At 32.1% G+C, this 72,089-nt stretch overlaps 4 protein-coding genes and 1 pseudogene across 4 annotated transcripts; 4 read left to right on the top strand and 1 right to left on the bottom strand.

Moving 5' to 3' along the window:
• The window catches only part of LOC131637984 (ankyrin repeat-containing protein BDA1-like), a 5,483-nt pseudogene extending 2,950 nt beyond the window's left edge, over positions 1-2,533 (top strand).
• Positions 2,534-3,131: 598 nt separating this feature from the next.
• On the bottom strand, positions 3,132-4,902 carry LOC131637990 (amino acid transporter AVT3B-like). Its single transcript, XM_058908549.1, has one exon. The coding sequence runs from the start codon at positions 4,801-4,803 to the stop codon at positions 3,565-3,567; it is 1,239 nt and encodes a 412-aa protein (XP_058764532.1). The 5' UTR covers positions 4,804-4,902; the 3' UTR covers positions 3,132-3,564.
• Positions 4,903-14,070: 9,168 nt separating this feature from the next.
• LOC131637989 (alpha-L-arabinofuranosidase 1-like) lies at positions 14,071-24,112 on the top strand. The gene is made up of 16 exons (XM_058908548.1): positions 14,071-14,082; positions 20,653-20,688; positions 20,790-20,844; positions 21,020-21,228; positions 21,318-21,439; positions 21,555-21,708; positions 21,818-21,887; positions 22,023-22,168; positions 22,248-22,346; positions 22,453-22,716; positions 22,838-22,909; positions 23,041-23,144; positions 23,241-23,297; positions 23,394-23,589; positions 23,681-23,824; positions 24,017-24,112. Exons 1-16 carry the CDS (start codon positions 14,071-14,073, stop codon positions 24,110-24,112), a joined length of 1,836 nt encoding a protein of 611 aa, XP_058764531.1.
• A 12,082-nt stretch (positions 24,113-36,194) lies between these two features.
• Positions 36,195-39,787, top strand: LOC131637983 (alpha-L-arabinofuranosidase 1-like). The gene is made up of 15 exons (XM_058908546.1): positions 36,195-36,362; positions 36,464-36,518; positions 36,694-36,902; positions 36,992-37,113; positions 37,229-37,382; positions 37,492-37,561; positions 37,699-37,844; positions 37,924-38,022; positions 38,128-38,391; positions 38,531-38,584; positions 38,716-38,819; positions 38,916-38,972; positions 39,069-39,264; positions 39,356-39,499; positions 39,692-39,787. Exons 1-15 carry the CDS (start codon positions 36,195-36,197, stop codon positions 39,785-39,787), a joined length of 1,938 nt encoding a protein of 645 aa, XP_058764529.1.
• A 14,515-nt stretch (positions 39,788-54,302) lies between these two features.
• LOC131637982 (alpha-L-arabinofuranosidase 1-like) lies at positions 54,303-57,909 on the top strand. The gene is made up of 15 exons (XM_058908545.1): positions 54,303-54,470; positions 54,572-54,626; positions 54,802-55,010; positions 55,099-55,220; positions 55,336-55,489; positions 55,599-55,668; positions 55,805-55,950; positions 56,030-56,128; positions 56,235-56,498; positions 56,620-56,691; positions 56,839-56,942; positions 57,039-57,095; positions 57,192-57,387; positions 57,479-57,622; positions 57,814-57,909. The coding sequence occupies exons 1-15, from the start codon at positions 54,303-54,305 to the stop codon at positions 57,907-57,909; spliced, it is 1,956 nt and encodes a 651-aa protein (XP_058764528.1).
• Positions 57,910-72,089: the final 14,180 nt, after the last annotated feature.

Genomic DNA, 72,089 nt, shown 5'->3' with positions numbered 1-72,089 from the left:
CATCGACTACGCTCAGATTGTCCCCTTTGACGGCATTGCACTTTATTCTGGCTGGTTGGCTTGCGGGACCGGCATCATGGTTCGATATCTCCCTGAGCGGTGCATGCGTCAGTTCGGATTCGTGCAGCGGATACCCAGGTCACCCTTTGAGGCTGCTCCCGACACTGTGATCCGAGTGCAGCTCACTGCCATATGGGAGCATTGGGAGGATCATGTGGTACCACTGGAGTACCGTCTCACTCGGGTCACCCAGGACTGGCACAGTGAGGAGGGATACGTCACATGGTTCTACCGGGTGTCACATCCTCTTCTGAGACCCGACATTCCCGGCGCTCCTAGGCCAGCACACGAGGAGATCCTGGAGAACCAGCAGGCCGAGGATGATCACGCCATTGATCTCATGCCGATCTGCCAGCGGATATCGATGATTGGGCAGGACGCGTTGGATCGAGGTATCGTGGAGCGGGACGGTCCAGAGGCAGTCGCCGTGATGGAGATGATCGTCACTGATGCGGGCCGTGCGGCGACATACACGCGGCAGAGGAGGTCTCAGGGCGAGAGGTTTAGGCACACCCAGTAGTGGTCGGGTTTATATATTTTTTGTTATCGGATTGTATCTTTAGCACACTATTTTTATTTTTTTCGGTTTGTATATATTATTTTCATCGGATTAGTATTTTTTTTTGTTTATTTATCATATTAGTATTTTCAGTTTATCTATTGCTTATTTTATTTGGCGTTTACATTTAATTAAAATGCGAGACTGTTTTAGATAAAACAAAAAAAAAAACACAGTTTCTGCATAATTCGGAAATGAACTTCCGAAACCCCCAAAATCTGAACAAAGGTGTTTTCGGAAGTTCATCTCCGCAGACACCCCCCATGAGGTGTTTTCGGAAATGAACTTCCGAAACCCCCCAAAATCTGAACAAAGGTGTTTTCGGAAGTTCATCTCCGCAGACACCCCCCATGAGGTGTTTTCGGAGATGCACTTCCGAATTAAGGAAATTTTTTTAAAAAAAAAGCGCTTCGAAAGTTCATTTTCGAAGCAGGGGTATTTTGGGATTTTCGCTGAGGGTGACCCCATAGGGAGGTGGCCAAAGAAATTTTCATTTCTTAAACTCTTTTGTGTATTGGTCATTTTTTATTGTGTACAAGATATCTATAATATAAGAAAATTAATGGTTGTGGAAAAGTCTAAAATACCCTTATTTGATTTTTTGCCACCACATTAAAATTGTGTTTTTTTGGTCTTTGTACCATAAAGTTCTTAATTTTATTATTAAAATAATACAACTCTTATATTTTATCAAACTTATCAAATCTCTCTCTATTCTCTATTTTTTTCTCTTTCATCAATTTCTCACTTCTTTCTTCCAAAAAAAAAAAACTATCAATCTCTAATCTATAATATAAGAAAATTAATGGTTGTGGAAAAGTCTAAAATACCCTTATTTAATTTTTTGCCACCACATTAAAATTGTGGTTTTTTGGTCTTTGTACCATAAGGTTCTTAATTTTATTATTAAAATAATACAACTCTTATATTTTATCAAACTTATTAAATCTTTCTCTATTCTCTATTTTTTTCTCTTTCATCACTTTCTCACTTCTTTCTTCCAAAAAAAAAAACTGTCAATCTCTAATCTATAATATAAGAAAATTAATGGTTGTGGAAAAGTCTAAAATACCCTTATTTGATTTATTGCCACCACATTAAAATTGTGGTTTTTTGGTCTTTGTACCATAAAGTTCTTAATTTTATTATTAAAATAATACAACTCTTATATTTTATCAAACTTATCAAATCTCTCTCTATTCTCTATTTTTTTTCTCTTTCATCACTTTCTCACTTCTTTCTTCCAAAAAAAATTTACAATCTATAATATAAAAATGTTCATGGTTGTGGAAAAGTCTAAAATGCCCTTATTTGATTTTTTGCCACCACATTAAAATTGTGGTTTTTTGGTCTTTGTACCATAAAGTTCTTAAATATTATAATATACGAAAAATATATTATTGATCTAAATATTTTTTTTTTTAAAATGGTATACGGGAAAAAATTTATTATTGATCTAAATAGTCTTATATACGAAATTTACTATTGATCCAAATATTTTTGTGAATGATACCTAAACAAAAATGAAATCTGTACGGGAAAAAAAATCTATTATTGATTTAAATATTTTTATATACGAGAAATGGTATTTATGATTAAATATTTTTAATCCATAAATGGTATACGGGAAAAAATATATTATTGATCTAAATATTTTTATATATGAAATAATCAATTATTAATCTAATTTTTTTTAACATTTTTTTTTTTAAAATCAATGATGTATCCAAATTCGCGTAACCGAACAGAACCCGTGCGTATGCACGGGTTTGTTACTAGTTTAAGCTTAAGGGAGAAAATAGGGAAATCAAAATGGTGAATAGAATAAGAGGAAATAACATTGCTTCAACATGTTTTTATGTTATTCCAACTATCTCACATTTGCTTCATTATCTCATCAGAACTATCTCCTAAAAGTACTCTAGCTCTTAATTATTTTCCACCTATTCTTTTATATTCATAAAAGTGACTCTTACAATTGCTTTTCATCTATATAATTTTACACGCCGAATAATAATGCCATACAAAATAATATTATACAGAAAAATGAAATTATTGATTTAAATATGTAGTTAGTTAGTAAAATTTTAATATAATTTATTTTTCATATCGTAAAAATTATATGAAACAGGATAAATGAAACTACTATCAAAATATATAGTGAGTCAATAAAATTTTAATAAATTTAATTATCTAATATCGCAGAAAAAGTTTTTCTTATGTGGGGAGATTTAGCATTACTCTGAGTTAAGAGAGTAAATCAAAGATAATTTTATGTGTAATCTCTACTACCTTATCTTATTATCTTTTATTTTTGTGATTGTCTTGAATTTCATTTGAAAAACTACAAGCATTTAAATGTATTAAAGTTATTCATGTATGAAAGAATTACTTTGCTTTATGTATTCAATTTTTTTTCATACTAATTATATGTGAACATTCAACTTAATTAAGATTTATTCATTTCTATTAGCACACATTGATTCATTATAGACAAGTTTATTAACATACATTGATACATTAATTCATTATGTCATATATATCATTGTTGTTTCTTGTGTCTGATCTTCATAGATAATAAACACTACAATATAGAATCTAATTCATATAACCCAAGCAACAAATTCTTCTCAACTAGAGCTTAGGCAAGATCTCCCTCAAAAGATTACCAAGTTATTATGGTAACAGAAAAATTAACCCAAATAAAGAGCTCCATTGCTAAAATCTCAACTTTATATATCAAGAGCATGGTTTTAAAATGCTTTTGCGGTTGCGGTCGCAGCTACGCGAAGGACCTATATTTTTGTGACAAAATCCATGTGGTAAAAATTGTTATTGTGATGCCGTTGCAAAGGTGTAAAATCATGTATATTGCGGTTATATTGCACATGTAATTGCGGTTGCGAACGGAATTTAACACCATGATAAGAGATTTTATTGTTTAATCAAGCCTTAGGGTAAAAAATATCCATTAAGCAAGACCATGTTCCTGACACTGCAATAACAATCCCAAACACCACAATTGCACCATCCAAAACCAAACATCTCCAACCCAATTCATCTTTAAAAACCAAAAAATGAAACAAGGCAGGAAACACAAAGCTAAGAAAAACACAAAAGCTACTCCCAACAAGTGACAAAAAATCAGCAAAATTAGGCACCAAAAGTGCCACCAAACTCACCATCAAAACCAACAACCACCTAAGCCACAAACAATACTTAGAATCACACAACCTTCTCTCCACAACTTCATAAACCGGATTCATCATCATTGGAAAAGTAAAAAACAGATTAACACAAAGTCCCAATTGCACCAAAGCACTTATCATTCCTTGCCCTAGATTTGTAGTAATAATCCCTTGAGTTTCTTCACCAAAAGCAATGTAACCTAAAACAGCAAAAGCTCCATACAACAAAGAAATTATTATCATTCCCAAACCCAAAACACCACCAAATTTATCTTTTTCTTTAGCTTCTGATTCCAAAGGTAAAACCATTCCTATTCCTTCAAAAGCATAAACAGCCACACCTAAACCATATAAAAAAACAGATAAACCACCAAATGTCTTCAAAGGTGGTCTATTTTCCAAGAAGATAAAAACATCCTTAATCATCACAACTCCCATAGCTCCAATATCAACCACATCAGCAAATATACTCAAAGGAGCCAAATGAGTCAAACTTGGAATTGCATTCAAACCAAGTTGAAAAGGAAAACAAACCCAAATAAACAAAACATTTGGTGTGAAACCTAATGAAGATGATAACATTGTTGAACTTGTGTTGTTATTAGAAAGATGAACCAAAGTGGTTGAAATGAAAATGAGGTAGCTAACACAAAAACCGGCTTGCGTAAGAACAATCATGATATCAACGCAAATTCTTCCAAATGGGCCACTTGTTGCATAACCTAAATCACCAAAAGAATTGATTTTCGTGAACCCCGTGGTTGATTCGAGCCTACGACGAGTTTGGACAAGGAGCATCATGCAGTAGAAAGTTAGAAAAGCGACAGAGAAAAGCATAAGCAAACCCATGATCCATCCGGTTTTTTTGAAACTATAAGGGAGACCAAGAACACCAGCACCTACAATTGAAATGAAGATGTTTGCAAAGGTTTTGAATTTGGATGAGAGAGGGGGTGCATTTGAAAGAAGAGGGGTGTATTCTTCTTTCAACCCCATTTTTGTGTGCTTCTTCTGCAAATAGAAATGTTGATGATGGTTGATTGCAGAAGAAGCAACAACAAAAATGGAGAAATGCAAAAATGAGAAAAATGTTTTGTTTTGAGGGAATTAGAAAAGAGGATGTGGTGTCACCTTAAGTTAAGGTTTGGAAAATACTAATATAGAAAGTAAAATAATAAAGGGTTATAAGGAACAACATTAATCATTGGCTTAAAATTAGAGATACATAGCGATTCATGTATCTTCAATGAAAAAATAAATTATTTGAAGTCAATAAATAGTTGAACTTTTAGTTTCTGATACACTAACTAGCAGATATCTCTTTAAACAATATTTATTGTTTTAAAAATAATAGCTAATTTCATTTTCAACTCATTTTCACATTATTATTTTAAAGGGAAATGCTAACTAGTGTCTTTAGGTACTCTTTAAATGATTAAAGTGGTAAAAAATTTTAAAAATGTGTGTATTCAATGCATTAAAAATGCATTGGAAATTGAAATATTAACTTTTATAAAAAATATTTGATTTATTTAGTATACTTAAAGAGTGCCCTGAAGGCACTAGTTAGCAAGACGCTATTTTCTTTTGTAAGAATTAAGATTTCACTAGTGAAGTTATGACAAGCTCGTAAGGAATGGAGTTCTCTTCATCATCAAAAAGCTTGTCCAACAAAATAAATTGAAACACAGCGGACACGAATACGACACACTATTTCAAACAACATACAAATCAACCTCTCAAATTCTCAAAATTAAAAATAAAAGTTTTACCTTTCATATTCCACTTACCCATTATAAAGACAACTTGTATTCCTTGTTTTTCATCATCTCTGTTTGTTTTTATCTTCTTTATTTATTTTCATCCTCACCGCACACCTCTTTGTCACACGCCGATATTTTACCGCCGCCTCCGCCAGTATTCCATTTTTTCTCATCTGATACCCATTCATTTTCTTTCTTTATTATTTGTTTCTGTTTCTCTCTTTATTATTTTATGTTCGACGTTTGTTTCCTTTTGCTTCCATGTGTGCGTGGGTGCGTGCGTGGGTGCGTGTGTGCGTGCATGTGTGCACATAGGAACAAGATGAAGATGGAAGAAGAGAGAAAATTGTAACTAACTTCATTCAATTGAAAAAACGGTTACAAGAATGATTATACATTGTTCTGAATTACAAAGCAAAACTGCTATATATACTAAACTCATATTGGGTCAAACTAATTAAAGCCCAACATAAGGTCCAAAACAAACTAATAGCAAACACTCTGAATATGAAATTATACTTCAAAAATATCCCTTAATTCACATTTAGAGCTAAAATCAAAACCACCAATTACATCCCTCAAATTGATGTAGTGTTCAGTCTTGACAGCTTTCGTCAGAACATCCGCAAGTTGCTTCTGGGTGCTACAGTGCACAACTTCTAGTACTCCATTCTAAACTTGATTCCTTAGAAAATGGAACTTTGTGTAAATGTGTTTTCTTCTCCCATGCAACATTGGGTTATTAGCAAGGCTTATGACATATTTGTTGTCAACCATTAACTTCATAGGCTTTTTCACCTTGATCTTCAGATCCTACAACAAATTCAGCAGCCAAACAGCTTGACACGCAAACAAAGCACCTGCAATATATTCAACCTCACAAGTTGACAACGCAACCACTGGTTGCTTCTTGGAGCACCAAGAAATGACACTTCCCAGATATTTGAAAAAATATCCAGAAGTACTTCTTTTGTCAACTCTATCACCACACCGGTAAGAGTTTGAGTAGCACACCAGTTCTAACTCACTTTCAGCTCCAGAAGGGAACAAAACTTCAAACTTCAGAGTCCCCTTAATATACCTAAAAATCCTAACAACAACTTGGTAATGTGATCATTTTGGTTTGTTCATAAATCTACTCACCATTCCAACTACATGACAGATGTCAGGTTTGGTTTTACAGAGATATCTCAGCAAGTCAACTAATTGTTTAAAAGTTGTAGCATATGCATCATGACCCTCAGTATCAGAATCCAGCTTGTAATTCATCTCAGCAGGTGTGATTGTAAACTTGCAATTTGTCAGCTCGAATCTCTTCAGAAGCTCAAGTTCATATTTCAGCTGATCCAGAATGATACCCTTCTCATAGAACAAAATCTCCATCCCTAGAAAATTAATCATATTTCCCAGATCAGTGATCTTAAATTCATTCATTAGCATCTTCTTGAACTTATCTATCACATCAGAACATCTCCCTGTAAGCAGTATGTCATCAACATAAAGACACACTAGCATCAAATTTCCTCCAGAAGTATAATGAACAAAAACACCATATTCCATCTCACATTTCTGAAATCCCTGCTTCTTGAAAAATGAACCAATCTTCAAGTTCGAAGCTCTAGGAGCTTGCTTCAATCCATACAAGGCTTTATGCAACTTGTACACCATCCATTCCCAATTTTTTTCCACAAATCCAGGAGGTTGTGACACATAAACTTCTTCTTGTAAAGGACCATTCAAAAATGCAGATTTAACATCCAGATGTATCATAGACCAATTCCCATTAGCAACTATAGCAATCACCAACCTGATTGTTTCATGTTTAGCTACAGGTATAAACACCTCAAAGTAATTCAACCTAGGTTTCTAAAGAAAACCTCTAGCTACTAACCTCGCTTTGTGTTTCTCAATCGATCCATCTGGCATCAACTTTACCTTAAAAACCCATATGACACTGATGACTTTCTTCTCCTTTGGAAGCTCAGTCAACTCTCAAGTCTTGTTTCTTTCTATAACATAAAGCTCTTCTTTCATGGCCTTCAACCATACTTTCTTCTTAAGAGCTTCTTTTATGCATACTAGTTCAAAGTATACTAACATGGCACACTGAATGACTTTGCCTTCAGAGTCTATTTCAGTATCGCGTAACATGTCGAACTCTGCAAACCTTCTGGATAGTGAACTCATTATTTGTGGCCTTTGAACTTATTCTGAATCTTGTACAGAACTTAGAACAATGCCAACTTTTGGACCTCCTCCAAAAACACTTTCTTTATAATTTCCACCTTCAGAAGAATGACTACTTCCAGAAGCATGATTACTCCCAGAAGCGTGACCCATATAGTCTTAAACACCAGATTTTGGACCCCCTTAGAGTATGGATCACTTTCAGAGTCTAGATCACTTCCAGAATCTCTGTTAGAGTTACCTTCAGAATCTCTTTCAAACTTTGATTCGCCTTTAGAATTAGAATCAAATTCACCTTCAAAATCATACTCATCTTTTGATTCTGACTCATCTTTAGAAACAACTTCCAAACTTCCTTCAGAAGTACCTCTAACACTAGAGGCGGGATTAGACGTGTTCCAACCCCAAGTTTCTGACTCTTTTACTATGGCATCTCTTCAAAATTCCACCTTCTTAGATATTAGACAATAAAGCTTATAAGCACTTTTACTGTGGTATCCCACCACTAACATTACTTTATTTCTATCACCTAACTTCTTTCTATTAGCATCTGGAACATGTTTATAACATACAAAACCAAATATCCTAATATGACTCACACTTTTTATCTCAAGTTCACTTGTCAAAAGGAACAACTTCCTTTAGCTTCTTTGTTGGACACCTGCTGAGCACATATTTTGCAGTGGCAATAGTTTCTCCCCACATTGCGTGAGGTAACTTCTTCTCCTTCAATATGCTTTTCGTCATATCAAGAAAATTACGATTTGTTCTTTCGGTAAGACCATTGTGTTGTAGAGTATACATAGCAGACACTTCATGATCAACTCTATTTTCTTCACAAATATGTTTGAACTCTGAAGAGTTATACTCACCTCCACCATCAGTTCTGTGAATATTTAGCTTCTGACCACTCTGTCTTTCTGCCTTCACCTTGAACTTCTAAAACTCAGTAAAAACCTCATGTTTGAAATTGATGAGTGTTACCTATGTCATTCTTGTGAACTCATCCACAAATTACATAAAATACTTGTTTCCTCTAAATGAAGGTTCTGGGAATGACTCACACACATCAGAATGCAGAACACCCAAAACATTCTTTGCTCTTGGAACCACTTCTGGTGCAAATGGAAATCTAGGTTGCTTACCTTTCATGCATACCTCATATAACTTCTTAGGCTTCACAATCTTGGGAATTCCATGTACCAGATTCTTAGAACTCAGATGCCTCGTGCTTCTGAAGTTCAGATGCCCCAATATCTTATACCATAACTCATTATCACCTTCAACGCTTTCTGCACTAAGGCTTTTAGTTTCAGCTGTCTCGACATTCACCTTGAATGTTATGTTGCTTCCCTGCTCGAATTGCATAGTTATCTTCTGACTGGAATCATATAAATTCAAGAGATTGTCCTTCATAGTAACTGAGAAACCTTTCTTAATTAGCTGGTCCACACTCATTAGATTTCTCTTCATTCCAGGAATATACCAAACATCTTTAATCAGAACAGTTTTACCATTCTTCACCTTGATTCTGGCATTTCCCATTCCTTTATCATTAAGGAACTTATCATCAGCACATCTAATCTTTGTCCTCTTTCTGGAGTCAACATTTATTGGCTATTGAGCAGTCAGTATCCATATACCATCATTATGTAAATTCATTATTATTAGAGTCAGAAGCCATCAATATTAGAGGTTAATCATCAGACCCTCAAGCTATATTTGATTCTTCTGATTTTTTCCCTTTATTTGACCAACACTCAAAGGCATAATGGCCAAAATTCTTACATGGGTACCATTGAATTTTCTTCTTGCCAGGCTTGTCCCTTCCCTTTTGATGTCTCTTCTCATCAGAGTTTGATGCTTCTGACTTCTAAGAACCACCATGTCTCTTCTTGGCTTATAACCAAGAAGGCTTCTGAATCTTCCTACTAGAAGATGCCTTCAAAGCCTGCTCTACCTCTCTCACAAAGGTTCTTTCAGTTAGACGCAACTCTTGTGCTTCTAGACTGCTTTGCAGCTCTTCAATTCTCATGGTGCTCAAATTCTTAAAATGTTCAATAGCTACAACACTATAATCAAACTGAGGAGTAAGTGATCTCAGTACCTTCTCAATAATCACTTATTTTGAGAGTGTTTCTCCACAAGCTTTCATCTCATTAGTGATCAGAATCACTCTGGAGATGTACTTAGGCACATTCTCATTATTTTTCATGTTGAGATTCTCACACTGCTTACGTAGAGACTGAAGCTTCACCTTTTTCCTAGATGAGTCACCGCCATAGCACCTTACCAGTGTGTCCCAAATGGGCTTCGTCATCATCGAATTAGAGATCTTATCAAACACACTCGCATCCACGCACTGATGGATGTAGAACGCTTTCTGATCCTTCTTCGTTTCTCGTAGCGTGTTTCTTTGCGCTTCCGTTGCATCTGCATCAATCGCTGTGTAACCTTCGTTGACTTGATCAAGCACATCTTGAGCGTCAAACAACACATGCATCTGAATCATCCACCGATTCAATTCTTTCCATCAAACACTAGAAGTTTCGTATTCAAACCACCATTTCCACTATTCATCTTCAAAATTGTGCAAGAAATCACTCAAATCTCACTAAACACTTGTGTTTCTTGATCCCTCAAAATCAAGAAATGTGATTCCGATAAGATTCTGATCTTCAATTCACTGTGAATTGAATGAATCTGAAATCAAAATAATCACACACCTCACGACACTCGTGTTTCCCTTCCTGTGAATTTGATCTGGAGCTCTTGATACTAATTATTGGTGCACAGTAGAACAAGATGAATAAAGATGAACAAGATGAATATGAAAGAAGAGAGAGAGAAATTGTAACTAGCTTTACTCAATTAAAAAAACGGTTACAAGAATGATTCTACATTGTTCTGAATTACAAAGCAAAACTGCTATATATACTAAACTCATATTGAGCCAAACTAATTAAAAGTACAACACAAGGCTCCAAACAAATTAATAGCAAACACTCTAGATGTGCAATTACACTTCAACAGTGTCCTCGTGTCTGTGTCTGAGTCTGTTCTTCATAGGTTGAGATTGATATGAACTAGCCATGGGTAGAAAAGGTTCGGCTTAATCGGTGATGGTATAATTTGGCTTATGAGGATTTACACATCATCTATTTTAGGTGTGGAAGGTATGGACACCAAACTAGAAATTGTAAGGAGATTAAGGATATGGTTGCTCTAAAGATACAATGAGGATAAACTTCGGGTGCAATTAATGTAGTTTGCTAGTAAAAATTGCAGTTTCGATACCACCATTAATTCCATTTCCAAAAAGGAATGATTAGATTGACCAAGATTAATGAGCTTAAACAAAGACTAACAATTTTCTAAAAAAATTCGTATAGTTAGTGATGATTATGAAAGTTCCCCTCAAATTTCGATAAAGAAAAAGAAGAGAAATCATGACATGCTCTTAATTAGCTCAAAGGAAGATGACGAGTTTCCACAAAAGAATACTTGTTTGTAAGATATACCATATTATCATTATGCATAATCTTGTAAGGAAGCTTGTTGGGAGTAGAGATACCTCGGATAACCTAAAACATCATACAAGCCCGAAACAACCTAATGCTGGGGTGGCTATGTGATTGAGCGGGTGTCTGATCATACTGACTTGCTTCAATTAATGGAGATTGGGAAAAACCTTCCTATGGAGGAAACTATTGATGTGGTACCTGAGTTTTAGATGGATCATGATGAGTGTTTAAGAAGCTAGATCTTTTGGAGCATGAGGATGCTAGTTGCTTGTTCTTTATTTTGAGTTAAAAGTTAATATCTATTTTCCACATGTCATAGGGGCGAATTTCAAAAATCCTACAAAATTTTGGTCTAGCCCACTGGTAAGGTGCCTAACCATTATACGATTATACGAATAGGTTTGAAAGAGTTATTAGAGGTGTTATGTTATTAAGTTTGTTATCTTAGTATCATTTGATCATAATACTTCTCTAAAATAATGATTTTTAGTAATAGATGATTTTTAGTTATTTGGTATTAATCATTTCACATTATCATGTCGACATTTGACACATTTTAAACATATCACGTTATTATTTTAAAGTTTAAAAATATATGAAGGATGATTAAAATAAAAAGATCAATTTCGTACGTTAGGAAAATTGTTTATTAGTCTTATAGGCTATGCTTGTTTTTAACATGGGAAAAAACTTTTCAGTAGAATGTTCTCTATCAACTGATATCTCAACTACCATTATTATTATATGAGTACTTGATATTCGGAAGGTGCAAAACAAGAAATAGACTTTAGCTAAAAAGATTTTGGGACTATTAGCAATTTTATTGGTGGCTGGAATTAATTCTTTTTGTTATTTTGTTTGTTTGTATGGTTAGTTTTATTCAACAAGTTGAGCCATAAACATGAATGTCATTTTCAGAGTAAAATAATATTAATTTAGATATGTTATATTTATTTATTTATTTTTTCTCTATATTTTAAATTTTAATTCTTAGATTCAGAAAGTCATAAATTTTAAATCTTAACTAGCAAGACACCCGTGCGTTCGCACGGGCCACGCAAATGTGATTATAAATAATAAATAAATATAATATAATGGTTAATAAAAATTACAAAAGATATATAAATTAAGTAGTATCGTTAAGTCGAAAATGAATGTTTTAGTAAAAAGAATAAATGAAATAATTAATTAGTCATCTAGCTATGCATTTACACGGATCGCGCAATGTCGTTATAAATAATAAATAAATATAGTATAGTGATGGTTAAGAAACTTATATAAAAGATATATAAATTAAGTAATATCGACCTATCGGAAATGTATAGTTTAGTAGAAAAGTTAATAAAATAATTAAGTAGTGATCTATGCGTGTATTCGTACGGGTCGCATAATGTCGTCAGAAATATTAAATAAATATAGTACTTTGATGGTTAAAAAAATTTAATGTCTTTGCTGGGGCTACGCAATATTATTATAGATAGTACATAAATATAGTATAGTGATAGCTAAAAGTGTATAAAAGATATACAAATCAATTAATATCGGCACATTAAAAATGTATATTTTAATAGAAAAAGTAAATGAAATAATTAAGTTGTCCTCCACCCGTGCGTTCGCAGGTGTTGCACAATATCGTTATAAATACTAAATAAATATAGTATAGTGAGGGTTAAGAAATGTATATAAAAAATATACAAATTAAATAATCCCGGCCTGTTGAAAATGTATATTTTAGTAAAAAAATAAATGAAATAATTAAGTTGTCATCTACTCGCGTGTTTGCACGGTTCGCACATTGTCGTTATAAATAATAAATAAATATATTATAGAGATGAAATAAATAAGATGAAATAAATTGAATCAAAACAATGACAACTTTGCATATGTATATAATTGTGTGTAATTCCGATTTACAATCAATCATAACCTCATAGTAAAAAAGACAACATTGATTAGTAATTTTCCCTAATAAACTGGTATAGGCACAAAAGCCATAAAGTGATTAGATTTTGCACAACAAAAAAACATAAGGTGTAGAATTTAATTTAGAGTATAATTAAGAAACATAAAATGATTTAACTTCCAATTAAATATTAATAATTAAATGTCATGAAGTGTGATTTGTGTTATAACAATCACTAGCGTTTCGATTTTCCAAACTAAATAGTAGTTAATATTTTTTAATAGTAATTTATTAGATAAGTGTGATTTGTCTATTTAAATTTGGAACTTAAAGTTGGTTTCAAAATATCAAAATATTGAGAAATAGTCATTTAAAAAAAACGTAAAAATGATGTATCAAACTCTTGGAATGCAAAGATTTTGTTTTTGGAAACGGGGGATGGTTGGTAAATAAAAGGTAGTGTAATGATTATAAAATTTCATAGCTTTAATGACATAAATAGAAGTGCATTTTATAAGTTTTGATATTGACAGAAAATAAAAAAAATGTAATATCACTATCGTGTAGAATTCAAAGAATCTTGTGAATACTAATTAGGATTGGAAAAAAAATTAAATGTGTGAATTTACTTGGCAGTAAAAAACTTTTGGAGGTAGTATTATTATTGTATAATTATTTGAAAAAAATTAAATGAATGTTATTGTTGAACCCGAAAATGGCCTTGGAATTGGTTTTCTGCACATGAAACGTTATGCAGAGCTGCCAAATTGCATTGGAATTCCATTCATTGTAATATATCAAGAAAAATAAAATAATTAAAACATAACTTAAATAACACAAAAACCAAGATGATGAAGTTCATGGGAAAGTTCTAGATCTGGTTCAGATGTTAGTTCAGGTTCAGGTTCAATGGATTGTTCTTGTTGTTGGTTGGGGAATTGCTCTTGTTTTGGTTGTTCCGTTTCTGGTTCAGCAGACAGTTCAGTTTGAGGTTCAGTGATTTCGGTTGACTGAGATTCTGGAGTTGAAACTTCTGAGATTATTTGGGGTGAGTTTGCTGTGTGAACTGGTGAATTTTGTGGTGAAGGTGAGGCTAAGATGATTTGAACTTCGGGTGAGAATGAGCTGACAAAATCTTTTAGGAAAGAATAAGGTGAAACGATGTTAGTTAAGTGTGGTGGTGTTTGTATGATTGATTCAACAAGGGTGTTGTATGTCAGAACATTGGGTAATATTGTTGCTAAAGGGCTGGTAATCCCAGGAATGTTCCATGTTCCTTTATACCATTCATAAGGTTTAGCAATTTGGCTTATAGATTGAGGTCTGATTTTAGATGATTCTGAACAGACATTTTCAACACAGAATGGTGGATCATTTCCTGAAAGTGGTGAAGCTTCTGGTTCAGAAAAGACTGTAGATACAATTTCTTTTGGTGGTGGATTTTCTTTCTCTTTTGGAGGAGAAATTTCAGGTGGGTTTATATATGTTGGTGAGGGAGTAATGACATGATTTTCTTGCTGGATTTCTGGTGAAGTGATTTTTGTTTGGGTTTCAACAGATGGAATGGGTGAGAATTCTTTTTGGTTGAAAGTTTGAATGTCTGTTTCTTTTGGGTTTTATGAAGTACTAGAACTGACTAGAGGAGCAGGGGTCTGAGTCTCTTGTTGCTGAGTGACAACAATGGTTTCTGTTGGTTTGGATGATTCAGTTGATTTTGAGACAAAATTGTCAATGTCTGACAGCAGCTGTTCTATGTTTTGATTTTCTGGAGGACTTGTGGGATTGGTTTCTAACGATGGGATAACAGGAGATTTGGAGGATTGGTGGACAGGGGATTCAATGGTTTGAGGCTCAGGTAGGACAGATGTTTCAAAATTATCAGAATTAAAAGTAGAGATGGAAGTAGAAGGATTACCTGAGTACTTTTTCTTCTTTCTCTTCTGATCTTTGGTAGAGGTTTCTTCTTTTGCCACCTTTCTTTTCTTGGATTTCTTCTTTTTCTTCTGAACTTCTGGAATAGGATCATTTCTGCCCTGAAGCCAGGCTGGATCAATTGGTATTCCTGCCTGCTTATTTAGTTCGATGAAATTAAGAATGATGTCTAGAGTATCTCCAGCATTGAACAGAGGGAAATCATTGATCTGGACTCTCCTTTGATTAATGAAGTTTTCTATATAGGAAGTGGGTGGACAGACAATCTCATTGATGATCTTCATTTTCTTAAGGTTCTTTCCACTTAGAGTTCTTCCACATATTGGTTCTAATTCTTCCATCAGGTTTGCTTCTGCTAAGTGAGCAACTAGGCCATTTTCAGTCAGAATGTCTGAAATCAATCTTGAAAGAGGAATCCAGTTTCTTTGAACCTTAACCTTCCGATTTTCTCTGGACTCATTAACATGAGCCCATAAATGTTTGAAGAGAATATACGGCAGATCAATCTTGATGTCTTTTCCTAGACAGTAGAGTAGAAATTGTTGATCAGTATTGACATAATTTGAAGAGCTTGTTGCTTTTCGATGGAAGATACAACCCAGAAAGATTTTTGCCCAAACTTGGTAATATTCCTTCAACTTTTTGAATTTTGGGGAAGGTTTTCAATTCTTAAATATTTCAGTATGAACTTCTTCCATATCTGGTCCCCCGTCAGCAACTCCAACTACTCCTTCTCCTTTAAGACCGAGTAATTTTCCAATTAGGTTTTCTGTAATAACAATTTGCTTGCCCATAACCATTGATAGAATTTCCTTGGGTGTTGCAACTGCATGAATCCAAAATTCTTTGACAATAAGAGGGAAGACTGGTCTGATTAATCTGTCAAAGAAACTTTCCCAACCTTGAAACTTAACTGCGGGTAGCAAATCAATCCCGTTTTCTTTGATGTTAGACATGTCCACCATGTACTCGCAGATAACTTCTATTTTATTTACAGGAAGTAGCATTGTCCTTTGTGGTTCAACATAACCTTTAGGTAGAGGGTTGTTTTGATGGGATGAAGACGCGGACGCCATTGATGAGCGATTACGAAAGTTGAGAGAGACAAGAAGCGTATAGGGTTTTGAAAAGATGAGGAAGGGAAAGAAAGGATGGACGGTTTTACAGACTATTTATAGAAAACATCCAAACAGTTAAACAAAAGAATAGTAATAAAAAATAATCATGGTAAACATTTAATGGATTTGACAAACATGAGAAGTGACGAGACTGTTGAATTGATTGGAACAGTTCCCTATAGTTTCATCATCGTACCTTGCACGTGCGATGTTTCATGGACTTACCCACGTGTTAAGCATCTTGGAGATAGTGTGACACCACACTAAAATGGATCTTCTGACCTATGATCTTCTGAATCCAGAGTTCAAATGTATTTCTGAGCAAGTATTTGTTTTCTTATAAAACTTCATAAGTTTATTGTTTTTCCTTTCAGAGTTCAAAAATTTCTAACAATAGATAGTTTACTTTCTTTTCTTTTATCTGGCTTGACCTAAAGATTAATTCAGAGATATAGAGAATAAGACAACCAGTAAAGTAAATGACAGGTAATACTGCGCATGCAAGAAGGGTTTACATGCATTTTTATTTCTAGGTCAGCAGAATTATAAAAGAGAGAGTTTTAGAAAGATCTGATCGTATTGAAGATAACCTTTCTTCCTATCTTTCATGAGGGAGAGTATCTTCTTAATCAGAAGTTCTGCCTTTCCTTCAGAGTCTTAGCTCTAAAATCTTGTCCTACCTTGTCTTTTTCCTCTGGTTTTTGCTGATGAGTTTAAGATGATCACTTGTTTATCTTTGATTTTAAATGTCTTCATTAAGCACCTTTCCTTCTTTCTGATGTCTTGAGCCTCTTCAAGATTTGATGATGATCTACAAAACTCCTTTGGATATGTAGATACAGTTCTCAAAGTATTGAGACCTTTGCCTTGACATCTTCTAATTATACTGAGTGTTGGATTATGAAGATGATTTTCTACTCAGTGTGGTTTTTCTCCTTCTGGATCTCTCTACATGGTTAAGTGTTTGATCTTGAGATCAATAACAGAGCCATGCTCTGATACCAATTGATGGTGGAGAAAAACACAAGAAAGGGGGGATTGAATTGTGTTCTTTATCAATTAAAATTCCCTTTCTTTAACCCTGCACAAGCTAACTGCCCGTGACTAACTGCAATGGACTTTTCAGTGATCTGATCCACAGATATAACATCCATTGACTCCTGGACTTCTGGCCTTCACTTGGTCTCCAAGATAATTTCCATAATGACCAACATCATTGTCTTCTCAAGCTTCTGACCTTTTCTTGGTCGCTCAAGGCATCATCGCCAAATTAAATTAGTTTCAATACAGTGCTTCTTAATAAGCAAATATTCTAGTTACAAACTACATGACAAGTAATCACTTTTAAGTGAATAATCGTTGGAGTCTTCTTGTCTGCATCTTCTGTTGAGATCCATTGCTTGGTATGAGTAGGCAGAGTAAGAACGTTAGCTTCAGTTGTTGAGAGCTTCTTCAAGTTGATCTTCATCTTTAATTCTTCTTTAAAGGCAGATTGTAAACATAGTATCTATTCAAAGTTGACTTTTTTTTTGATTTACTATTCTTCTCTTCAAGCAGATTAAGAACAACAGTTCTTATTCAAGGTTGCTTCTTGTTTTCATCTTCTATTTTTCTCTTCAAGCAGATTAAGAACAACAGTTCTTATTCAAGGTTGCTTCTTGTTTTGATTTTCTATTCTTCTCTTCAAGCATATTAATAACAGCAGTTCTTATTCAAGGTTGCTTCAAGTTTTGATCTTCTATTCTTCTCTTCGAGCAGATTAAGAACAACAACTCTTATTCAAGGTTGCTTCTTGTTTTGATCTTCTATTCTTCTCTTTAAGCAGATTAAGAACAACAGTTCTCATTCAAGGTTGCTTCTTATTTTGATCTTCTATTCTTCTCTTCAAGCAGATTAAGACAGCTGTTTTGTAGTTTCTGCAAAGATATTGTTTCAGATAGCTTGTGGTTAAGCTTTTAATCACTTTTCAAATTTGAGCACTACATCTTCTTGAACCCACATATTCCATGATGAATCTTTATTCTATTTGTACCCTTTTAGATTGTATCTGTTATCTTGATCTTTGGATAGCACATTAAATGCTTGCGTGTTGCTTTCTTACTTTTGTTTTCTCCAACGAGCTGCATGTGGGTTGCTTTCTTCAATCAACCTCGGGAGTTGTTCCATTGAAGTGTTGTAGTTTTTTGGTTAATGATTATATTTTTAACGGCTTTTTCCCTTGATTCTGAATGTTGTTGTCTTTTATTCGTTTTGTAGACTGAAGTTGTATCTTCTTTCAAGATTCTCATGTGACTTTGTTGTTTGTTGCTTTTATCTGTCTTCTGCGTGCACCTTTAGAACTTTTGATGATCTTCTGCCAAACACTCATGTATTATTTTCTGATGCTGTTATTGTGAATGTTGTATACGACTTTCAACATAATATCTGCACACTTCAATGAAGTCATTATTAATAAAAAATTTACTCACAAAATATATGCTTGTTATCATCAAAACCAGATTCTGAACATAGATTCTCAATCTTGTTCTAACAATCTCCCCCTTTTGATGATGACAAAAACCATGTATTTTGATGGAAAAATTTTATGAGGTGATAATAATTAAGCAAGTATATTTCATCCCCTTTTATATGTTCAATCAAGCAGCTTATTTTTCAACATCTTATTCATCAAAATCTATTATTCTTTCTCCCTATTTTTGTCATAATCAAAAAACTTTTAAGAGGGTTGGATGAGATTAATTAGACTTAGGAATAATTTTCTCCCCCTGAGATGTATAGTCTCCCCTTGAATTAGATAACCCTATGAATTACTTTCTAATTTATGGCTCCCCATGAAAAAGTACTTAAGTTTGTTCCTTCAGAAGATTGATAGATGTAGCTGTGCATGTACTCTTCTTCTATAAGTTCTGAAGATTTAGATTTTCCTACACACTTTCAAAGCAGATACTACTTCTCTAGGAATATCCTGTCATTTTTCAAGTTTCTCCTCCTTTTTGAAGTATAACTAACTTCACACTTTCTGATATTTCACCTTTATGGTTACTTATAAGATTTTTAAATGTTGTAATCGATTGCAAACAATAATCAAGAAGCATAAAATGAAACACACACAGATGTCCATAAAACAATTATCAAGACAATCCACACAATAAGCAAAGTTTTAAATAACACAAAACTAGGACTATATCATAAATTCAAATAGAAATAGAATCTAAATAACACAATAACTCCCTCTTTTTAATTACCCATTTATAACCATTTTTCTAACAAAACCCCCTCTTTTTAATTACCTAATTTCGCACATAATTTTCTTATTAAATTACAATCCTCGTGGAGTCGATATTTTTAGTATTACTTGGACATTATCGGTACACCCCCTCTTAGGTTGCACTATGTAGTTACAGATGGTTATATTTCCTAGGCTCCTGTCTATCTCTTCTAGTGATCCTCATAGTTCTCAGAGTGTTAGTTTTTATATCTCTCCCTGATTATGTATTTAACTTTTGCTTTGGTTTGTTTGTCTTGGACTTTTTGTATACTACTTGTGCTATCTTTTAGCTTGATTTATAGCTTTGAACCTGTTGAACCCTTTATAGATATTTGCACTTGTAGAGTTGCATTTTCAACAACAAAAATCTCGTGGCAATAATTCACAGAATTATGTAAGAATGGTTGTTGCATGAAAACAGTGAAATGTTCTTGAAAACCCTAAAAAGTGAACCTTATATTGAACACTTAGCTATCAAGTATGCCAAAAACAGCCAAACAACGTGAAAACTTACGTTATTTCTCCTTTCGTTAGTTTAACTATTAGCCTAAATGTGTATATGCTTTATACTTTTTCATGTATACTTTATAAATTTAAATTGTGTTTATCCTTAAATAAAGTTGATATCTTTTATACAATAAATTTTATATATATATATATATATATATATATATATATATATATATATATATATATATATATATATATATATATATATATATATATATATATATATATATATATATTGTTTACTGACAGAGTTGCACAATAATCCATTGTGAGGTATGGTGAAAACATTTTACACGTCAGTACATAACAAGGTAATGCTGGTTAAAAATTATAATCTAAATCAAATTTAGGAATATTTGTAACAATTTAATTTAAAAATAGTAAACATCCAAATTATAGATTATGTTGTTAACAACTCATTATCCTTATCAACATCTTCAATTTATAGATTGTTCTTCCTTTATAAATATGAGTGAAATGATTAATCAAAATATATTATAAATTTAAAATGTCTTTCTCAAGTTCTTTCACTTCTTTTATTTTCTCTTTAGGTGTTTTTCTTGTCATTTCTAAATGCCACTATGATGTTAATGCTAGCCAAATCACATCAAAACTAGTGATTGATGCTAGTTCTGGAAAGCTTATTCCAGATACATTTTTTGGAGCATTTTTTGAAGTAAATTATGGTTTCTTATGTTTTAATAACTAGGAAGATTACATATAAAGTACTGTTATTTTGTTATCTTATAATACATTGATGTAATATATATTTTTCAGGAGATTAATCATGCAGGAGCTGGAGGATTGTGGGCAGAACTTGTGAATAATAGAGGTGTATATATTGTCACTGGAAACAATTTATCTTTGAGTTTATTTTTCTAATAAGATACAAATTTCATATATTAACTTTAAAAATTTATGTTACTAATTTTGTTTCCATTTTAATATTTGTTTCAGCCGTTAGATTTGTTTCACTATTTTATATCTTTTATAAATTATTGTTTCAGGTTTTGAAGCTGAAGGTTCCATTAATGGGACCTCAAATATTTATCCATGGACAATTATTGGAGAAAATCAATCATCCATTATTGTATCTACAGAACGTTCTTCTTGTTTTGAGCGTAATAAAATTGCATTACGTATGGATGTTCTTTGTCATAGAAAATCTTGTCCACATGGTGGTGTTGGTATTTCCAATCCAGGTTTTTGGGGAATGGTGAGTATCAATTAACACAACATTTTATTTATCATATGAAAAAAAATTAAATGTATTTATAATATTTTTTCAATGTTTCATATAAATAGAATATTGAGGAAGGGAAGAAATATAAAGTAGTGTTCTATGTAAGATCACTTGGTCCAATTAATTTACAAGTTTCATTTGTTGGATCTGATAATGGTATCAAATTAGCGTCAACCAAAATAAGGTTATATATAATTCTATTTCTTTAATTTATTTTTTGAAACAACATCTTGTTCATTAAGTTATTATTATCAAACTAAAATAAATCAATTATTGAGTTATTAATGAATGAATATCAGATCTTCTGGAGTCAATGTTACAAAGTGGAGTAAAATGGAAACAATTCTTGAAGCTAAAAGTACTAATCACAATTCAAATCTACAAATAACAACAACCAAAAAAGGAGTATTATGGTTAGATCAGGTCTCAGCCATGCCTTTAGATACATATAAGGTATACTATGCATAAAATTATATTTATATTATTTATTTACTCATTTTAGATTATTTAAAAAAATTTCTCTTTTATAAGAATTTATCTCATTAATCATTATTGGACACAGGGTCATGGTTTTCGAAATGACCTTTTTCAAATGGTGGCAGATTTAAAGCCAAAAACTTTTAGATTCCCAGGTATGATACAATATTATTGAATTGTAATCATTTCGAATAGTAGTTTCTTTAATGGAAAATTTTGATTCATATCGATCTTTTTTTTTTTTGAGATTTCACTAAGTGACAAAATTATAATATATTTTGTTTTCACAGGTGGTTGTTATGTTGAAGGAAATTATCTAAAAAATGCATTTAGGTGGAAAGATACAGTTGGAGCATGGGAAGAGAGACCTGGCCACTATAATGATATGTGGAAGTATTGGACCGATGATGGATTTGGTTATTTTGAAGGGCTTCAAGTAATTTTTCTTTTTAAATATTAAATAATTTTCTTTTCACATTAAAAAAATATTAATTATTTTTTTGTTTATTAAACAGTTATCAGAGGATCTTGGTGCATATCCAATATGGGTGTTTAATAATGGTATTAGTCATCATGATGAAATTAATACGTCTGCAATTTCACCATTTGTACAAGTATAATTTTCTTAATATTATTTTTTTATTATCTAAATGGTATTTGTAATTTTAATTAATTGATTTATTTATTGTTATTTATACTTTATTTATCATTAATTAATAGGAAGCTCTAGACGGTATTGAGTTTGCTATAGGTTCCCCTAAATCACAATGGGGTTCTCTTAGAGCTTCCATGGGACATCCAAAGCCATTTGATTTGAGATATGTTGGAGTTGGAAATGAAGATTGTGGTAAATATAACTATCAAGGAAATTACCTCGAGTTCTATAAAGCTATAAAACATAGATATCCTGATATTCAGATTATCTCAAATTGTGATGGTTCTCAATATCCATTAAATCATCCCGCGGATCTTTACGATTTTCATGTAATAATATTGTTGATTTAATTATTAATTTATTTTTTAATTATTTTTAATAATTATTATATTTGAATTTAGGTTGAGTAACTTACATGTTATTATTGTTAATACTTTTTTCAATTATTAGATTTATACAAATTCTAAGGACATGTTTTCCCAATATACAAAGTTCGATAAAGCACCACGATCTGGTCCAAAGGTTTGATTATTAAATGTATTTATTCATTTATTTTAAAAATAATGAATTAAATTTTTTTTAGAAGGATGATTAAACATTTAAAATTTTCTTGATATAGAAATTTTCTCATGATTTATAATTGCATTTTATAGGCATATGTTAGTGAGTATGCTGTTTGGAGGGAAGATGCAGGTAATGGAAGCCTTTATGCAGCTGTGGCTGAAGCTGCATTTCTTATTGGACTTGAAAAAAATAGGTTAGGTTTTATTATATATAACATTTTTCATGATATTTAATTAATCAAGTTTGTGTTTTTTGAGCTAAATTTCAATCATTTTTCAATTTTCTACAGTGATGTCGTCAGCATGGTTGCCTATGCACCCCTCTTTGTAAACACAAATGACAAATAGTAATTTTCTAATTTCTTATCATTTAGTTTTATTTATCATTTATATATGTAAGGAAATAGATGATTTATTTAATTTATTTTCTATATATGAAACAGTTGGACACCAGATGCAATTGTATTCAACTCTTATCAAAATTATGGAACTCCAAGTTATTGGCTCCAACAATTTTTTATTGATTCTAATGGAGCAACCTTTCTTAATTCAACTCTCAACAATTCTTCTAGCTCGATTGTTGCCTCTGCGATTCAGTATAATAATTCTCAAGATGGAAATAATTATCTAAAAGTCAAGGTAAAATAACACAAATTTTTATCAAGAATAAATGCTAATTTAAAGTATTTTATTATTGATTTGTTAACTTTGCAACTATTGACTTGTGCAGGCAGTAAATTTTGGAAACTCAGTTGAAATTTTAGAGATTTTAATAAATAATTTAAAAACAAATGTGCAACGATCTGGTTCATCAAAAGTGATGCTTACATCTTTGAATAAAATGGATGAAAATTCTTTCTTGGAACCAACAAAGGTACACTTTATTTTTTCTTAACACATTATGTAATTTGTCATATGTATATATTGTGATTTTTGAAATGAATTTCTTTATGTTTTAATTTAAATTTTTAATTTGATAAGCTATTTTAATTTAAGGTTAATCAACGTTGATTATATAAAAATATTTTGCTAATACATGATTTTGTTTCATTTTTTATATGGACAGATTGTGCCCAAAAGAACTTCACTTGAAAATGCAAGCAACGACATGAATGTTGAACTTGCTCCCTATTCAATTACATCATTTGACTTATTAATTTAAAACACTATGGTGGAGTGTTTTTAGAAGGAATAGATGGAAGAAATGTATATATATTTCTATTTCTATTAAATAAAGTATTTCTCGATTTACCATCCATATGCACTGTATATATTTCTATTTGTTTTTATTCTTGAATTTTAATATCAAAATATTGTTTATCGTATTTATACGGTGAACTGTATTTTTTTTAAATTATTTTCTAAATAAAATATATATATATATAAAAAATTATTTTTCAAAATTATTTTGTAACACAAATATAAAATGTACCATTAACTAATTTCATCATTGCATTAACTACAAAATGTAGGTTGATAACCACCTTCTCTATTTCATTAACGAATAACAAACATAATAGTAACCATTTTTATATATATATTAAATTATAAAATATCTTGACCAATCTTTACACTCTATTAACCAGATTTATTTTATTACTTAAGACGTTTTTATATTTAAATATTCATTAACAAAATTATGATATGTATTAATCAATCTTATACATATCACTAACCATAGTTATTTTACTATGTAAGAGTTTATTTTTTAATTTCTTGACACTCGATAACCCAGTTATAATCTATATTAATCAATTTTATAACACTCAATTAACCAATTTTGCTTTCCTTGTTTTTAATGTCAAAACACATTGACTAAATTATATATTGTTACTAATCAAATTTTTACACATCATGAACCATAGTTATAATCTATATTTTATTACTTAAGACGTTTTTATATTTAAATACTCATTAACCAAATTATGATATGTATTAATCAATCTTATACATATCACTAACCATAGTTAATTTACTATGTAAGAGTTTATTTTTTAATTTCTTGACACTTGATGACCTAGTTATAATTTATATTAATCAATTTTATAACACTCAATTAACAAATTTTACTTTCCTTGTTTTTAATGTCAAAACACATTGACTAAATTATATATTGTTACTAATCAAATTTTTACACATCATGAACCATAGTTATAATCTATATTTTATTACTTAAGACGTTTTTATATTTAAATACTCATTAATCAAATTATGATATGTATTAATCAATCTTATACATATCACTAACCATAGTTAATTTACTATGTAAGAGTTTATTTTTTAATTTCTTGACACTCGATAACCCAGTTATAATCTATATTAATCAATTTTATAACACTCATTTAACAAATTTTGCTTTCCTTGTTTTTAATGTCAAAACACATTGGCTAAATTATATGTTGTTACTAATCAAATTTTTACACATCATGAACCATAATTATTTTTGAAGAGAGAGAAAAACAGATGAAGAAAAGGCAAAATTGTGAATGTTACTATTCACCATATTCGTAAAGAGTAGCATAAGGTGTTGGTGTAAGAATTTTCTGTCAAAATAATTTTTTTTTATACCAAATAAAGAAAAGGACAATTTTATTGCCTTTCAAAAACTGTTGATTTTCGATTAAAATAAAATATATGTGTGTTCTACTAAATGTGTCAAATATAAAATTCTAAACAAACTGAATACATTGTTTGAAAAGAATTTCAAGAGTAAAAATGTTATGTTTATAACATGTTTATGAATAATAATTATAATAATAATAGAATTTAGGAATAATAATAATAATAATAATAATAATAATAATAATAATAATAATAATAATAATATTATGATAATAACAATAATAATGATGATAAATTTTTTGAGTAACTTAAATGTCATGTATGAAGTGTAATTTAATTTATCAATTGTGGTTGTTACTCTTTATCGTGGCCTTCTTGGTAGGGTTAATATTACTTTTTCAAATTATGTATTTCTCACTATTTGTTAATTACATATATTCCTTGAAATTATTCTTCTAGTATCGCGATGAACTTCTTTTAATTATAATCCCCTAATGTTTGAGGTGAATTCCTAATTACAAGAGGTTTTCGACTGTTAATTCCTATAACATAAAATAATAAATCAATATTTCTAAATGAATTACTTATAGAACAATTAAATTAAATCAAGTTTCAAGAGTTATAGTTATTAGTCATTCAAAATCTAGAATCATTTCATACATTCGTCAGCATACAACTGACATTAAACACAAATTTAATGGAATAATACTAGGATTGTGATTTTATAGAATAATACTCATACAGTTGCATATTTCAAATAGTTTAAAACTTCATATTTAAAAAACACATCATCCAAGTCAAACAAATAGATATTATCAACCCTAGAATCCTTAAACACTAAACTTTTACAAGGCTTATGTTCAATTAAGTAACTTAAGGTATTGAAAACAATAGACTACCCCTTGTCACATAATTGACTAACGCTAAGTAAATTGTGTTTAAGCATTTAACAAAACACCTTTAATGGTTATTGCGGAGGAATTTCCCATAATACTTTCTCCTAAAATTTTACCTCGTGTGTTGTCCCCATACGTGACGTAAGCGCTTTCTTTGTGATCAAATTTGATGAAAATCAAAGTGTCTCCCGTCATGTGTCTTAAACATCATGTATTTAGGAACCACACCCTTTTCACGGAGGCAGGGCATTCCTACAACAATCAAATAGGTAATTTAGGTACCCAACTAGTGGTTCCTTGAGGTTAGTTAATGAGCATTTAGGTATTCAAGCCATGGTACCATTAGGAACTTTGATATTCCTAACATGGCAAAGAGGCCTAATGTGACCTTTATCACTACAATAATGAAATATTATTTTAGAAGAAATACTTTTTCTATTTATTCTAGAAAATATAGGGTTCTTCTTAAAGCCAAATCCTATTTCACTTGAAGACATAGAACTAGTAGTTGATAGAGAAATAGCTAGCGCCAACTGTCCTTTGAGATTTTCATTTTCAAATTTTAAAATTGGACAAGTAAAGCAATCTATCTTTACTATCTTTTCAACTAAAGAATTAGAAATACTATAATGCTCATCTATGAGAGATGCATATTCAACCTTTAAGGAATCGAAAGCACTATTAACATCATTTATCTTCTTTTCAATTTTTTAAAAAAGTTTGCTTTGGGGAAAAAAATTCTTTAAATCATCTAGGGCATCAACATGCATTTCGCTAAAAGCGTTCGACAATTATTTATAAGATGGTTTAACTTTAGGGTCAATAGTATATACCTCAAAGTCTTCACTTAACTTGTGGTCCGTTAATCATAGGTTTGCACATTCAACATCAGAACTTGAATTGGAAAATGAAGATGATCTCTCATCTTCTTCCCAAGAAATATAGGCACCATGATCTTTAGGATGTTTTTCCTTCGTCTTGTAGAATTCCTTATCCTTTTTCTTATGATGTTAGTTGATACTCTGACACATGGTTCTATAATGACTTGATTTTCCGCATTCGAAGAATGTGACATCTTCTTTTTTCTCTTATGTTCCTTCTTTTTCGGATGAGACTTTTTCAAGTTAATCAATTTTTTGTCGGAATGCTTGAGCTTATGCTTCCTCATATATTGATTGTAGAATTTGACAAAGAAACCCATCTCTTCTACTTTAGAAGAGCCTTCGTCAGAACTTTCTCCTTCGTCCTTATTTTTCTTTGTCCTTGATGATGAAGCTTTCAAGGATAGATTTTATTTCTTTTCTTTACCTTCTCTTTTATCTTCCACTTTACTTTGCTTTCCATGAGCCGTTTCAGTTCATTCTCATGTTCCGTGAGCTTTCCAAACAATTTTATGATATCCAAATAACTAAGATCATTTGACTCTTCTAAGGCGGTGGCCCCCTTTGGCTGCCGCTCGCTTCCCATAGATCTCAAAATTTTGTTAGCATAATCTTTTTTAGAAATAATCTTTCCCAAATTGTCTAGTTTGTTGATTAATATGAGAAAAATAGCATGCATGGATTCCATAGGTTATCTGGGTTCCATACGGAAAAGTTCATACTATGTGAATATATTGATTTTAGACTCTTTAACGTCTTCAGTACCTTCGTATAGGGTTTGACGTGTGTTCCACATATTTTGTGAACACCTATTATTTGAGATAGAGTAATATACTGTAGTGCTTAAACCGGATATAAATATATTCCTCGCCTTGAAATCATATGAAGCCTTTTGGTTTTATCATCAATCCAATCTTTTGGGAGTTTAATAGAATCATCGAGTTTGCTTTTAGGAATAAGAGGTTCGTCGGTAATTGCTAACCATAGATTCTTGTCAACTAACATTAAGTGAACATATATGTTATCTTTTCAGTAAGCATAATTCTCTCCTTTAAAAAATGGTGCACAATTGTAGGCTCCCTTCAAGGGGTTCTGAACCAAAGAGTGAAAGTGATGGCTAGGGTCTTTCAAGGGACGATTCTGAAGCCCATTAGAGTCATTGGGGAGCAATTCTTCCATAGATTTGGATGATGAATACTTCTTCACTCAAGGTATTTCTTAATTCATCAATGAGTATCTAACTTTTCTATATTAGGTCTTTTGGAGATGAACATTTTTTTACTCTGTTGGATCATAAGTCTGTTTTAGATTTGTTGAGCACTTTTTACGTTATTATCTTATTTAAATTGTTCTTGTGTTTAATGTTTTTTGTCGCTTACGAGTGTATGAGTCGGTCTAGATAATTAGGGATTTTTTATGGTTAGTCTATTATCATAACTAGACAATTTATTTAACTTTGTAATGAACTAGAAATAGGAATTTAGAAGTTGTAGCTAATGAATTGACACACTTGGAACTCCTAATTTAACCTTTAATTGGCGTAAGGAATTACGGAATCACCGCATAAATTAGTGAGCTGCACACCATGGAATTGGTTGTAGTGGTTATGTTAATTCACAATGAGGTAATAATATGATTTAAGCTCAACAGATATATAGTTCATAAACAGATAAAAATAAGGGGATCTCTATCCGACACAATAGTAGAAGGTACACCGTGCAATCTCACAATGTCTGCCACAAAAAGCCTCGCGAGATGACCAACTTTATGAGTTGTCTTCACAGGTAGGAAATGTGCAGACTTAGTCAACCGGTCTACTATCACCCAAATAGAATCATGTCCACCCACCGTTCGAGGTAGTCCCACTATGAAGTCCATGGATATACTATCCCACTTCCATATAGGAATATCTAATGGTTGTAACATGCCACCGGGTCTTTGATGTTCTATCTTCACCTGTTGACAAATCACACATTTTTCCACATACGCCGCCACATCCCATTTTATACCGGACCGCCAAAAACTTCTCTTCAAGTCTTGGTACATTTTGGTGGATCTGGGATGAATGGTGAATATGCTTTTGTGAGCTTCATCCAAAACCAACCTTCTCAAATCTTCACCATTGGGTACACACACCCTCTGCTTAAACAAGATAACGCCATCAGGTGTTTGGGAGAAATCTGGAAGACCTATCTTAGTTTTCAATTTAGTATCCAACCATTGTGCCTGTCAGATTCTCTCTCGCAAGTCGTTCTCAACATTCAGATTACTAATCAATACACCTGTTGGCGCCCACTCAAACTGCAAATCAAGGTTTATGAATTTCTCCAAGAGATCAAATTCCAACATCATTAGTTCAGCAATGCGAATCTCCTTCCTACTTAGGGCATCCGCCACCTTGTTAGCATTACCGGGATGATACTTAAAATCAAAGTCAAAGTCCTTAAGATATTTCATCCACCTTCTTTGACGCATGTTGAGTTCTTTCTGATCAAAGAGATATTTCATGCTCTTGTGATAACTAAACATCTCGAAATGAACTCCGTACAAGTAATGTCGCCATAGCTTAAGTGCGAAAATAATTGATGCAAGTTCAAGGTCATGGGTAGGATAATTCTCTTCGCGCGGTCTCAACTGTCGTGATGCATAAGCCACGACTTGTCCATCTTACATTAGCACTCCACCCAAGCCTTTCTTAGAAGCATCACAGAAGACTTCATAGGATTGACTCAGATTAGGAATGACTAATACTGGAGCAGTTGTTAACTTCTCTTTTAGTTTCTGGAAGCTTCGCTCACACTTAGGGGTGGCAAGCAGACCCAAACCCGCGGGGTCCACCCGCACCCAAACTCGAGTCAACGAGTGAAAACCCGAGTTAACTGGGTTTGGGTTTGGGTTCGGCTGTCACCCGATATTTCGGGTGCGGGTTTGGGTAGTGTGAAACCCGCACTCGAAATCCGAAATAACACCCGCTTATATAAATATATATAATATATTGTGGAAAGTTGTAGAAAAATTTTAGAAAAAATGTATTTTGTGTATTTTGTTCCGGGTTCGGGTTTAGGTGAAAAACTCGAAACCCAACGGGTATGGGCGTGGGTGTTATTTTGCCACCCGAATAACATTTGGGTTCGAGTGCCGATTTCGGGTGCGGGTTTGGGTAGTGTTAAACCTGCACCCTACCCGACCCGTTGCCATCCCTACTCACACTTTGAATCCCACACAAACGAAACTTCTTTCCTTGTAAGCCTTGTCAAGGGTAGCGCCAACTTGGAAAATCCCATAACGAACCTCCGATAATAACCTGCCAATCCTAAGAAACTCTGTACTTCAGTTGCATTCTTAGGTCGTTCCTAATTTACCACAACTTCTACTTTGGACGGGTCTACAGCCACACCTCCACCAGAAATAACATGTCTGAGGAAGTTAACTTCAGACATCCAAAATTCACACTTGCTAAATTTGGCAAACAACTGCTTCTCTCGAAGAACAGATAACACAACCCTCAAGTGTTCCGCATGCTCTTCAACAGTCCGACAATAAATCATGATGTCGTCTATAAAGATCACCATAAACTAGTCCAAATACGGCTGGAACACTCGGTTCATGTAATCCATAAATACGACAGGAGCATTGGTCACTCCGAACGGCATGACCAAAAACTCATAATGTCCATATCGCATCCTAATCGTGGTCTTTGACACGTCCGAGCTTTTTACCCGAATCTGACGGTATCCCGACCTGAGATCAATCTCCGAGAACACACAGGCTCTTTCAATTGATTTAGGAGGTCATCAATTCGTGGTAACGGATACTTGTTCTTTATGGTCACCTTATTCAGCTGATGATAATCGATGTATAACCGCATAATACCGTCCTTCTTCTTAACCAATAGAACAGGAGCTCCCCATGGAGAAACACTAGGTTGAATAAAGTGTTTTGCCAACAACTCTTCCAATTGGCCCTTCAATTCCCTCAATTCTGCAGGTGACATCCGATAAGGAGCAATAGATACTGGAGCGGTTCCTGGAACAAGATCAATAGAAAATTCAAATTCCCTTTCTAGTGAGAGAGAAGTGACATCCTCAGGAAAAACATCAGGAAATTCACATACAACATGAATCTCCGACACACTCTTCTTATCTTCTGAATCCGTGGTGAGAATCAAAATAAAGGACTTCTTTTTTGCAAAAAGATAATTGACCATGTTAATCGTACCTTCAATCAAATTACCAATAGCATCAGAAGGAGTAGTCTCCTTAGCAGGAATGAAAATATCCTTCTCCTTGCATCCAATGTAGACTAAGTTAGCTGATAACCAGTCCATACCCAATACCACATTAATCTTCTTAAGTGGTAAACAAATAAGATCAATTAAGAAATTACGGCCATTGAAAGTGATAGAACAATCCTTGCAGATTTTATGAGCTTCCACTATATCATCAGTAGCAGACGAGATAATCATAGGATTAGGAAGAAGACTTGCATCAAAACCAAGTCGTTGCACATACTGATAAGAAATAAAGGAGTGTGTCGCTCCACAATCAACTAACACAAACAAAGGTTGATTATTAACTTAACACGTACCAGCCACAAGGTTGGTGTTTCCCTTGGCCTTCCTAGCATCCAAGGTATAAACCCGACCTTTTGGCTTTTCGGAAACCGGGTAATCCCTCTAGAAGTGCCCTTGCGCCCCACATTTTTAGAACGTCTGGTGAATCCCATAACACTCTCCATTATGCCTCCCTTTGCATTTGTCACAGTGAGGTGGTAGAGTTGAACGATCAACATGGCCCTGTTTCTTCTTTGACGGAGAGTTTCAGGGCTTTAGATATTGACCCGATCTCCCCCGCTCCTTACAACTTGTATTATTCTGATTCCTCTCATCTTGAACCCTTTTTAAACTATTTTTGGCAACATAGCATTGCCTCAAACATTCAGCATAAGTAGTAAACTCCCTTTGAGACACACTATGGGCAACATCAGCACTCAGCCCAAAAAGAAACTGGTCAATATTCCATAGTTCATCAGGAGCATAAACATCCTGTCGAGAATAAGCAGCCATGTCTTCAAACTTCTCAACATATTCAGACACCGACATGTTGCCTTGCTTGAACATCTGAAACTCTCGTTCCTTTTGGGCTCGCAAACTGTTAGGAAAGTACTTTTCCAAAAAGGTCGTCTTGAAGTGTTGCCAATCCTTAAGAATTCCTTGAGAAGTGAAATAGGTAGATGCCTTATTCCACCACCTACCAGCAGGTCCTTTCATCTTCTAGGCGACAAAGATCGCCTTTTCTTCTTCAGTGCAATGGATGGCCTGAAATTTCATTTCCATGCTGGCCAACCAATCATGGGATATCATTGGATCAAGACCACCTGTGAACTATGGAGGATTCGTCTGGAAGAAAGCACGAAAATACGGCCCAATTACGGCTTGCGGGACAAGAATTGGAGCAGCTGGCTGTAGTTGCATGTTCTACATCATTTGCATCATCATTTGATTATGTTGTTGCACTTGCTGCATCACCTGGAACCAGGGTGCATTAGCATATCCAACTTCGGTTTCATGCTCTACATTCCTAGTCCTGGGCCTTCTGGGACCTCTACGTCCATCTCCCATTTTCTTGTTTATCCTACACACGGAATTAAGTTGATCAGGCTCAATGCCATAAGTAAGACATAAGGAATCATGCCGAAAATTAAACATATGAGGCAGAATTAAACTAACTTATGATGTTTCCTGGCAAAGCCGAGAATCGACCTGCTCTGATACCAACTATAACACCTCACACATATCATTGCCTAGGATAACATGCATATGGTATTAAATGGTACATAAAAGTCATACATAAGCAGCGAAACACAAAGAGAGTAGTATTACATGTACAAAGTCGAATGTATCATGGCCAAAAAGATGCATTAAATCCCAAGTAGTACTAATACATCATCCAAAATAGAATGACTGAAAGAAACAAAACGAGAAGGAGCATCATCAGGAAACACCATCGCAAGTCTAATCCATCTTACCCTTGCCTTTATCCTGCCTCGTACCACCTGAAAAGATAAATGGGAATTGGGTGAGATTACTAAATCTCAGTGAGCCCCCCTATCTTAAGGGTTCACTCAGTCCTACAGGGTACATACAAACAACGAAACCGCCATGGATCGGGTTTTGCCTCACAGTCGGGTACAAATACACAACATGGGCATTATCATCATTGGAAGTCCCACGACTAACCCATGAGATATCAAAAAAAACACACAAATAGCACACAAGTATGCAGTTGCTAGTACAACCACGTCACAATGATTGTACCAGCCCACCGACGAGGACCTAATGATATTGCCTATCTGGCATCACTAGGGGTGAATAAACAAGTGATCTTATCGACATGGTATCACAATATCACCGTACCATCATCCGATGTTTTCCCGCTGGAGGAAATTCTTACACATTACACGATAAGTATACACCCGATCACTCCCATCGATGTACCAACACTAACCTGGTAACATGATGAGTATACACCAGATCACTCCCATTGAGTATTCATATATCTCACACCGATTAATAAGTATACACTAGATAACTCCCATTGAAGTCGCTGAATGTGCCCAGCTATCCCTCCCCACCAATGAGTATACACCAGATCACTCCCATTGAGTGGAGGGGGATATAACGATGACGACATATGCAATGAGTATACACCAGATCACTCTCATTGCGTACTCGTTAATGCACAAATATCACAATACAGCATTTCACATAATGCATTTTTACAACAATTGTACATATTCATGCAATCTAATATATTCATGGTCACACATGATATCATACATTCTCAACACAATTTATAATGCATGTAAGTCTAAAGAGGCGTCCGGTTCACCAAAATTAGCACAAAGTTTTATTTCCAACAGTTAGTCTAAATGTGCGTTAAATCTGTCCAAAACGATAAATTAACGTCGGGGTTAATTTTCCTAAATAGGCTATCTCATTAGCTATCCAACGGTACAAGGTTCGCGTTAAACGTATAAACGAGTCGGAAGTTATGTATTTTCGAAGTTGGAAATCTTTCTCCTTCAGACTCAATGGTAACCATATCATATTATACATGTTAGAATATCAATTTTTACCATAAATCATTGGCATAAAACAATTCTCTTACTTCACTATATAATAGAGCATTAGAAGAGCTTTCCCATGCTTCTGATAGTGCCTAATTCCGAGTTACGGAACTCAAGTTACGCTATTTTCAAATTCTGCATTTTTTTTCCAACTCAGACTCAGGAAATCGATTTCCAATATGGGGGAATTGATTTCCTGCATGCAGAATGCCTAGAAACCCCATGTTCTAATAGCATACAAACATCAAACATACACATTATATAGTAGAAATAGCATGCATATCTACATCATCACAACATGCATCATGAATTTCTCACATCAAAACCCCATTTTTCCCAATTCATGCAATCCCCATTAAAACCCCAAGTCTCTAACTAGAGACTCATCTTGAAAGAGATAAAGATGGAGCTAGACAACAAGAAGATGATGATAGGGTCAAGCTTGTGACAGATTGTGGTGCATGCAAGAGCTTGATGAGAGCTTTGTGGAGCTTCCTTATTCCTTTCCCCTCTCTTCCATGCTTTCCTCTTCTTTACTCTACAAACAAGAATTTTGTATTCTTCCCAATTAGAAATGTCAACACTAATAAACCTTAGTTGACTTAGTTAAGAGGTGAAAGGTCCATGATACCCCTAATTCCTTTATTTAGTTAATTTCCCAATTATGCTAAATAATAGTATTTCTAGTAATTGCCCAATAATAATCTTACCCATATTATTTAGTGATAACTATCATGTGACAATTATAACGAAAACCCCCTCTTTTTAATTACCCGTTTATAACCATTTTTCTAACGAAAACCCCCTCTTTTTAATTACCTAATTTCGCACATAATTTTCTTATTAAATTACAATCCTCGTGGAGTCGATATTTTTAGTATTACTTGGACATTATCGGTACACCCCCTCTTAGGTTGCACTATGTAGTTACAGATGGTTATATTTCCTAGGCTCCTGTCTATCTCTTCTAGTGATCCTCATAGTTCTCAGAGTGTTAGTTTTTATATCTCTCCCTGATTATGTATTTAACTTTTGCTTTGGTTTGTTTGTCTTGGACTTTTTGTATACTACTTGTGCTATCTTTTAGCTTGATTTATAGCTTTGAACCTGTTGAACCCTTTATAGATATTTGCACTTGTAGAGTTGCATTTTCAACAACAAAAATCTCGTGGCAATAATTCACAGAATTATGTAAGAATGGTTGTTGCATGAAAACAGTGAAATGTTCTTGAAAACCCTAAAAAGTGAACCTTATACTGAACACTTAGCTATCAAGTATGCCAAAAACAACCAAACAACGTGAAAACTTACGTTATTTCTCCTTTCGTTAGTTTAACTATTAGCCTAAATGTGTATATGCTTTATACTTTTTCATGTATACTTTATAAATTTAAATAGTGTTTATCCTTAAATAAAGTTGATATCTTTTATACAATAAATTTTTTAAATATATATATATATATATATATATATATATATATATATATATATATATATATATATATTGTTTACTGACAGAGTTGCACAATAATCCATTGTGAGGTATGGTGAGAACATTTTACACGTCAGTACATAACAAGGTAATGCTGGTTAAAAATTATAATCTAAATCAAATTTAGGAATATTTGTAACAATTTAATTTAAAAATAGTAAACATCCAAATTATAGATTATGTTGTTAACAACTCATTATCCTTATCAACATCTTCAATTTATAGATTGTTCTTCCTTTATAAATATGAGTGAAATGATTAATCAAAATATATTATAAATTTAAAATGTCTTTCTCAAGTTCTTTCACTTCTTTTATTTTCTCTTTAGGTGTTTTTCTTGTCATTTCTAAATGCCACTATGATGTTAATGCTAGCCAAATCACATCAAAACTAGTGATTGATGCTAGTTCTGGAAAGCTTATTCCAGATACATTTTTTGGAGCATTTTTTGAAGTAAATTATGGTTTCTTATGTTTTAATAACTAGGAAGATTACATATAAAGTACTGTTATTTTGTTATCTTATAATACATTGATGTAATATATATTTTTCAGGAGATTAATCATGCAGGAGCTGGAGGATTGTGGGCAGAACTTGTGAATAATAGAGGTGTATATATTGTCACTGGAAACAATTTATCTTTGAGTTTATTTTTCTAATAAGATACAAATTTCATATATTAACTTTAAAAATTTATGTTACTAATTTTGTTTCCATTTTAATATTTGTTTCAGCCGTTAGATTTGTTTCACTATTTTATATCTTTTATAAATTATTGTTTCAGGTTTTGAAGCTGAAGGTTCCATTAATGGGACCTCAAATATTTATCCATGGACAATTATTGGAGAAAATCAATCATCCATTATTGTATCTACAGAACGTTCTTCTTGTTTTGAGCGTAATAAAATTGCATTACGTATGGATGTTCTTTGTCATAGAAAATCTTGTCCACATGGTGGTGTTGGTATTTCCAATCCAGGTTTTTGGGGAATGGTGAGTATCAATTAACACAACATTTTATTTATCATATGAAAAAAAATTAAATGTATTTATAATATTTTTTCAATGTTTCATATAAATAGAATATTGAGGAAGGGAAGAAATATAAAGTAGTGTTCTATGTAAGATCACTTGGTCCAATTAATTTACAAGTTTCATTTGTTGGATCTGATAATGGTATCAAATTAGCGTCAACCAAAATAAGGTTATATATAATTCTATTTCTTTAATTTATTTTTTGAAACAACATCTTGTTCATTAAGTTATTATTATCAAACTAAAATAAATCAATTATTGAGTTATTAATGAATGAATATCAGATCTTCTGGAGTCAATGTTACAAAGTGGAGTAAAATGGAAACAATTCTTGAAGCTAAAAGTACTAATCACAATTCAAATCTACAAATAACAACAACCAAAAAAGGAGTATTATGGTTAGATCAGGTCTCAGCCATGCCTTTAGATACATATAAGGTATACTATGCATAAAATTATATTTATATTATTTATTTACTCATTTTAGATTATTTAAAAAAATTTCTCTTTTATAAGAATTTATCTCATTAATCATTATTGGACACAGGGTCATGGTTTTCGAAATGACCTTTTTCAAATGGTGGCAGATTTAAAGCCAAAAACTTTTAGATTCCCAGGTATGATACAATATTATTGAATTGTAATCATTTCGAATAGTAGTTTCTTTAATGGAAATTTTTGATTCATATCGATCTTCTTTTTTTTTTTGAGATTTCACTAAGTGACAAAATTATAATATATTTTGTTTTCACAGGTGGTTGTTATGTTGAAGGAAATTATCTAAAAAATGCATTTAGGTGGAAAGATACAGTTGGAGCATGGGAAGAGAGACCTGGCCACTATAATGATATGTGGAAGTATTGGACCGATGATGGATTTGGTTATTTTGAAGGGCTTCAAGTAATTTTTCTTTTTAAATATTAAATAATTTTCTTTTCAAATTAAAAAAATATTAATTATTTTTTTGTTTATTAAACAGTTATCAGAGGATCTTGGTGCATATCCAATATGGGTGTTTAATAATGGTATTAGTCATCATGATGAAATTAATACGTCTGCAATTTCACCATTTGTACAAGTATAATTTTCTTAATATTATTTTTTATTATCTAAATGGTATTTGTAATTTTAATTAATTGATTTATTTATTGTTATTTATACTTTATTTATCATTAATTAATAGGAAGCTCTAGACGGTATTGAGTTTGCTATAGGTTCCCCTAAATCACAATGGGGTTCTCTTAGAGCTTCCATGGGACATCCAAAGCCATTTGATTTGAGATATGTTGGAGTTGGAAATGAAGATTGTGGTAAATATAACTATCAAGGAAATTACCTCGAGTTCTATAAAGCTATAAAACATAGATATCCTGATATTCAGATTATCTCAAATTGTGATGGTTCTCAATATCCATTAAATCATCCCGCGGATCTTTACGATTTTCATGTAATAATATTGTTGATTTAATTATTAATTTATTTTTTAATTATTTTTAATAATTATTATATTTGAATTTAGGTTGAGTAACTTACATGTTATTATTGTTAATACTTTTTTCAATTATTAGATTTATACAAATTCTAAGGACATGTTTTCCCAATATACAAAGTTCGATAAAGCACCACGATCTGGTCCAAAGGTTTGATTATTAAATGTATTTATTCATTTATTTTAAAAATAATGAATTAAATTTTTTTTAGAAGGATGATTAAACATTTAAAATTTTCTTGATATAGAAATTTTCTCATGATTTATAATTGCATTTTATAGGCATATGTTAGTGAGTATGCTGTTTGGAGGGAAGATGCAGGTAATGGAAGCCTTTATGCAGTTGTGGCTGAAGCTGCATTTCTTATTGGACTTGAAAAAAATAGGTTAGGTTTTATTATATATAACATTTTTCATGATATTTAATTAATCAAGTTTGTGTTTTTTGAGCTAAATTTCAATCATTTTTCAATTTTCTACAGTGATGTCGTCAGCATGGTTGCCTATGCACCCCTCTTTGTAAACACAAATGACAAATAGTAATTTTCTAATTTCTTATCATTTAGTTTTATTTATCATTTATATATGTAAGGAAATAGATGATTTATTTAATTTATTTTCTATATATGAAACAGTTGGACACCAGATGCAATTGTATTCAACTCTTATCAAAATTATGGAACTCCAAGTTATTGGCTCCAACAATTTTTTATTGATTCTAATGGAGCAACCTTTCTTAATTCAACTCTCAACAATTCTTCTAGCTCGATTGTTGCCTCAGCGATTCAGTATAATAATTCTCAAGATGGAAAGAATTATCTAAAAGTCAAGGTAAAATAACACAAATTTTTATCAAGAATAAATGCTAATTTAAAGTATTTTATTATTGATTTGTTAACTTTGCAACTATTGACTTGTGCAGGCAGTAAATTTTGGAAACTCAGTTGAAATTTTAGAGATTTTAATAAATAATTTAAAAACAAATGTGCAACGATCTGGTTCATCAAAAGTGATGCTTACATCTTTGAATAAAATGGATGAAAATTCTTTCTTGGAACCAACAAAGGTACACTTTATTTTTTCTTAACACATTATGTAATTTGTCATATGTATATATTGTGATTTTTGAAATGAATTTCTTTATGTTTTAATTTAAATTTTTAATTTGATAAGCTATTTTAATTTAAGGTTAATCAACGTTGATTATATAAAAATATTTTGCTAATACATGATTTTGTTTCATTTTTTATATGGACAGATTGTGCCCAAAAGAACTTCACTTGAAAATGCAAGCAACGACATGAATGTTGAACTTGCTCCCTATTCAATTACATCATTTGACTTATTAATTTAAAACACTATGGTGGAGTGTTTTTAGAAGGAATAGATGGAAGAAATGTATATATATATATTTCTATTTCTATTAAATAAAGTATTTCTCGATTTACCATCCATATGCACTGTATATATTTCTATTTGTTTTTATTCTTGAATTTTAATATCAAAATATTGTTTATCGTATTTATACGGTGAACTGTATTTTTTTTAAATTATTTTCTAAATAAAATATATATATATATATAAAAAATTATTTTTCAAAATTATTTTGTAACACAAATATAAAATGTACCATTAACTAATTTCATCATTGCATTAACTACAAAATGTAGGTTGATAACCACCTTCTCTATTTCATTAACGAATAACAAACATAATAGTAACCATTTTTATATATATTAAATTATAAAATATCTTGACCAATCTTTACACTCTATTAACCAGATTTATTTTATAACTTAAGACGTTTTTATATTTAAATATTCATTAACAAAATTATGATATGTATTAATCAATCTTATACATATCACTAACCGTAGTTATTTTACTATGTAAGAGTTTATTTTTTAATTTCTTGACACTCGATAACCCAGTTATAATCTATATTAATCAATTTTATAACACTCAATTAACCAATTTTGCTTTCCTTGTTTTTAATGTCAAAACACATTGACTAAATTATATATTGTTACTAATCAAATTTTTACACATCATGAACCATAGTTATAATCTATATTTTATTACTTAAGACGTTTTTATATTTAAATACTCATTAACCAAATTATGATATGTATTAATCAATCTTATACATATCACTAACCATAGTTAATTTACTATGTAAGAGTTTATTTTTTAATTTCTTGACACTTGATGACCTAGTTATAATTTATATTAATCAATTTTATAACACTCAATTAACAAATTTTACTTTCCTTGTTTTTAATGTCAAAACACATTGACTAAATTATATATTGTTACTAATCAAATTTTTACACATCATGAACCATAGTTATAATCTATATTTTATTACTTAAGACGTTTTTATATTTAAATACTCATTAACCAAATTATGATATGTATTAATCAATCTTATACATATCACTAACCATAGTTAATTTACTATGTAAGAGTTTATTTTTTAATTTCTTGACATTCGATAACCCAGTTATAATCTATATTAATCAATTTTATAACACTCATTTAACAAATTTTGCTTTCCTTGTTTTTAATGTCAAAACACATTGGCTAAATTATATGTTGTTACTAATCAAATTTTTACACATCATGAACCATAATTATTTTTGAAGAGAGAGAAAAACAGATGAAGAAAAGGCAAAATTGTGAATGTTACTATTCACCATATTCGTAAAGAGTAGCATAAGGTGTTGGTGTAAGAATTTTCTGTCAAAATAATTTTTTTTTATACCAAATAAAGAAAAGGACAATTTTATTGCCTTTCAAAAACTGTTGATTTTCGATTAAACTAAAATATATGTGTGTTCTAATAAATGTGTCAAATATAAAATTCTAAACAAACTGAATACATTGGTTGAAAAGAATTTCAAGAGTTAAAATTTTATGTTTATAACATGTTTATGAATAATAATTATAAGAATAATAGAATTTAGGAATAATAATAATAATAATAATAATAATAATAATTATAATAATAATAATAATAATAATAATAATAATAATAATAATAATAATATGATAATAACCATAATAATGATAATAAATTTTTGAGTAACTTAAATGTCATGTATGAAGTGTAATTTAATTTATCAATTGTGGTTGTTACTCTTTATCGTGGCCTTCTTGGTAGGGTTAATATTACTTTTTCAAATTATGTATTTCTCACTATTTGTTAATTACATATATTCCTTGAAATTATTCTTCTAGTATCACGATGAACTTCTTTTAATTATAATCCCCTAATGTTTGAGGTGAATTCCTAATTACAAGAGGTTTTTGACTGTTAATTCCTATAACATAAAATAATAAATCAATATTTCTAAATGAATTACTTATAGAACAATTAAATTAAATCAAGTTTCAAGAGTTATAGTTATTAGTCATTCAAAATCTAGAATCATTTCATACATTCGTCAGCATACAACTGACATTAAACACAAATTTAATGGAATAATACTAGGATTGTGATTTTATAGAATAATACTCATACAGTTGCATATTTCAAATAGTTTAAAACTTCATATTTAAAAAACACATCATCCAAGTCAAACAAATAGATATTATCAACCCTAGAATCTTTAAACACTAAACTTTTACAAGGCTTATGTTCAATTAAGTAACTTAAGGTATTGAAAACAATAGACTACCCCTTGTCACATAATTGACTAACGCTAAGTAAATTATGTTTAAGCATTTAACAAAACACCTTTAATGGTTATTGCGGAGGAATTTCCCATAATACTTTCTCCTAAAATTTTACCTCGTGTGTTGTCCCCATATGTGACGTGAGCGCTTTCTTTGTGATCAAATTTGATGAACATCAAAGTGTCTCCCGTCATGTGTCTTAAACATCATGTATTTAGGAACCACACCCTTTTCACGGAGGCAAGGCATTCCTATAACAATCAAATAGGTAATTTAGGTACCCAACTAGTGGTTCCTTGAGGTTATTTAATGAGCATTTAGGTATTCAAGCCATGGTACCATTAGGAACTTTGATATTCCTAACATGGCAAAGAGGCCTAATGTGACCTTTATCACTACAATGCCGTGGATGATCATGTCGTGAGGACCATTTCTTCGTGCATATCCAAATTGGCGCAAAGCTAAAGAAGGATTGTAGGTGATGCCTCCCCTAATGCCAAGGAGTGGCACATTAGGGTACTCCCCACAATGGTCAATAAGAGTGATGTCTTCTTGGAAGAAGTTGTTCCACCGGATATCTGAATGAGACAAAGACATAACCCTGCGAGACCATTGCATCCTTTGCTCGTTTCTCAACACTGATCGGGGAAGGTGTGATGTAAACCATCTAGCCAGTAGTGGTACACAACACATAAGAGTTCCTCGCTTTTTCATGGTACGAGTGTGTAGAGAATGTAGAATGTCTCCCAGCAAAGTATGTACTGGATTGCGGGTTAAGAAAATGTTGATAGCGTGCACACTTATGAATTGGTCGGGATTAGGGAATAAAACCAACCCATAAATCAAAAGAGCCGCAACTTCTTCAAAAGCTTGGTAACTCCTATCTTTTAATAGTGATCGAGCCTTTCCCATTAAGAACTTAGCAAGCAAACCCTTGACTCTACTCTTTGTTTCCCAATTAGACTCGATTTCTGACTTTCGTAAATGTAAGGCAGCAGCAATGATTTCAGGCTTTGGGATCTTTTCTAAACCAGTGAAAGGTAATTGATCTCGAACAGGTAGCCCAATTAGTTCAGAGAATTCCTCCAAGATGGGTACTAGCTGGTAATCAGGAAATGTAAAGCAATGATGTTCGGGATCAAAGAATTGGAACAGGACCCGTATCATGTCTTCTTCAAATTTTGAGGTAACCAAATGGAGTAGGTGACCGTGCCTCTCGGTGAATTGAGCATTTCTGGGAAATTCTGATATTAAGTCCTTTAGTTCAGATGGTACTATTGCGATTTTGATCCGGATATAATCTCTGGTAGCGGGAGCCATTACCTGCAACAACAGAACAAAGGTAAACTCTTCGATCCTCGAAATGATTAGTGAGAAAATGATATGTTTATGATGTTTATGATGTCATGATGTCAAACATGTGGAAAACACAAACAAATCACACAATAGCCTTAGGTTTAAAGGCTTGTACGAGGTTCATAGGTGATACCCTCCCCACTAAAGTTGAGTTGGTTTAAACCTGTCTTAGAATGGTATTCGGGTTCTACGATCCTTGGAGACAACATCTCAATACGGCACTCGAACGGCCGATCAAAACATTCCTCGAGGATAACTAACTTCGATCAATTTCAAAGCCAATCACTTAATAGGCCACAAGTCAAGTTCAACTAAAGGTTCTAAGGCAAATTAGTGCTTGATGACATTTCGGAAGCCTAACATACTCCTTGATCGTTTTCAAGGGATATCAGTACAGACCAAAGTGTCGCACTAACGGTGACTACCAGATCAACCATATCGGTACATGCCGTATGGTTTCCTTGGTCTATTGTCACATACTTAAGGTATCTCGAGATTCGGGTTAGAATCTTTCACACAAGTAAATACCCAAACAAACCTTTGAAAAATAGAGCAAACAAGACAAACAATTAAAAACATCGAAGTGATCTAAACTCTAAGGTAACCCCTTTTAAAACATTTTGTTTTTTGAAATCCCCAGCAGAGTCGCCAGTTCTGTTATCCTCGGTTTTTTGTGGGATGCGAACTGACTTTTCTTTTATTTTTGAGTTGTGAAAATCAGAGACTCGCCACCGACTTTTATTTTATCCAATTAAGGAAAGGTTTATAAAAGAAACAGAAAAAGACCTTAAAGAAATTTTGGGTTCGGGGGTAGGTTATACAAAGGGAAGGTGTTAGCACCCTTTGTATCCATGGTTATCCATGGGCTCTTAATTGCTTAGCTCACTTGTTTGAATCGTTTGTCTTGCTTTGAAATGCTTGTATGTGGTTTTAAATATTTTGTAAAGAGTTAACTTTGTAATGATCCTTGTGCGGATGTATACAAAGTATTTATCTTTCTAAAGATGTTTTGATGTTTAAGAAAAGATTTTTAACTTCGTAATGATCCTTGTTTGGATATATACAAAGTGTTGTCTTTTTGTTTTGGAAAAACAGTGATATGTGAGAACTTTTGTTGTTTTTGATTGAGCAAGCAATTAGGAAGTATACCCTAAGTTTATAAGGTTCTATTTCTTTAGAAAACTTTCCTTGACTGGATACAGAAGAAATTTGAATTGTATTTGAAATAGTAAGTTTTGATTTTGAAAAGAGTAACAGAGGGATTACCCTAAGAGGTGCAAGTGTGATTGTCTTTTGTTTTCGGATATATTATCTTTGAGATTAGTGATCTAGCGCTTCAATTTTTATTCTTGACATACATGCAGTTTTATATGTGCAGAAATTAAAATGCGGGAATGTAAAATGCGGAAAGTAAATCTACGCTATTACATCGATTGTGCGAGAAATGTAAACTATGCTATTTACATGAATTTGACAACCTATACACTTATCTATGAATTTAAATTGCAATAAGATAAAGGGAAAATATTTTTGGATGGTTGATTTTAATTAAAATTAATGCATAATTAATTTAATTAAAAGGTTAACAATTAGAAATAAAATTTAAACCTAAAAAGTTAAGTCTAAAATATGTCCAATTTGTTTGTTAATTAATTTTAAAATAAAATTAATTTTTTTTGTGATTTTTAAAATTGTTTTTAAGATTATTACGTTAATTAACATGTAATTATACAAATAATTATACACATAAATTAAACTTAAAGAGAAAAATATTCTAAATATGTGCAAAATTAGTTTATAATATATAAACTTAATTTAATAAAAAGAAAATATTTTTTTCTGATTTTTTTGATAGGTTAGGAATAATTAAAAGATAAATATATAATATTATCTAATTAATTAAACAAAATATTTTAATTATTAAGAAAAATAAAATATTTTTGTGTCAAAAATTAAGACAATATTTTATCACCCTAAAAATATTTTTTGCATATTTTTCTGATTTTTTAAACTATTTTTAAATAATTTTGCAAAAGAAAATTAAATAAAAATAGAAAATATATTAAATTTAGATCAAGTGTGGTAGACTGGAGAGTCTATGGTATGGAAGGTGTGATCAGGTGCGCTGGATCTTGAATTAATGAGATCTGAGGGCTTCAAATGATAGGGCGCATCCTAGGTGTGTGGGATTAAGAACACTGGATCTGTCAGTTTAAAAACATTTCACGTGGGACCAGGATTTAAACCAGAGCCAATCAGATCTCTTCCCTCCGCCACGCAAGCCTTGACCTAGTCAAGGAAGTCAGCGACGCCGGAGTCAACCCTCCGGCCGTCTTCTCCGGCGACCTCAACCTTCCACCTGCAAAAACAAGGGCATTAAACGTTCAAAAGGAACCTTACCCCCCTAATTCGAGGGCTGCGATTCCATTGGTGATGGTTTTGTGGCCTGAAAGTTCCTGGTTCATGAGATTCGAAGAAGAACTTGAACACGTGGTTAGCAATGGCAACCTATGTTCTGGACGTTAGAGCTCTCATGCTAGGGTTCAAACCTGACCTAATGATCATTATAAACTCAACCATAATCACTAGACATGATAACAATGTATAAATGAAGAGTTTGAATTCAATGAAAATTTACCAAACCGGAGAGTGGTAGAACTCGAGTTTCAGGTCCTTCTGAACTTGGCTATTGATCCAAACTTACTCAAACAAGTCGCAGGAGATGATTTATGGACTTGGTTTGCTTTGAAACTAGCTGCAAAATCAAACACGAAAATTAAATTTTCTTGTAATTTTTTTAGTTTTGTGAAGTTTGTGAGCTATTCTTTGTGAATTATTTCGTGTGTCCTTTGTTGCTGAAGTGTTCATGTCATTTATAAGCAATATGAGTGCTGAAATCTTAAGCTACCAAGCTCTTGAGTGTCTTTGAACTTTTGGTTTTTTTAATAATAAAAACTTTGAAAATCTTGGCCATGGCTTCAATTTTCTTCACCCCTCTTGCCATAGGTCTTCTGTACCTCTATGTTGCAGAACTTGTGTTATACCCCAAAATTTTCCCGCATCTTTTTTCAAGAAAACTTCAATCTAAAAATTAAGAGTTTCATATAATCTTGGATTTTTATATCCTGATTTATGAATACTTGGTTTTTAGAATTTTTCTTATACGGTATTTTGGCTCGCTGTTGAATTTATTCTTACGCAAACGCCAATTACTGTTTATTACTTCACATACGCTGTTTATTTGATATTTATTTACAGATAAATAGTACTGACGCAATTGGTACAGAGTTAAATCTTTTGCAGGTGCATAGTCCGGGGATTCAGACTGTACTGGTAACAAGTAAATTATTATTAATTTTTTGTTTCCCACTAATTTTTGTACTATATTCCATTATTTTCAAAATCTCTTTTCAAATCTCTTCTTTCAAAATCAAATCCTAACTTTATTCTATACATCTCTCTTTTTTCCAACACTATCATACACTTTCTTTCAAATCTCACTTCCACTCAAATTTACCTTTTGTACGGAATCACTTCATTCCCCAACGTCTCTATCCTTCTATTCATTCTATAAATACCTCTCATTTTTTCCATAAAATCTCACATCAAATTCTAACTCATCTCTCAATTTTCCACTTCATATTCATTCTCTCTTCTTCCCCCGGCAAAAATGGCGAAGCGGATAGAGACGTGTTTTCTTATGATCATCACCGTCGTGGTGGTAATCATGTCTTTCTTCTGTCTGCATAGCCCTGAAAAATGTGGACCTGGGATGTTGACACTCCCAATCATCTACATGTTACTGTTTGTAGCATGGGTTATTAATCGTCATTCTTAAAGTTTGCCGTATCTCTTATTTCTTAATGTACCGTTTACTCGTTGTATTGTTCATTGTAGTATGTAATATTTGTACTGTCAGTTTTAAATGTCGTACTATTTGTCGTACTGTTGCTTAATTATCCAGATAATATTTTGTGTGTTTTCTGCCACTTAAATATTTATTTTTCTGTGCATTAAATGATTTTCAGGGTCATTATTGGTAATTTTGCTCGCATACAGTATTTATTATTTATTTACTATGTCTGTGTTTTACTAACCACTCATGTAAATAAATTTTCATCATTAAACAAAAACAAAACAAAAAACAAAACAAAAACAACAAAAATATTAACTTTGACTGTTGAATTTTCACTCTAAACAGTCAGTTGACAGTCAAACCGCTGACAGTGCAATTCTCCGTGTTTTGTACCCTCAATCAAATCAAAATTTTGAATTTCAAAATTCCAAGATTTTTGTCCTAGAAGTCTTCCAAATATCACATGATTAGCAGAGACTCAGCACTGCACAAAAATCAGGTACGCTTAACTGTCTCCTACACAAACAGTCCCTAACTAGAGTTTCTTGTTTTTTTCAGGAGAACAAGTTTTTGAGACCTCAAATGGATTTCATGGACCTCCATATATCTCAAAGTAACACCATACCAATTTTCAAACTTCAATTCGCTCAAACGTACAGTCAGCAGCTCAAACAGTCAACAGACGACCCATTTGACCAAAAAAGGCAACAGACAGTCAAAAATGAAAATTTTTGTCAACCTCCATATTTTGTCAAAGGAATCATCATTTGATCATTGGATGATCATAATTCATCAAGGAAAGATCAAAAATCAACAAAACCCTAAGTTTCAAAATTAGGGTTTTCTCCTAAAAAGTCAACTGAACTTTGACTGGTCATAACTATCTCATCCTTCATCAAAAAAATTCAAACCAAAGCTCATTTTGAAGGAAATTCAATTATCTTTCAAATGAAATTGGTCCCATGGTCATTAGATTCACCATTTTAAAAATATGAATCAAGACATTACAGGTCATTTTCAAAATCAACAAAAAGTCACTTTTTTCAAAAGGACACACAAGGAGCATGGAAAATCATTTTGATATGAGCCCAAAGACATTGGTTAGAGGACTCTTTGTGGTTTCCAAAAAGTGAAAGAACTCCTTCATATGATAAAAATTGAGGGATTTACACCTTGTTGAAGTTGGCTAAATTTTGGGAAAATGCATGAAATCAACATTGATCAAAAATGTGTTTTTTTCCAAATGGGGCCTAATTTCCATAATCCAAACATGTTTCCCATAATGAGAAGGGCCTCCCACGACCAAGACAAAGCCCACATCATTTTTGTTCCTTTTTTGGTTTAATTTTATCATATTTAAGATTAAATTAAAAAAGGAAATGGAAGGATAATATGTAGCTTGGTTTCTAAGCATGACTCATCAAAGATCATTCAATATTCTGCAGCCAAGGAAGTACAGCAGAAGAGGTGTGGAAAATTCAAGCTATGGTGGCTTGAATTCAAAGCTACATATATTAAAAAATTCAAAAATTCAATAAAAGCACTTAATGCTTTTAGCTTAGTTTCTAAGCACTTACTTGCTTATATAAGGGCTATCACACTTCAGTAATAAAGGAGACACGAATTCAGAACCTAAGCCTTGCTTGTAACATACTTGTATCAACTTGAATTTTTTAAAGAAATCTAAAATTCGAATTTTAATTTCTAGCTTGTTTCAGTTCAAACTAAACACTCAAATACAATCCCCAAGCATCATTGAATACATTCCAATCAGTTTCAAGCCTTGGTACACTCAGAATCGTCCACTAGACCTCACAGTTTGCTCGAACTAAAACTTACAAAAATCTCATCACACATGCATATTTAACAAGATGTAGACTCATATTTAAGTTTAGTTTGGGGTTCTGATCATTTCTGGATAGTTAATTGCAGTTTGGTTGCATATACACGAAGATACCATTCTAGGGTTTGTGAACTCAATTTTAGGGCTTTTCGTTAGAAGCAAAATTAAGCAAAATTAATGGCATATTCGAACTCAGTGAATCAAGCCAAATCGAATGGACATGTCGCGCCAAATTTCTATTCATGTTTACCCCTATTCGCTATTTTGCAGGTTTAGAACTCATCTATTACAGCGCTTTTCTCATAAAAACGCTGTTAAATGTGTTGGCGAGAGGTTGAGATGATGAGGTGTCCTCACCTCATTGGACAGAGCGCGTGCGTGTTTTTTTAAAAATAACTTGTGATTCTGTGTTTTGCAGGTTTTGTACACCTCGTGTTCCTTAAAATCTGAACCATCAGATCATGCCAGCTGTTTATCCAACGCACTAAGACACACCAGTCCGTGATATAGACTTTAAGCCAGTCACACATGATCATTGTTTATATATTTTCTATTTTATTTAATTTTCTTTGTAAAATTATTTTAAAATAGTTTTAAAAATCCAAAAAATACACAAAAAATATTTTTAAATTGATAAAATAATACTTTATTTTCTGATATAAAAATATTTTATTTTTCTTCATAATTTAAATATTTTGTATAATTAATTAGATAATATGTATATATTTATCTTTTAATTATTCCAACCCATCAAAAAATCATAAAAAAATTGTTCCTTATATTAAATATAGTTTATACATCATAAGCTAATTTTGTACATATTTAGGATAATTTTATTTTTAAGTTTTAATTATTTGTGTAATTATTTATATAATTATATGTTAATTAGCTTAAAATCAACTTCAAAAATTCCAAAAAAATTAGTTTTGTCTTAAAATTAATTGACAAACATTTTGAACATATTTTAAACTTAATTTTTAGGTTTAAATTTTATTTCCATCTTTTTCTCATTTTAATTAAATTAATCATGCATTAATTCTAATTAAAATCAATCATCAAAAATCCAAAAATATTTCTTTTATTTTCTTGCAATTTAAATTCTTAGATCAAGTGTATAGGTTGTCAAATTCATGTAAATAGCGTAGTTTACATTCCCGCAAAATCGATGTAATAGCGTAGATTTACTTTCCGCATTTTACATTTCCGCATTTTAATTTTCAGTACATATAAAACTGCGTGTATGCCAAAGATTAAAATTGAATCGTTAGATCACTAACTTCAAAGATAAAATATCTGAATCAAAACACAATCACACTTGCACCTCTTAGGGTAATCCCTATTTTACTCTTTTCAAATTCAAAATCAAATTCTACTGTTTCAAATGCAAAATCGAACTTTCATTTATATCCGGTAAAAGGATAGTTTTTTAAAGGAAATAGGAAAAGACCTTATAACTTAGGGTAGACCTCCTAATTTGCTTGCTCAGATTAAGACAAACAAATCTCTCATATATCATTGTTTTTCAAAATTAAACTTTCAAAAAAGACAATACTTTGTATATATCCAAACGAGGATCATTACAAAGTTAACGTTCTTTTTTCAAAAACATCTTTCAAAAGATAAAACACTTTGTATACATCCGCACAAGGATCATTACAAAGTCAATTTACGAAGGTATTTGAAACCACATACAAGCATTTCAAGGCAATAGAAAAGTGATTCAAAAGAAGTGAGCTAAGCAAATTAAAGAGCCCATGGATAACCATGGATACAAAGGGTGCTAACACATTCCCTTTGTATAACCTACCCCCTTACCCAGAATTTCTTAAAGGTCTTTTTCTGTTTCTTTTATAAACCTTTCCTTAATTGGATAAAATAAAAGTCGGTGGCGACTCTCTGATTTTCAAAAACACAAAAGCAGAAAGAAAAGAGTCAGTTCGCGTATCTCTCCGTGAGAGGTATGGTAAAAAACCGAGGGCGACAACTTGGATCAAACTTGGTGACTCAAGCTAAGGACAAAAGCCTTGAATCATTATCTTGAACCATTTCTTTTTTAATTTAACTTTAAATGAAATAAAATTAAATTAAAAAAGAAATAAAAATGTCATGGGCCTAATGTTGGTCGTGGGAGCCTTTTAACATCATTAGAAACATGTTTGGATCATGAATGCTTGGCCTCTTTTGGAAAAAAAAACAATTTTAATCATTGTTGGTTTCATGCATTTTCCCAAAAAAATAGCCAACTTCAACAAGGCATAATTCCCTCAATTTTGATCATATGAAGGAGTTCTTGTACTTTTTAGAAACCTCAAGATGTCCTCTACAAGCTACTTTGGAAACTTTTTTGCATTTGGAGAAGTTATCTTGATGTTATGGGCTTTGACAAAAAACTGCTTTTTGTTCACTTTGAAAATGACATGTAATGTCTTAGCTCATATTTTCCAAATGGTAAATCCAATGACCATGGGACCAATTTCATTTGAAAGATAATTGAATTTCCTTTAAAATAAGCTTTGGTTGGAATTTTTTGATGAACGAGGAGAGAGTTATGGCCGGTCAAAGTTCAGATGACTTTTTAGGAGAAAACCCTAATTTTGAAACTTAGGGTTTTGTTGATTTCTGAACTTTTCTTGATGAATTATGATCAACCATTGATCAAATGATGAATCTTTTGACAAAATATGGATGTTGATAAAAAAAAATCATTTTTGACTGTCTGTTGACTTTTCGGTCAAACTGGTCGTCTGTTGACTGTTTGAGCTACTGACTGTACGTCCGAACGAATCGAAGTTTGAAAATTTGTCTGATGGTACTTTGAGACATATGGAGATCCATGAAATCCATTTGAGGTCTCAAAAAAAAACTTGTTCTCCTGAAAAAAACAAAAACCCTAATTAGGGACTGTTTGTGTAGGAGACAGTTAGGCGTACCTGATTTTTGTGCAGTGTTGAGTCTCTGCTGATCTTGTGATTATCAGAAGACTTCTAGAACAAAAACCTTGGAATTTTGAAATATGAAAGATTGATTTGACTGGTGGTACAAACACGGAGAATTGCGCTGTTAGCGGGTTTGACTGTTAACTGACTGTCTGGGCATTAACGTAACAGTTAAAGTTAATTTTTCTCTTTTTGTTTTTGTTGTGTTAATGGTGAAAAATTATTTACATGAGTTGTTAGAAAAACACAAACATAATAAATAAATAAAATATACTGTACGCGAACGAAATTACCGATAATAAAATTGAAAAGGATTTAATGCACAGAAATAAATATTTAACTAGCAATAAACACACATAATATTATCTCGATAATTAAACGACGGTACAACAGATAGTACAATATTTAATACTGACAGTACAAATATTACATAAAAAATATAGCGAACAGTACGACAAATATAATGAACGGTACGTTATTTGAAAGCGAAAGATACGACAAACTTTAAGTATGACGATTAAAAACCCATGCTATAAACAATAATATATAGATGTACGGGAGTGCAAGCATCCCAGGTCCGCATTTTTCATGACTATGCAGACAGAAAAAAGACATGATCACCGTAAAAACAGTGATGACCACAAGAAAAAACGTATCCACCCACTTTGCCATTTTTGCCGGGGAAGAAGAGAAAATAATTATGAGATAGTATGATAGAAATTTGGGAGATGAGTGAAATTTGATGTGAGATTTTATGGAAAAAATGAGGGGTATTTATAGAGTGAAAAGAAGGATGGAGACGTTGGGGAATGAAGTGATACCGTATAAAAAAGAAAGTTTGAGTGGTAGTAGGATTTGAAAGAAAGTGTATGGAATAAAGTTAGGATTTGATTTGAAAGAAAGAGATTTGAAAAGAAAGGAAAAGATTTGAAAACAATAATAGTACAAAAAATTAGTGGGAAACAAAAAACCAAAAATAATTTAACTGTTACCAGTACAGTCTGAATCCCCGGTCTCTGTGCTTGCAAAATTTAATTATGTACCAATTGCATCAGTATTATTTATCTGAAAATAAATCTCAAATAAACAGCGTGTGAAATGATAAACAGTACTTGGCGTTTGTGTAAGAATGAATTTAACAGTGAACCAAAATACCGTATAAAAACATTCTAAAAACTGAGTATTCATAAAATCAGGATATTTATGAAATAAAATCCAAGATTATATGAGACTCCAATTTTTTAGACAGAAGTCTGTTGCCTTATTTTTTGAAAAAAGATGCGGACAAATTTTGGGGTACAACAACAAGTAAAGCAATCTATCTTTACTATCTTTTCAACTAAAGAATTAGAAATAATATAATGCTCATCTATGAGAGATGCATATTCAACCTTTAAGGAATCGAAAGCACTATTAAGATCATTTATCTTCTTTTCAATTTTTTTAAAAAGTTTGCTTTGGGGAAAAAAATTCTTAAAATCATCTAGGGCATCAACATGCATTTCGCTAAAAGCGTTCGACAATTGTTTATAAGATGGTTTAACTTTAGGGTCAATAGTATATACCTCAAAGTCTTCACTTAACTTGTGGTCCGTTAATCAATGGTTTGCACATTCAACATGAGAACTTGAATCGGAAAACCCTAAAAAGTGAACCTTATATTGAACACTTAGCTAACAAGTATGCCAAAAACAACCAAACAACGTGAAAACTTAAGTTATTTCTCCTTTCGTTAGTTGTAACTATTAGCCTAAATGTGTATATGCTTTATACTTTTTCATGTATACTTTATAAATTTAAATAGTGTTTATCCTTAAATAAAGTTGATATCTTTTATACAATAAAATTTTTAAATTTATATATATATATATATATATATATATATATATATATATATATATATATATATATATTTATATATATAAAATTGTTTACTGACAGAGTTGCACAATAATCCATTGTGAGGTATGGTGAGAACATTTTACACGTTAGTACATAACAAGGTAATGCTGGTTAAAAATTATAATCTAAATCAAATTTAGGAATATTTGTAACAATTTAATTTAAAAATAGTAAACATCCAAATTATAGATTATGTTGTTAACAACTCATTATCCTTATCAACATCTTCAATTTATAGATTGTTCTTCCTTTATAAATATGAGTGAAATGATTAATCAAAATATATTATAAATTTAAAATGTCTTTCTCAAGTTCTTTCACTTCTTTTATTTTCTCTTTAGGTGTTTTTCTTGTCATTTCTAAATGCCACTATGATGTTAATGCTAGCCAAATCACATCAAAACTAGTGATTGATGCTAGTTCTGGAAAGCTTATTCCAGATACATTTTTTGGAGTATTTTTTGAAGTAAATTATGGTTTCTTATGTTTTAATAACTAGGAAGATTACATATAAAGTACTATTGTTTTGTTATCTTATAATACATTGATGTAATATATATTTTTCAGGAGATTAATCATGCAGGAGCTGGAGGATTGTGGGCAGAACTTGTGAATAATAGAGGTGTATATATTGTCACTGGAAACAATTTATCTTTGAGTTTATTTTTCTAATAAGATACAAATTTCATATATTAACTTTAAAAATTTATGTTACTAATTTTGTTTCCATTTTAATATTTGTTTCAGCCGTTAGATTTGTTTCACTATTTTATATCGTTTATAAATTATTGTTTCAGGTTTTGAAGCTGAAGGTTCCATTAATGGGACCTCAAATATTTATCCATGGACAATTATTGGAGAAAATCAATCATCAATTATTGTATCTACAGAACGTTCTTCTTGTTTTGAGCGTAATAAAATTGCATTACGTATGGATGTTCTTTGTCATAGAAAATCTTGTCCACATGGTGGTGTTGGTATTTCCAATCCAGGTTTTTGGGGAATGGTGAGTATCAATTAACACAACATTTTATTTATCATATGAAAAAAATTAAATGTATTTATAATATTTTTTCAATGTTTCATATAAATAGAATATTGAGGAAGGGAAGAAATATAAAGTAGTGTTCTATGTAAGATCACTTGGTCCAATTAATTTACAAGTTTCATTTGTTGGATCTGATAATGGTATCAAATTAGCGTCAACCAAAATAAGGTTATATATAATTCTATTTCTTTAATTTATTTTTTGAAACAACATCTTGTTCATTAAGTTATTATTATCAAACTAAAATAAATCAATTATTGAGTTATTAATGAATGAATATCAGATCTTCTGGAGTCAATGTTACAAAGTGGAGTAAAATGGAAACAATTCTTGAAGCTAAAAGTACTAATCACAATTCAAATCTACAAATAACAACAACCAAAAAAGGAGTATTATGGTTAGATCAGGTCTCAGCCATGCCTTTAGATACATATAAGGTATACAATGCATAAAATTATATTTATATTATTTATTTACTCATTTTAGATTATTTAAAAAAATTTCTCTTTTATAAGAATTTATCTCATTAATCATTATTGGACACAGGGTCATGGTTTTCGAAATGACCTTTTTCAAATGGTGGCAGATTTAAAGCCAAAAACTTTTAGATTCCCAGGTATGATACAATATTATTGAATTGTAATCATTTCGAATAGTAGTTTCTTTAATGGAAAATTTTGATTCATATCGATCTTTTTTTTTTTTTGAGATTTCACTAAGTGACAAAATTATAATATATTTTGTTTTCACAGGTGGTTGTTATGTTGAAGGAAATTATCTAAAAAATGCATTTAGGTGGAAAGATACAGTTGGAGCATGGGAAGAGAGACCTGGCCACTATAATGATATGTGGAAGTATTGGACCGATGATGGATTTGGTTATTTTGAAGGGCTTCAAGTAATTTTTCTTTTTAAATATTAAATAATTTTCTTTTCACATTAAAAAAATATTAATTATTTTTTTGTTTATTAAACAGTTATCAGAGGATCTTGGTGCATATCCAATATGGGTGTTTAATAATGGTATTAGTCATCATGATGAAATTAATACGTCTGCAATTTCACCATTTGTACAAGTATAATTTTCTTAATATTATTTTTTTATTATCTAAATGGTATTTGTAATTTTAATTAATTGATTTATTTATTGTTATTTATACTTTATTTATCATTAATTAATAGGAAGCTCTAGACGGTATTGAGTTTGCTATAGGTTCCCCTAAATCACAATGGGGTTCTCTTAGAGCTTCCATGGGACATCCAAAGCCATTTGATTTGAGATATGTTGGAGTTGGAAATGAAGATTGTGGTAAATATAACTATCAAGGAAATTACCTCGAGTTCTATAAAGCTATAAAACATAGATATCCTGATATTCAGATTATCTCAAATTGTGATGGTTCTCAATATCCATTAAATCATCCCGCGGATCTTTACGATTTTCATGTAATAATATTGTTGATTTAATTATTAATTTATTTTTTAATTATTTTTAATAATTATTATATTTGAATTTAGGTTGAGTAACTTACATGTTATTATTGTTAATACTTTTTTCAATTATTAGATTTATACAAATTCTAAGGACATGTTTTCCCAATATACAAAGTTCGATAAAGCACCACGATCTGGTCCAAAGGTTTGATTATTAAATGTATTTATTCATTTATTTTAAAAATAATGAATTAAATTTTTTTAAAAGGATGATTAAACATTTAAAATTTTTTTGATATAGAAATTTTCTCGATATAGAAATTTTCTCATGATTTATAATTGCATTTTATAGGCATATGTTAGTGAGTATGCTGTTTGGAGGGAAGATGCAGGTAATGGAAGCCTTTATGCAGCTGTGGCTGAAGCTGCATTTCTTATTGGACTTGAAAAAAATAGGTTAGGTTTTATTATATATAACATTTTTCATGATATTTAATTAATCAAGTTTGTGTTTTTTGAGCTAAATTTCAATCATTTTTCAATTTTCTACAGTGATGTCGTCAGCATGGTTGCCTATGCACCCCTCTTTGTAAACACAAATGACAAATAGTAATTTTCTAATTTCTTATCATTTAGTTTTATTTATCATTTATATATGTAAGGAAATAGATGATTTATTTAATTTATTTTCTATATATGAAACAGTTGGACACCAGATGCAATTGTATTCAACTCTTATCAAAATTATGGAACTCCAAGTTATTGGCTCCAACAATTTTTTATTGATTCTAATGGAGCAACCTTTCTTAATTCAACTCTCAACAATTCTTCTAGCTCGATTGTTGCCTCAGCGATTCAGTATAATAATTCTCAAGATGGAAAGAATTATCTAAAAGTCAAGGTAAAATAACACAAATTTTTATCAAGAATAAATGCTAATTTAAAGTATTTTATTATTGATTTGTTAACTTTGCAACTATTGACTTGTGCAGGTAGTAAATTTTGGAAACTCAGTTGAAATTTTAGAGATTTTAATAAATAATTTAAAAACAAATGTGCAACGATCTGGTTCATCAAAAGTGATGCTTACTTCCTTGAATAAAATGGATGAAAATTCTTTCTTGGAACCAACAAAGGTACACTTTATTTTTTTTAACACATTATGCAGTTTGTCATATGTATATATTGTGATTTTTGAAATGAATTTCTTTATGTTTTAATTTAAATTTTTAATTTGCTAAGCTATTTTAATTTAAGGTTAATCAACATTGATTATATAAAAAAGATTTGTTAATACATGATTTTGTTTCATTTTTCATATGGACAGATTGTGCCCAAAAGAACTTCACTTGAAAATGCAAGCAATGACATGAATGTTGAACTTGCTCCCTATTCAATTACATCATTTGACCTATTAATTTAAAACACTATGGTGGAGTGTTTTTAGAAGGAATAGATGGAAGAAATATATATATTTCTATTTCTATTAAATAAAGTATTTCTCGGTTTACCATCCATATGCACTGTATATATTTCTATTTGTTTTCATTCTTGAATTTTAATATCAAAATATTGTTTATCGTATTTATATGGTGAAATGTATTTTAATATATATAAAAATTTATTTTTCAAAATTATTTTGTAACACTAATATAAAATGTATCATTAACTAATTTCATCATTGCATTAACCACAAAAATGTAGGTTGATAATCACTTTCTCTATTTTATTAACGAATACAAAACATAATATTAACCATTTATATATATATATATATATATATATATATATATATATATATATATATATATATATATATATATATATATATTAAATTATAAAATATCTTTACCAATCTTTTCACTCTATCAATCAAATTTATTTTATTACTTAAGACATTTTTATATTTAAAAACTCATTAACCAAATTATGATATGTATTAATCAATCTTATACATAATCACTAACCATAGTTAATTTACTATGTAAGAGTTTACTATATTTTTTAATTTCTGGACACTCGATAACCAAGTTATGATCTATATTAATCAATTTTATTACACTCAATTAACCAATTTTGCTTTCCTTGTTTTTAATGTCAAAACACATAAATTATACTCCCTCCGGTCTCAAATATAAGCAACAAAAAAACCTATGGTCTTAAATATAGGCCAAAAAATCCATATTTATTACATTCAATGTCACAATTCCAAATATACCCTAACAATGTTTTACATTTTAAATGTTTCCAACAATTTCCAAAGCAAAAAATAGGGGTAAAATTTGAAAAAGTGTAAGAATTAAATGCATTGAGACATCCTCCTTAAACGGTGAGCTTTTTTTTCAAATTTGCTTATATTTGAGATCGGAGGGAGTATATTGTTACTAACCAAATTTTTACACATCATTAACCAAAGTTATTTTGAAGAGAGAGAAAAACATATGAAGAAAAGTCAAACTTGTGAATGTTACTATTCACCATATTCGTGATGAGTAACATACGGTGTTGGTGTAAGAATTTGGTATCAAAATTAAAAAAAAATTATACCAAATAAAGAAAAGGACAATTTTATTGCCTTTCAAAAACTATTGATTTCCGATTAAAGTAAAATATGTGTTCTACTAAATGTGTCAAATATAAGATTCTAAACAAACTTAGTGCAATACATTGGTTGAAAATAATTTCATGAGTAAAAATTTTATGTTTATAACATGTTTATGAATAATAATAATAATAATAATAATAATAATAATAATAATAATAATAATAATAATAATAATAATATAATTAAGGAATAATAACAATAATAATAATAATAGTAATAAATTTTTTTAGTAACTTAAATGTCATGTATAAAATGTAATTTAGTTTATCAATTGTGGTTGTTACTCTTGATCGGGGCCTTCTTGGTAGGGTTGATGCATTACTTTTTCAAATTCTGTATTTCTCACTATTTGTAATTGCATATATTCCCTGAAATTATTCTTCTAGTATCACGATGACTTAACAAAATAGTTATTCTCAATTTATAGGGGGTATAACCCTCTCTTTTAATTATAATCCCCTAATGTTTGGGGTGAATTCCTAATTAAAAGAGGTTTTCGACTGTTAATTCCTACAACACAAAATAATGAATCAATATTTTTAAAGTAATTACATATTGAACAATTAAATTAGATAAAGTTTCAAGAGTTATAGTTATTAGTCATTCAAAATCTAGAATCAATTCATACATTCGTCAGCATACAAATGACATTAAACACAAATTTATAGAATAGTACTCATAAAAATGCATTTTCCAAATAGTTTAAATTTTCAGATTTAATATACACATCATCCAAGTCAAACAAATAGATATTATCAACCCTAGAATCCTTAAACACTAAAAGTTTACAAGGCTTATGTTCAACTAAGCAACTTAAGGTATTGAAAACAATATAACACCCCTTGTCACATAATTGACTAAAACTAAGTAAATTGCGTTTAAGCCTTTCAACTAATAAAACACCTTTAATGATTATTGTGGAGGAATTTCCCATAATACTTTCTCCTAAAATTTTACCTCGTGTGTTGTCCCCAAACGTGACATGGGCGTTTTCTTTATGATCAAATATGATAAACATCAAAGTGTCTCCCGTCATGAGTCTTAAACATCCGCTATTTAGGAACCACAACCTTTTCACGGAGGCAAGGCATTCCTACAACAATCAAACAGGTAATTTAGGTACCCAACTAATGGGTCCTTGAGGTTAGTTAATGAGCATTTAGGCATTCAAGCCATGGTACCATTAGGAACTTTGATATTCCTAACATGACAAAGAGGCCTAATGTGACCTTTATCACTACAATAATGACATATAGTTTTAGAAGAAATACTCTTTCTATTTATTCTAGAAAATAAAGGGTTTTTCTCAAAGCCAAATCCTATTTCACTTGAAGACATAGAACTAGTAGTAGATAGAGAAATAACTTGCGCCAATTGTCCTTTGAGATTTTCATTTTCAAATTTTCAAATTGGACAAGTAACCCAATCTATCTTTACTGTCTTTTAAACTAAATAGTTAGAAATACTAAAATGCTCATCTATGAGAGATGCATATTCTTCCTTTAAGGAATCTAAAACACTATTAAGATCATTTATCTTCTTTTCAAGTTTTGAAATAAGTTTTCTTTTGAGAAAAATTTTCTTAAAATCATCTCGAGCATCAACATTCATTTTGCTAAAAGCGTTCAACAATTGTTTATAAGATGGTTTAACTTTAGGGTCAATAGTATATACCTCAAAGTCTTCACTTAAATTGTGGTCCATTAAATATAGGTTTGCACATTTATCTTCAGAACTTGAACCCGAAGATGAATATGATCTCTCATCTTCTTATTCCCAAGAAATATAGGCTCCACGACCTTTACGATGTTTGTCCTTCGTCTTGTAGAATTCCTTATCCTTTTTCTTATGATATTAGTTAAGATTCTGACACGTGGTTCTATAATGACCTGATTTTCCCCATTCAAAGCATAAGCCATCTTCTTTTCTCTCATGTTCCTTCTTGTGTGGATGAGACTTTTTCAAGTTAATCAATTTTTTGTCGGAATGCTTGAGCTTATGCTTCCTCATATATTGATTGTATCATTTAACGAAGAAACCCATCTCTTCTACTTTTGAAGAGCCTTCGTCATAACTTTCTCCTTTGTCCTTATTTTTCTTTGTCCTTGATGATGAAGCTTTCAAGGATAGATTTTATTTCTTTTCCTTACCTTCTCTTTTATCTTCCACTTTACTTTGCTTTCCATGAGCCGTTTCAGTTCAGTCTCATGTTCCGTGAGCTTTCCAAACAATTTTATGATATCCAAATAACTAAGATCATTTGACTCTTCTAAGGCGGTGGCCATCTTTGGCTACCGCTCGCTTCCCATAGATCTCAAAATTTTGTTAGCATAATCTTTTTTAGAAATAATCTCTCCCAAATTGTCTAGTTTGTTGATTAATATGAGAAAACTAGCATGCATGGATTCCACAGGTTATCTGGACTCCATACGGAAAAGTTCATACTACTTTGTGAACATATTGATTTTAGACTCTTTAACGTCTTCAGTACCTTCGTATAGGGTTTGACGTGTGCTCCACATAGTTTGTGAACACCTATGATTTGAGATAGAGTAATATACTGTAGTGCTTAAACCAGATATAAATATATTCCTCGCCTTCAAATCATATGAAGCCTTTTGGTTTTATCATCAGTCTAATCTTTTGGGAGTTTAATAGAATCATCGAGTTTGCTTTTAGGAATAAGAGGTTCGTCGGTAATTGCTAACCATAGATTCTTGTCAACTGACATTAAATGAACATACATGTTATCTTTGCAGTAAGCATAATTCTCGCCTTTAAAAAGTGGTGCACAATTGTAGGCTCCCTTCAAGGGGTTCTGAACCAAAGAGTGAAAGTGATGGCAAGGGTCTTCCAAGGGGCGATTCTGAAGCAAATTAGAGTCATTGGGGAGCAATTCTTCTATAGATTTGGATGATGAATACTTCTTCACTCAAGGTATTTATTAATTCATCAATGAGTAGCTAAATTTTCTTTATTAGGTCTTTTGAGATGAACGTTTTTTTACTTTGTTGGATCATATGTCTGTTTAAGATTTGTTCAGTACTTTTTATGTTATTATCTTATTTAAATTGTTCTTGTATTTAATGTTTTTTGTCGCTTACGAGTGTATGAGTCAATCTAGATAATTAGGGAATTTTTATCTTTAGTCTATTTATCATAACTAGACAATTTATTTAACTTTTCAATGAACTAGAAATAGGAATTTAGAAGTTGTAGCTAATGAATTAACACACTTGGAACTCCTAATTTAAACCTTTAATTGGCGTAAGGAATTAGGGAATCACCGTACAAATTAGTGAGCTGCGCACCAAGGAATTGGGTGTAGTGGTTATGTTATTTCGCAATAAGGTAATAATATGATTTAAGGTCAACAGGTACATAGTTCATAAACAGGTAAAAATAAGGGGATTCGATAATGAAGTCCAAATCGCCTTTCGGAATCTTAAATTACTTCTATTTAATTTGTTGTTTAGAAGCGTTTTCTAATGCAACCCCCTCTTTTTAATTACTTAATTTCGCACATAATTTTCATGTTAAATTACGATCCTCGTGGAGACGATCTTTTTATTATTACTTTGACATTATCGGTACACCCCCCTCTTAGGTTGCACTATGTAGTTACAGGTAGTTATTTTTTCTAGGCTCTGGTCTAGCTCTTCTAGTGATCCTCATGGTTCTCAGGGTTTTTAATTTTTGTATCTCTCCCTGATTATGTATTTAACTTTTGCTTTGGTTTATTTATCTTGGAATTTTTGTATACTACTTGTGCAATCTTTGAGCTTGATTTATAGCTTTGAACTTGTTGTACCCTTCATAGATCATCCAAGCCATGGTACCATTAGGAACTTTAACATTCCTAACATGGAAAAGAGACCTAGTGTGACCCTTATCACCATAATAATGACATATAGCTTTAGATGAAATACTCTTTATGTTCATCCTAGAAAATCAAGGGTTTTTCCTAAAGCCAATTCCTATTTCACTTGAAGACATAGCACTAAAATTAGATAGAGAAATAGCTTACGCCAATTGGTCTTTGAGATTTTCATTATCAAATTTTAAAATTGGACAAGTAACGTAATATATCCTTACTATCTTTTCAACTAAAGTATTAGAAGTATTAAAATTATAATATCCCATGTCCTCTTAAATGCATTAACTGCTGTTAGTTGAGACAAATGGAGCTCATATGTGCTTTATTTGTTATTGGTTGGGACAGATTGATTTCCTATGTGCTCTATTATTTGTCATATGGGACAAATAGAGTAATTAGTGAACTCTTATGAGTCTAATTATTTCTTAGTAAGGTTGTCCTTTATTAATTTGTAAAGAAGGAACATTTTGATAACATTAATGAATGGTCAATTGCTATATAAGAGATGAAATATCCCTTTTAGATATTTTCTTTTCTCCTCTCCTTACTGTCGCGGGCGAAAAATCGTTGTCTTTTTTCAAGATGAGACACCTGATGCCTTCTTTGGGCTCGAGTGCTCAAAAAATGATTTTTCTTTTGTACCGACCAAACTTTTTATTATTTCCAAAGTAGGAAAAGGAAAAAAGCTGCAATAACCTAAAAGTGGGGGGAGAGATCTTGGGTAAGAGGGTTGGTTATACGAAGGGAAGGTATTAGCACCCAACGTATCTATAGTACTCTATAGGTTTCTTTGTTTTGTTTATTCCATTCTTGTTATGGTGGAGGTTCTTTTGAGAAAGAGGTGGGACCTAAGGTGTTTGTTTGATTATGCTCGCAAAGATCATCGCGATCCTCTGCATACATATCCCCTAGAGGGAATCAGAGCATCTGTAGCTCGGGGTCTACGGGTGCTAAGGTTTAAGTGGTTTGAGAGAGAAGTTTTGCTCGCCAAGGATACGACCTTGTGCCTACGTATTTTCAAAGGGATGTTGAGAAAGTCAGAGCAATCGTAGTTCCCACTTATGCTAGTGGAAGCAAAGGAAAAGAGACAAATGTCATCTAAATGTTCGATGTATCTAATCTATATCATCACATACATCTGTTTGATTTTGTTTGAAAATCTTTTCATTATAAGCCCTGGGCTATGCCACTTATGGCGCTTAGAATGATAAAGATGTTTTTGTTTGTTTAACCAGCCTTGTGGCAAAAACTTTCAATGAAGTCAGCCTTGTGACAAAAAGTTTTGATTAATCAGCCAGCCTCGTGGCAAAAGTTTCAATGAAGTCAGCCTTGTGACAAAAACTTTGATTAATCAGCCAGTACGGTGGCAAAACGGTTTGATTGATTAGCCAGCCTTGTGGCAAAAAAAATTTGATTGATTGATTGATTGATTGTTTGATTATTTGTGATGATATAGAAGAGATACTCCTATCATAGAGATGAAAAATGTCTAATCTCCTAGGGTATTTGTTTTGGATATTGGGGATGCTTATAAGAAGCCCGTGGGTCCTTGTACGAAGCCCAAGAGGAGGCTATCCGAGGGTCCTTGCATTGTAAGCCCAAGAGGAGGCTATGGGAGGGACTATCGAGGGTCCTTGCATTGTAAGCCCAAGAGGAGGCTATGGGAGGGTCACTCGTTTGTACAAAGCCCAAGGGGAGGCATGGTATAGTTGGTTTGAGCTCTTAGAGCGATTTCACCGGGAAACCATACTCTATGTCCTAACCTAAACTAGTGGAGATTCTTTGCACGAAGCCCAATAGGAGGCTATGGGGAACCTAGTGTTATACTAAGTTGAACAAGCACACATATCACACATATGAACAAACATGAACAAGTATGAACAAACATGAACAGGTATGAACAATTATATATATGACAAAGTGTGTGTGTATAATGGAGTTTATGAAGGAAATATACCTGTAAGCATGATCCATTTGTATACACGGGGCTTGGGACTTATACTTGAGGAGAGGTCCACTTGAGTTTATTCAAAGCTATGTAAACAGGTATTCACAAAAGGGCTTGGGACTTATACCTACATGGAGGCCCATGGTATTTTTTTGGGAAGATTTGAGGAAACCTTCATTTTTGGTTTGTTATTCAAAGTTTAAAAAAAACGCATTGATTGAGATATGTACAAAAGGCGTACAATGAAATACCTAATTTCATGTACTGGAATGGGTATGTACAAAAGGGGCTTGGGACTTATACCTACATGGAGGCCCATGGTATATTTGAAAAGTTTTGTTTCTTTGGAGTTTTGTTGTTTTGAAAATGATTTGAAAATGATTTGAAAATTGTTTTGAAAAGATTTTTGTTTTGAAGTTTTATTGTTTTGAAAACTGTACAAAAAGAAAAGAAATGGGACTTACACTCTCTAATATTCGAGAGGCCCCACTTCGTTTTGGAAATGAGTTGAAATGATTTGAAAGTGAATTGATTACTGTTGTGAAAACAATTGATTGAGTTTTAGGCTTACCTCGAAGAATGAGAAATCAGATTTCTGAGTTTGAGGTGTTACCGTGATCTTCAGATGTTAGGCATCCATACCAGCAGAAAAGAACGTCAGAGAAGTTCACAGCTTACAGCATTCTTTGATCATCCAGTAATTGTTTAAGGATTTCTACAGCGAATGGAAAACCAAACAAACAGACAAAACAGAGAACAACAGAGAAATAATCTCGAAGTCTCGGATGAAGTTAGAAAATTCAAGTAAAATGTGCAACAGTAACCAATTAGAAATTTAAATGATTAACTACACAAAATAAAAGAAAATATCAAATTCAAAGTAAAAAATTAATTCTAAAAGAAGATATTTTTTTGTAGTTTTTTCATGAAAAGAGAAAATAATTAGAAACATAAACTTAAATATGCATCTAATATATTTTTGGAGTTTTTAATAAGAATTAAAAAAAACACACTTATTAACATATGAAAATATTAAAAACATATTTTTTGTCATTTTTAATAAGTATTAAAAAATAAAACTAAATCCTATATTTTAAATAAAATACTTAATACTTTTTATGAAAGATAATAAAAAAACTAAGGAAAATAAAATCAATTTGGGCCAGAGGTGTTAAAATCAGATGTGGAGGTGTACAAAGCCCAATTGCTGAAAACTGAAAATAATTAAAAAAAAAGTTGGGCCGGACCGGGTCGGGTCAGGATGACCCGGATCCACCCAACTTCTAAAACACACACATGGGTTAGAAGACAGCAAAACCTAAAACTATGGGAATGAGGCAGCGCCTCTTGCATCTCTCTTTCCCCTTTTTTTTTTCTGAAAAACTCTTCATCTTTCTCACGATGAGCAACAACAACTATGGCCTCTCTCGGTGAAACCAAGTCTACTGCAAGAACATCTCTCCTCTCAACGAACGTGGCTCTCTCTCTTGGAACAAAACAACAACAGCGAAAGCCTCTCTTTGCTCTTCTCACGCTCTCTCGGATTCTCACCGTGAACAACAATGGCGAACTCAAACTTTCCCTCGGTTTTGTGACGAACAACAAAAACAAACGAAAACCTCTCTTGACCTTGACTCACAGCGGCCGTGGAAGAGAAATCAGAAGCAAAATTCTAGGCTTGTGTCTTTAATTTCGTTTTCAATTTTGTTTAACAGTATAATAACAAATGTTTATGCATCCTCTATTTTTCTGTTTTCGGTTTCAGACAATTCAACAATTAACAGCAATATTGAGCGTGAGGTATGAAGATAACTTACCTGCGGCTAGAAGATTTTAGCCGGATTAGTGTTGCAGGTATGTGTCGGTTGTTCTGCTTCTGTTTATTCGCAAATCAGTGTTGTAACTGATTGTCACTGCTGAAATTTTGCTTTGCAAGTTGTTGTTTTATTATTCTGAATCTTTGAATTAATTGTGATGCTGAACCGCCTTTTTTCTTGCTACTGCTTCGGAACTGTTGTTGATTGTTGTTATTACTGAATTTTTCTTTGAGTTGCTGTTAAATAATACAGAACCGTGTTGAACTGTTGATGTGGGCTTTAATTCTGCGGGACCGAGTGGGAACTCGAAGATTGTTGAGTTTTTTAGCGTTTGTTGTGATGAGGATGAACAAGTTGTAAGTTGATTTCTTTTACTCCCTCTTTGCGATATTTGAACCGAAACTGTGTTATTGATGTGAATTTGATTTGATGATGAACAACTTTGAATTATTGTTACTAACAACTTTTTTTTGAAATTGTTGTAGGCTCTTTGATGAAGGTGATGCCACGACACCTCTTTGGATTCGCGGGAACTTTGGATATTAAGGAGACTTGAAGATGATCTTCAAGTGGAAACCTTCCACCAAGGTATGAACTATTTCTTCACCCTTTTTCAAACTTATGGAACTTTGAAAATTATGAAAAGAGAGAAGTGAGAAAGCTAGTAGTATAGTAGCTTTTTTGTGTGATTTGCAATGAAGAGAATACTTCTATTTATAGGAAAAGCTTAGGATGTGTTTGGCAATTTGGTGAACTTGATTGGCAATTTTCAATCATGGCAAGAATAAGAATAAGAATATATTCCTCATCATTGCAAGAATAAGAATAAGAATATATTCTTCATCATTGCAAGAATAAGAATAAGAATAAGAATATTCTTATGCAAAGATATTTTTCATGATATAAGCCATGTGTGTAAATTTTTATGTCATTTTATGATATCTCTAAGTTGCATAATTTTATGACATAAAAATCTCTCTTTGACATTCTTTGACTTTTGCTAATTTCACCCCTCTTTGTTTCTTTTTCATGTTGCATGAGAACTTTGAAGAAAGCATGAAGAAGCTTGAACTTGAAGAATGAAGACTTTGAAGATTGAAGAATTCAAGAATGTCTTTGAAGCTTTTTCTTTTTTTCTTGTAATCCCAAATTTATTCAACTTTTAGAATTGTATGAACTTGTATTCTTGAAAGTGAATAGAATTTGAAAGTTGTAATATCTTTGAACTTTGAATTAGACTTGAAATGTTACAATCTTGAATTTTGGACAAAGTCTCTATTGTAATTCATTTGAAATTTGGAACTTTGTAAAGAGTGAACTTCAATTTTGAATGCTTGAATTTCCCTTAAAATCTTTGAATGAAGTTGTATGAACCATGAATGTTGAATATTCTTGAATGAACTTTGAATTTTGGCAAATTCAAATGATCCATTGTAGTTCTTGAAGTAATGTGAAGAATGTTCTTGCACCAATGAACTTTTAATTCTTGAATTTATGGTTTTAAACCATACTTGAAATAATCTTTCAACAAATGGACTAAAAGATATTTCTTGCAATTTTCATGAATTGTTTCAAACTTGTATTATCTTCCAAATAATCCATAAGAAACAATTTTCTTCACCATGACGAATCCATAGGCCAAAATCTTGAAATAGATTTCAAACAAAACTCTTGAATTACACAAATGGAAATGGCGCACTTTATTTGAAAACCTCCATGGACACGAAATTATCTTGCAAAGAATACGTGAATGAATGAAGAATCCTAGTTTGGTCGATTCAAAGCCTTTGAGGTTATTGAAGTGAATCTTTGAGGACCAAATGGTGACTGTGGATCTTGAATTGAGATACAATTTCCATTGGATGTTGTCATAGGGATTATTTGAAGATGATTGAAGCTTTTGATTGACTTCCTGGGGATTTTTAGGGTTTCCCAAATGTGATCCCTGATTTCAGTCCCTGATAGTTCAAAACCCTGATCTGAGGATTTGTCTGATCAATCTTTGTATAAGAGATGTTATGAGCCAATGGATTAGGTCAAAATGATGCACTTGAGGTCTTGATATCATGTCCCAAGCCATTAGGTCAAATTCTGAGCAAAAGTCAGGAGTGTGTTGTGTTCAGTCAAAACCCTAATCTGGTTGGTTCAGAGCCTTTGAGCTTGATGAAGTGAATCTCTGAGGACCAAATATTGATTGTTGATGAAGATGATTCACTTGAAATGGAGGGAGAATAAAACCCTAATTGATTGTTACTTGTACTAATGAGCGATTTCTTGATTAAATCCCTGCCGAGTCACAAGTAGCAAACACAAGCTATGCAATTTGTTAGAGATGCAAATGATGCATATGCAAATGGTATGAGGTGGTATCTTAGGTCAAAAATTGGGGTATGACAGATGCCCCTATTTAAGTTTCTTCAACCTGAGACATGAAGATTGAAAATCTTCGTTTTGATAGGGTGGAAGAGACTTAAATATCAGAAGACGCGAATTTTGGACCTAAGATACCAAAATTGCGAATGATACGAGGATATCTTTACCGAGGGAACATCAAAACTGACTCCGCTGGGGAAAAGAGGTTGGGAAGGATATCTCAATCCATTTTAGGAAGAGAATCCGTTTTTCTTTTTTTTCGGGAAAGCAAGTGTATGCTTCACCGGGGAATGATAGCTTTGTAAGAAAAGCTTACCTATCGACATTATCGACTATCAGCATGGGGATAGACTTGTTTAATAATGCGAAGGTGAAAGGTATGAAACTGTATTACCGACTATAGACTTGACAAGGTAAAAGAGTTTCAAAGGTTCGGTTAATATTACCGACTATCAGCACGGTGATAGACATGTTAAATAATATAACCAGAACAAAAAGGTTTCCAACTACCAGCCTCGTGATAGCGGTTTTGAAGACACGATCAATTATCAGCCGAGTGATAAAATGATCCTGGAGACTTTGCTAGGGAAATTACTGGTTATTCAGCCTTGTGAACAGTAATAAGGCCCTGATCGTCAAATGATCTTCATGATTGATTTCCTTGAGAGGAAAAGTATTTTGAAAGAGACATAAGCTGCTCAGATGATGAGGCTATTGCTTATTGTCTGTTTTTCACGACTCTGTTTGAGGAATCGGAATTTGAATTTTTGGTAAAGACAAGGTTCTAACCAAGAATGAATTGGAAAGAGACAGTCAAACAAGACTTTGTACCCAATGAGGAGTGAACTCGACTGGGGATTTCTTCCTTTGTTTTGAGAGGAGAAAACTAAAGCAACCTTCTTCCACGAGGAATGATCTCAGTGGGGAACTGGAGAGAGAAGATGTTCTTTCTGCTTATGGGTGACAACCTACTTGGAGAGATGACACGCCCATTTTTTTTTTTTTTAACTTTTTGGGATAGATATATCCTGAACAAGCGATTATTGAAAAATGCAAGAATGCCTAAATGATGCAAATATGTATGAATGATGAATGTCATGAATGTAGCATGCATACTGACAATACTAACAGACAGAGAAGTATATACTGGAGAAGGACCGACGTCGCAATACAACCAGATACTTGGCAAATGTTCTTCAACACGGTGCAGATAACACAGGTGATGAACGGTGTTGCGTGCTTTAATCTTCTCTGGGGAAGATAAGCATCTTTTCTCATTGATATGGAAGAATCTTTTCACTGGAGATGGAAAATCTTCGTCACTGGGGATAAAAGACCTTCTTCACTGGGGGTAGAAGAGCTTCTTCACTGGGGATAGAAGAGCTTCTTTACCGGGGATAGAAGAGCTTCTTCACTGGGGATAGAAGAGCTTCTTTACCTCGAGGGATAATTGCTTCAAGAATTCTTTTCTGGGACAAGAATACCGTTGTCTCAACAATTTTTTTCAGGGAGAATCCTTTTGTTCATCCTATGGAGACGACTGCTGATGTTCCTTCCGTTGTTCACAACTCAAAGGAAAGTTTCACTTTTATTTTGAAAAAGAAAAGTAAATTCATTTAAAACTTTTTTTCTTTTTTTTCAAAAGTGAATAACACAATTAAAGCATCATTTTGCAAGCTAAAGAAATTAGAGATTGCAAACAAATGGGCACAAGGCTCAAATTTATTTAATAGGATGGTAATCAGCTAAAGGCGTGATTCCATGGAGTATTTACAAAAGTTGGAAATGGTAATTATGCGGAAAAGGCTACATTGAAAATAATAACCACTATTCCCCCTAATAACTTTGAGTTCCAACTGTGCTGGTCGCTTCAGATTGGCGATAATTTGATCGAAGATCCTTTGATGAAGTACAGACTCTTCAGGTGACGAAGTATGGACTGATGCAGTTACTTTGTCATAATTCCTTAATTTTTGCCTAGATTGCCCTTTCAGGTTTTCAATCTACCAGGATGAATTTTTCTGTTTATTGTCTCTAATTTTTGCCTGGACCGCCCTTTCGGGTTTTCAGTCCACCGAGACGCTCATTTTTGCCTAAGTCGCCCTTTGCGGGTTTTTGACTTACCGAGCTGTTTTTTTGTATTTGTTTAGACAAAGTATTTCTTGACTGCATCAGCATTCACAGGATGTGGGAGTTCATCACCATCCATGGTTGTAAGAATCATGGCGCCGCCAGAAAATGTTCTTTTGACAACATACGGGCCTTCGTAATTAGGAGACCATTTGCCCCTAGAATCTGGTTGAAAAGACAAGATCTTTTTAAGCACGAGGTCGCCTTCTTGAAATTCACGAGGTCGAACCTTTTTGTTGAAAGCTTGTTTCATCCTTGCTTGGTATAACTGTCCATGGCATAGAGCAGTCATACGTTTTTCTTCGATTAAGTTCAACTGATCGTATCTGTTCTGACACCATTCAGCCTCTGATAGCTTAGTCTCCATGAGGACTCTCATTGATGGGATTTCAACTTCTACGGGGAGCACAACTTCCATGCCGTATACTAGAGAAAAGGGAGTTGCCCCTGTTGAAGTACGCACTGAAGTACGGTACCCATGTAAAGCAAATGGCAGCATTTCGTGCCAGTCTTTGTAAGTGACGACCATTTTCTGGATGATCTTCTTAATGTTCTTGTTGGCAGCTTCAACGGCGCCGTTCATTTTTGGTCTGTAAGGAGAAGAGTTGTGATGGTCAATCTTGAATTCCTCACATAGTTCTTTCATCATCTTGTTATTCAAGTTCGAACCATTATCAGTAATGATCTTGCTGGGAACACCATATCGGCAAATGATGTTGTGCTTAATAAACCTCACAACCACTTGTCTTGTAACATTGGCGTAAGATGCTGCTTCGACCCATTTGGTGAAGTAATCAATAGCTACCAAGATGAAACGATGACCGTTTGAAGCTTTCGGTTCGATCATTCCAAT

This window comes from Vicia villosa, unplaced genomic scaffold, assembly GCF_029867415.1.
Source record: "Vicia villosa cultivar HV-30 ecotype Madison, WI unplaced genomic scaffold, Vvil1.0 ctg.002131F_1_1, whole genome shotgun sequence".
NCBI lineage: Eukaryota > Viridiplantae > Streptophyta > Magnoliopsida > Fabales > Fabaceae > Vicia > Vicia villosa.
This window is presented reverse-complemented; position numbering and strand designations above follow the sequence as displayed.

Excerpts from the sequence above, each read along its gene's own strand:
- LOC131637990 (XM_058908549.1), bottom strand. The coding sequence starts at position 4,803 with ATGGGGTTGAAAGAAGAATACACCCCTCTTCTTTCAAATGCACCCCCT.
- LOC131637989 (XM_058908548.1), top strand. Across the intron at positions 22,169-22,247 it reads GTTATTTTGAAGGGCTTCAA|TTATCAGAGGATCTTGGTGC; the intron begins GTAATTTTTCTT and ends TTTATTAAACAG. Across the intron at positions 22,717-22,837 it reads CGGATCTTTACGATTTTCAT|ATTTATACAAATTCTAAGGA; the intron begins GTAATAATATTG and ends TTCAATTATTAG.
- LOC131637983 (XM_058908546.1), top strand. The coding sequence starts at position 36,195 with ATGTCTTTCTCAAGTTCTTTCACTTCTTTTATTTTCTCTTTAGGTGTT. Across the intron at positions 36,903-36,991 it reads ATCCAGGTTTTTGGGGAATG|AATATTGAGGAAGGGAAGAA; the intron begins GTGAGTATCAAT and ends TCATATAAATAG. Across the intron at positions 39,500-39,691 it reads CTTTCTTGGAACCAACAAAG|ATTGTGCCCAAAAGAACTTC; the intron begins GTACACTTTATT and ends TTATATGGACAG.
- LOC131637982 (XM_058908545.1), top strand. The coding sequence starts at position 54,303 with ATGTCTTTCTCAAGTTCTTTCACTTCTTTTATTTTCTCTTTAGGTGTT. Across the intron at positions 56,499-56,619 it reads CGGATCTTTACGATTTTCAT|ATTTATACAAATTCTAAGGA; the intron begins GTAATAATATTG and ends TTCAATTATTAG. Across the intron at positions 57,623-57,813 it reads CTTTCTTGGAACCAACAAAG|ATTGTGCCCAAAAGAACTTC; the intron begins GTACACTTTATT and ends TCATATGGACAG.